The sequence below is a fragment of the Triticum aestivum genome, chromosome 5A, assembly GCF_018294505.1.
Source record: "Triticum aestivum cultivar Chinese Spring chromosome 5A, IWGSC CS RefSeq v2.1, whole genome shotgun sequence".
In the NCBI taxonomy this organism is placed as follows: Eukaryota; Viridiplantae; Streptophyta; class Magnoliopsida; order Poales; family Poaceae; genus Triticum; species Triticum aestivum.
The window spans coordinates 394,322,893-394,394,981 of record NC_057806.1 but is presented as its reverse complement, the minus strand read 5'-3'; the positions used below and the strand labels follow the sequence as shown (position 1 = coordinate 394,394,981).

The window sequence follows — 72,089 nt, the reverse complement described above, 5'->3', positions numbered from 1 at the left end:
GTTTAGTAAAAGCTTTGTTTTGTTCATAAGCATGGGGTGAATTTATCATGGATTGCAACAAAGAAATACAATCAATCAAAGAGCAACTATCATAATTAAAGTCTTTGTAATCCAAAATGGTGGGCACATCACTAGCTAAAATTTTGACCTCTCCAAACCCACTTTCATCAATTTTCTTAACAAGATTTTCACCCTCCGAAATATTGGGACGCCTTCTACCTAAAGTTGACCCTTCTCCAGTCCCTTTTTCATCATACTTAACTTTACTAAACAAGGAATCAATATAATAAACACCAACCATTTTAAGATCTTCATCACTTTTGCAAGAATAATCACTAGAAAAAGCTTTTTCTAAAAATTCTCTTTTAGCTCTAAGCATAGCAGTTCTTTTCTTACTTTCATCCATAGAAACATAAAGAGCTTTAATTGATTCATCTACTTCAGGCACAAAAAATTTCACCTTGACATTTTCCGCATCATGAGCAATTCTATCAACACTTCTAGACAAATCATCAATCTTATTCAACTTTTCTTCTATAGAAGTGTTGACAACTTTTTGCGTATTGATAAATTCTTTAATATTATTCTCAAGATCAGAGGTGTTCCTATTATTATTATTATAAGATTGATTTCCATAGGAATTACCATAATTGTTAGAGGAATTACTAGGAAAAGTCCTAGGATTAAAATTTCCTCTATTAAAAACAGAAAAGAGGCTAACCAACTCGCATGGAGAAGGCTCCCCCGATTTCAGCCTTCGTTGGTTGTCGGATGCTGGTCAGCTGGGTCGTCTGCATGCTGCTTCCCGTTGGATCATCGCGTCTTGCATCACATCTCGTTTTGACCGGCCGATGAAAACGATGAGGCGAATGGCCTGTGGGCTCATGACGAAGGGCGATAGGCTGGGTCAAACATTTCTGGGTGTTCGCGCGGCCTCTCCTCATGCGCCGCGTGCGCGCATCGTACGCTCCCGCTTTTGCCATTCGCTCCTTTGGCTGGTTGCCAGCCACATATGCACCTGTTTCTGCACCCGCGGCTGTGCTGTACCGATGACGGGTGGGCCTGTGCTACCCTTGGTCCCACTCATCAGCTGCATTAGCTGCATGTCACACGGTGTGGTTTTGTTTCCGCGGGTCAACCACTTTTGGTGGGTCGTTCCCCACGCCCTGCGCATGTCGTGCGTTGTGGCGATAGAGCAGAGGGGTCAGCCGATGCGTGTGCACCCGGCTTCTGCGCCTGCGGATTCTTACCAGCGTCGGTGCCCTCGTGCCTACAAGTGGCCCTCGCTGATGCATGGCCCCGCGCGTCAGCTTCCTGGTGTCTTTTACCCGTGTGTGCATTGCTTATTTGGCCTGTTGACCTCATGATTCGGCCGGCCCGGCGCATGGAGAGTGGGCGAGCGGAGTGGGCGAGCGGTCTCGTTGGGTTGTACTACTGGTGGCTTGCTACTATTCCCTCCGCGTGGGCGGGGCCAATGGACGTGCGTGCAGTGCAGCGTGGGTACACGTGACGCCCCGCATGACCATCATGTGCGTCGGCGGCGCGCATTCTGGAGAGTGCCCTCTGTGGGGTCGTTGCAGCCTATGACAGTGGGCTCTGGAACCCCTGGGCCCGGTAGGCAGGTGCGTGTCGATGGATTTGTGGTGGGTTCCCATACGCTTCTGTGAGAATTGCCCCTGCCATTGCGGTGGCCGGGAGGCTTTTCTCTCCGTTTTCCCCCTTTCCTCCTTCTATCCCTCATTTCCTCCATGCCGCTTCGTTCGCTCGCTTTTGTCCACGCTTCCAGGACGTCGTGTCCTGTCCTGTTCGCCTGCCTTCATCCAGTTCGGCCAGCTTACGTTGCGGTTCTCGCCATGGCCGCGTGTTCCTCCATGGGTGGTGTTGGTTGAGGTTCATCTTCTTATCCTTTCCCTGTCCGTGTCTGTCATTCCTTCTCCTGCTTACTGACTTGGTTTGCTTGTCTTTGCTCCATTGGTGCGCAGTTTGCTGCCGATTTTCCCGTTGGCTCTTACATGGGAGCGTGCGCCGTTACGTTCTTGCTGTTCAGGTTAGTGCTTGTATCTTCTGCCTCTGTGTGGACATATGCCTTTGAGGTGTTTGTTGAAATGGTTGGGTGCTGCTCGAGAGGATGGTTGCCTGCTATCGTGTGCTCTGCTTTGCCATTTTCGCGTTCCGTGATTTGTGCATGTGCATGCTTCATGCTGTTCGTCGGCGACTAATATGAGTATGATTTGTGTTTTAGGTTGTTTTCAGGTTGGTCGGCTGTTCGTCCATGTTCACTTGTTGGCTGCTCTTTCAGTTGTGCTTCGTCATTCTGGTAATGTTCTTCTCTTTTGCCTGTTTGTCTCTATTTTTGGATTGTCGAGAGATGCATTGCTTAGTAATAGCCCGAAAGACTAGGTCCGAGAAGATGTCGTGCTTAGTCTGTTTTGGTTGGCTGCTGCCTCTGCACTGGCCCTGAAGGTTTATACTTCTTGTGTTTTTTACTTTGCTTGAAAAAACACGGTGGTTGAAGTTGATTGATGGTCTTTCGCTTCCTGCATGTATACGTTTAATTGCTCAGTAATTAAAAGTTGATATAGATGTAGTGGATGGTGTTTTGTCATGCTAAGTGATGTTGTTTCCTTTGGTTAAAAGAAGAATTGTTCTGGTGCCGTTGTGTGTCTCTGCACTTATTTAGTACCTTTGATAGAATATATATGTGCTCTGTGACTTGCTGTGTTCTAATGGTTCTGTTTGCATTTATTTTGTAGATTGGAAAGGCTGATCTGTTTTTGAATCAGTGACCTGTTGCTGCTCCTCAAGGTTTGCTCTCCTTTTCCATTGGATGTCAGCTACCTTTGGGTTCAGATGTATTTACTTGTTTGTGCATGTTATCATGGTTGTTGATGTACTGATAATCTCGCTATTCCAGATCTGCTCTGGGGGTCGTGTTATTTTTCAGTTTTTTTATAATTTTGTTGTGTGTGAGTAGGATGTGTACTCTTATTTCAACTGTTATACCCATTTTGGAAGCTGTGGTGGCTCGGTGTTCTTTGCCGGCGCTTTTGTATCTGTGTGAGGTCACGGAGGATGGGCCCGTTCTTGCTGGGGTAGAACTGGAGCTTCCAGGGGATAGTTCTGCTCCGGTTCCACGACGAGAACTTTTTGGAGCTCAGCCTGGTGTGGTTTTGTCCATGCTTATGAACAGGCTGCCCTCCAGGCTATAAGTTTTTTGCAGCGTCTGTATGGATTTGTGGTTCGAGACTATAATTATGACTGTATGATGGCCTATAGGAGCTCCCTTCGTTCTTCCATAACTGTTGCAGTCTCTGCCATTCGGCGTGTTGGTCACTTGGAGAGAGAGCTATTGTGCTTGCGCCGTACGTCTGCGGAGACGGAGATAAATCCAGATGTTAGCCCTATTCTGGTCCAGTTTGACTGGGGTCTACTGTGCTCTCAGATGCTTTCCTCTCTTCAGTCTCTTTAGCTATCTTTTCTGGGCTTCCTATTTGGGCCTGTGTGCCTGCTTTGTACTGAATTGGTTCATTCCTCTGATGCAATAAAGTCCTTGGTCTTTCTATATGGCTCTTACACTATTTTCTTTCTGTGTTTTGCAAGACTGAAAAGAATAGTCTTCCACTCTTCCTCTTCGGATTCAATGCTCTTCCTGTGTGCCCAAATAATAATAGTCTTCTTCTTTGGATTCAATGCTCTTCCCACGTGCCCAAATAATAAATATGTTACTTGTTTATTGATTCTTCCTCGGCTGGGTCTTTGGTCTTTGGACCGCCCCCTTCTCTTATAGAGAAAAAACTAGCACAGGCTTTAGAGGACCCTGTTCCTTTTGGGCTTCTGGTTCTTCATGGGCTTTTGGGAAGGTATTTCTTGGGCCACGAACTTTAGAGAATCTTGTTTGTTTGGGCTTATAGTTTCCCATGGGCTCTTGGGAAGGTGTCTCGTGTACTTTCTCTCTCTCTCTCTCTCTTGTTTTTTCGCCGCTCGGATTTGTTTGATTGCCTTTTCCTTCTGCCTGTATATTTTTAAAAAGGCTTATAGTTTATTTTTGGGATGCCTCTCCCTTTCATTTAAAAAAATGTTCCATGCCCTTTATAGAACCTTGACTTTTGAATTCTGTTCCTGGGTCTAGGTGTATGCCTTTTAGCTGTTTAATGCGCCTGATTAGATTGCCTTTCTTTATGTTACGTTCCTGTTGCAGTGTGTTGTGGTTGTTCTGTTCTTCATGTCGTTCCTGTGAGTCATGCCTCAGCGCCGTTCTGTTCGTCGTAAGGCCAGTTCAAGCACCAGTCAACCACCTCTGTGCCATGTTGTTCGACGAAGGCTGTCTTTATGTGACTCACCGTTGCCCTACATATCCTAAGGCCTACCTAAAAGAAAACGTACGGGGTGCCCTTTTAAAATAAGTCCTTTTCCTTTATAGGTGTGCCTCCTGCACTCTCTCGATTCCTCTTCGTACCTATGACAGGCCCTTTGTTTTTTTAGATGATGGTTTCTTCCCCGTTCTTATTCCAAGAATTACGTCCCATAATAGAAAGAGATGCAGGGTGGTTGTTGATAGACTTAGGGGGAAGGGGCCTGCCATTGGATCGCCCTTAAGTGCTGACTGGGTTGGATTCACGGCTGAGGAGTCTGAGATGCTGAAAGGTATGCTGAGTGTCGATATGCCTAGAAACTATTGTATGATGCATTGCTGATTTACCATTGTTACTGAGTCAAGATAAATTTGTAGCTGGGTGCCTAAAGAGATCTTTCTACGGTGGCCCAGACTACAAATGTACCAACTGTGGTGCAGTCTTCTGGTTCGAGGAGAGGGTGAGATCAGAATCCGCTATTATGCTAAGGCGGGTGGTTTACAACAAATGTTGCAAGGGTGGTAAGGTGTATATTATACCTTTTAAAAAGCCGCCCTTGTTTCTCTCTGAGTTGCTGAGATACAATGGTCCCTCGCGTAGTAGAGAGTTTATAAAAAAATTCGTCAGTACAACTGCCTCTTTGCATTTACTTCCATGGGAACTACTGTTGACCGTTCTGTAAATGATGGTAATGGTCCAAATATATACAAAATAAACGGGCAGGTTTGTCATTGAATGGGATATCTTATGCCTAAGGAAGGAAATACCCCTAAGTATGACGAACTCTATATATATGATACCCAGAATGAGGTGCAAAACAGGATTCAGGCTTTAGAAAAGGGTGAAAAGAGTGATGGTGGTTTAGATGAATCTATTGTTGAAGGCTTGATGCATATGCTTGATACACACAATTCTTATGTCAAGACGTTTAGATCGGCTAGAGAAATACTAGTAGCCAATAGGCATGCCGAGATAGCCATTCGTTTAGTTGCCCCTGGAGAATCTAATGGCCCACAATTTAGCCTTCCTACAACTGATGAGCTAGCATCTTTAATGTTTGGTGAGTTCACGGTGGAGGCTTCTTGTCGTGACATAATAATACACGGTAGAGATGACAATCTGCAGCAAATATCTTCTTTGCAAACTTCATATATGCCTTTGTAGTATCCTCTTCTCTTCCCCTATGCAGAACATGGGTTTCAGCTCGGGCTTAAATATATTGGTTCAGACCCTTTAGATACTAGCAAAAAAACCAGGCTAACTATGCAGGACTACTATTCCTATTGTCTCCACTATAGACCAGAGCAGCATAATCCATACCTTTGTTGTGGTTTGCTTTCCTCACAGGCCATTGTAGATGCACGCGCTTGCATAGACGAGTGGAGGCTGCATTTCATCATGAAGGCTAATAATGATCTTAGAGCAGAGACCTTGCAAGGAGTCACTGATGCTGTTGGAAAAGGGCAGACAGATGCAAGTTCTGTTGGCAAAAAAAACATACGTCCATCCTCTTTTATCGGTGGCCGGCGTTATATGATTGAGAACTTCCAGGATGCGGTGGCTATTTCACGTGTCTTTGGCCCACCAGACCTTTTCACCACCTTTACCTGTAATCCCAAGTGGCCTGAGATAACAGAAGCCCTGTGTTCTGAGCCTGGCCAGATGCCTTCAGACAGGGTGGATCTTCCGGTCAGGGTTTATCACATGAAGCTCAATGACTATATTCATGATATTAAGAGTGGGGAGGCCTTTGGTCCTGTCGTACCGGGTAAAACGTGCTTTGCGATTCCTCTCATCTCTTTTTGCCTATTATTTTCCACCTCAGCTCGTGATATTTTTTATCCCTTTGTTCACAGTACTGCACATTGTGGAGTTCCAGAAAAGAGGGCTTCCTCATGCCCATATCCTGATCTGGCTTGATAGGAAAAAAGGGGAGGTTAGTCCTGCTTTAATTGACTCTTTTATATCGGCTTCCATCCCTGATCCTGTTGCGGATCCTCTTGGATATGTTCTTGTTTCTGAACACATGATGCACGGCCCTTGCGGGGAAGATGGTGTTAAATGTCCTTGCATGAAAGATGGATTGTGTTCAAAAAATTTCCTAAGTCATTTCAGCTCGAGACCTCTCTAGATGATAGTGGATTCCCTGTGTATATTCGCCCAGACAACAACCATTTTATAATTAAAAAAAGTGAGGCTTGATAATAGGCATGTTGTTCCTTATAATCTACTTATGCTAAAAAAATACCAAGCGCATATTAACGTTGAGTGGTGCAATAAAACCCATGTCATCAAGTATCTTTATAAGTATGTTACAAAGGGTCCTGATTTTTCAAAAACTTTGTTTGAAAGCATCAAAAACAAGCATGGTATTGAGATTGATGAGATCATGGAATATAGACAGTGCTGTTACATATGTGATAAAGATGGTTGCTGGAGGATATATGGTTTTGATATACACAGCAAGATGCCTTCTGTTGAAAGATTGCATGTTCACTTATTAAATAAACACATGGTGTGTTTCAATGTTAAAGCAAACCTGAAGTCAGTTGCTGACGATGAGTGGCTACAGAGAACAATGTTAACCGAGTGGTTTGTAGCTAATAGATGCCATGCAAATGCTAGGTCTCTTACTTATTATGACTTCCCAACCAAATGGACTTGGCTAGCAAGCAAAAAACAATGGATTCCTAAGACCTCAAGTTATAGGATTGGTAGAATTTATTCTGTTCACCCTAAACCGGAGAACTTTTCTATCTTAGAATGCTCTTGATGGTTGTCAAAGGTGCCATGTCTTATACGGATGTTAGAACTTCTAATGAGATTGTGTATAAAACCTTTAAGGAGGCATGTGCTGGTAGGGGCTTACTTGGAGATGATCTTGAATGGTATAGTGCGTTTGATGAGGCTTTGACCTGGGGTATGGGAGATCAGCTGCGCATGCTTTTTGTTACAATCCTTGTTCATTGTGGTGTTAACGATGAAAATGCTTTCTTTGAAAAATGTTGGTCACACTTAGCTGAGGATATTAAGTACAATATCAAGCGCTCTTTTCGTGATGATAATCATGTTGTACCTCCTGATGAGCTGAGAGACATCTTGCTTGATAAGTTGACAGTTCTATTTAGTAAAAATGGTTCTAATATTCTAGACCACAAGCTGCCATTAAATACTACATATGATGATAACTCTGATGACAATGACATGATAACTGATGAACTATCTGCTGATCCTAAAAGTGAACTACTAAAGGCAGAAACCATGTACAACTAATTAAATCCAGATCAACTCCTAGCTTATAAGAATATTATCGACCGAGTTGTGTCTGGAAAACCTGGCTTCTTCTTTGTTTCTGGATATGGTGGAGCTGGGAAAACTTTTCTCTGGAGTTCCATAATTGCTTATCTTAGAGGTAAAGGAAGGATTGCTCTCGCAGTTGCATCTTCTGGGGTTGCGGCACTTCTTTTACCTGGTGCTAGGACTGCTCATTCTAGGTTTAAAATACCAATCAGTCTAGATGACAATGGAACATGTGATATAAAAAGATCTAGCAAATTAGCAGAGATGATCGAATCAGCCTCCCTAATAATATGGGATGAGGCTTTAATGACGCATCATAGATGTTTTGAGGCTTTGGATCATAGCTTGCATGATATTCTGTCTGTTGATGATCCTTCTATAGCTGACATGCCTTTTGGTGGTAAGGTTATGGTTTTGGGTGGCGATTTGAGACAGATTTTACCAGTCATTGAGGGTGGGGCTCGCTCACAGGTTATAAATGCTGCTATAACAAATTCACCACTATGGCGTTTTATAGAGGTTCTACATCTTAAAGTGAACATGCGTTTGGCTGTGCAAACAACAGATCCTGTTTTACAAGCTGAGATAGCTTCTTTTGTTGGTTGGATCTTGAGTATTGGTGATGGTACATCGCCTTGTGTTACTAGACAAGGGGAGTGTGAGCCAAGTTGGGTAACAATTCCTGATGATATGTTGATCCATTCTGAGGAAAATAGAATAGGCGCTATTGTTACTGTTGTATATACAAACTTTGCTAAAAAATTGTTCTAATCGAAAGTACTTGTGCCAAAGGGCTATCTTAACAACAACAAATGATTTAGCTCAGGAAGTTAATGACCATGTGCTAGCCTTAATGCCTTCTGCTGAGAGAGAGTACTTAAGCTATGATTCTATAGGAAATGTTGTTGACTCAATGCGTAATATGGATGTGTTTTATCCTATCGAGTACCTCAATACAATTAAAATTAACAATTTCCCACAACACAAGTTGCTATTGAAGAAAGGTGTGCCGATTATGCTCCTTAGAAATTTGAGTTAGGCAACTGGTCTTTGTAATGGTACTCGTCTTGTTGTCTCTAAACTTGGTGAGAAAGTCATTGAGGCTATTATCATGACTGGTTCTAATATTGGAGATGTTGTGTACATTCCAAGGATTTGCCTCACTGCCAAGGATCCTAAATGGCCATTTACTTTACATCGTCGCCAGTTTCTGGTCAGGGTTTGTTATGCCATGACTATCAATAAGAGTCAGGGATAGACTCTCTCAGCTGTTGGATTATACCTGAAAAGCCCTGTTTTCACTCATGGCCAGCTTTACGTGGCGGTTTCACATGTGACTTCCGAGAAAAACTTGAAAATACTTACCGAGAACGAAGATGGCGCACTTGGATCTCAGACTAGAAACATAGTTTTCTCTGAGATCTTTGAGTCTTTGGAATAGTACCTACGTCGTGCTTTATTTTGCGACCTGCTTTTGGTCTCAGTACTACTTGCGGCCTCTTAGTCTCTATTATTATATGCTTCCTGATTTGGTGAAATATTTCTATTGTCTGCTCCCTTTTCAATAAGATTTGAGTTCGTAAATGTTGTTTTATCTATTGCTGCTCATTACCTAAGATAGAGAATATTGTTCTTTTCTGTGCATCTATGTACGTGTTAAAGGTATTTTGGTAGTTCGCTTAGTATGTCTGTTCACTTGACTTCGATTAGGTATGCCATCATATTGCAAAACCTAATATGTTGCTTCTTTGTGTATTTTTACCTTCCTAAGCAAAAGTGTCTTTATGTTTCCAGATGGCGCATCATATGCTCTCTGAGATACACAAGCACAACAGGAAGTGGGTTGTCTCTGTCCTTGTCTCGCGCATGTGGTTTTATCATGGGGGGACTGACAATGGGTCTATCCAGCACATGGACTTAGTTGTTCTTGATAGCCAGGTTTGTCTTTACATAGCTAGCTCAACGCCAACTGTCCATATTTGGCCTAGGATACCTTTCTAATTGTTGTTTCTGTTGGCAGGGCAACCATATGTATGTGCAGATACCTCCTCAGCGAGCAGAAGAACTGAAGAATGAGCTGCAGGAAGGAAAGGTCTACATGATGAGCAACTTCAACTGCGTTGAAGCAAAGACAAGTTATAGACCTGTTGAGAGTCGCTTCGTGATTCAGTTCACCAGGTTTAGCAATGATGTTTTACGCCCGGACTTGGAAGCAGATTACCCGTTCTGCACCTATAATTTGATCCCATTTCAAGACATCCCCGGGCCATGTGGGCCACCGCCTCGTTTCCTTGGTAAGTTGTGTCACTGCACGCCTAAGTACATTAAAAACCACTTGTCAAATATCTGGAGTCTGATGCTCTTGCAAATTCTATGGTTTTGAAGATGTCATTGGAAGAATAACTGCTATTTCTGATGTGGTCACTATCCAATCAATGCATCAGCCAGAGCCATCAAACACAAGGACAATAATCCTAACTAACTTATAGTAAGTGGCATTTGCTTATTATTATGCATGCACCATTCTAGGCCACCTGCTTGTTCGTTCGTTTACTGATTTGTTCGTCATATGAAACCTATAGGGGCAAGGAGCTAAGGCTTGTCCTCTGGGGTGATTGAGCAATTGAATTCGAAGAAGAAGCAGTGCCGACAAGAGACGAAAAGGAAGCTGTGATTGCAATTTTCGTAGGAACACTACCTAAAATAAATCAAGGTGGTCAACCTATTGCATCTTATACATTTATGCATTCTGTATTGTACAGCCTTTTCATTCTATGTTCAATGCAGCCTCTTACCCCTCTATATTGTTCAATAACTATGCAGGTGTTCAAGGACTTAGTGGTAGTTCTGCTTGACGTTGGTACATTGACGATGATCTCCCAGTGATAAATGACTTCCGCAACAGGTGATTTCTATATGCCTTCTAATTGGCTTCTCTTGCTTTAACCATGAATATGAAGGCGGTGTTGTTTTCTTTGTCACGCTGCTAACTATCTCCCCTGTTGCGTATTAAAATAGGTTGGGGACTAATTTCAAACCCATTGATAACAATGCTGCTTTGACCAAGAGTGCATTTACTACCCGTATCTACGCTGATCCTATTCAAAAGACCGTGTTAGAGCTCCTCCGTCTGAACCCTTACGAAGATGAGGTATCCTCGCTATCTTTTCCTCTATATGTTGTTCCCAATTTTTCCTGGTCATGTGCTCAACTGCAAGTTATGTTACTTCAACAGGAAAAACAGTTCATATGTACCGTTACTGTCCAGAGGCTCAATCCTGATCAGCGCTGGTGGTTCTTCTCTTGCTCCTCCTGCAACAAGACCTCTACAATAGTCGCATCAAACTACCGATGCGCCAATCCTAACTGCTCATCCATAGCAGCACATGAAACGTATGTGCCTTCGAAGACCTCTACAATAGTCGCATCGAACTACCGATGCGCCAATCCTAACTGCTCATCCATAGCAGCACATGAAACGTATGTGCCTTCCAAGACCTCTTTAGAAAGGACTACTGCAGTATTTTCTAATACTTGCTTACACTTATGATTGTATTTTCTTTTCTAGCAAATCACCATGCCCACCCAGCAGGACCAGGCGTGCTTTATTTATCGGCAATGACAAGAAGCTCCCTCTGGCACAAGATCCTCCAAAGAAGTGTGACGAAATAGCCGCGGTAAATATTTCTCTGCTCCACCTGAGATACCTGTTAACACACATATGCTAACTAACGCATAATACTATAAATGCACGATATACGTTCAGTAAGTGAGCAGCATAGTCATGCATTGATACACAGGTGTCAAGGCAAAATCTTACTATTGTATAACCTAATACCCATCCAATATCAATATGCTATATATATCTCTATTATCAAGCTTATGTATATGTTGGGTGCTCCAGGTGAACGATGATGAAAAGGCTGAAGATCCTTCTGGTGCTGCTGATGCAAAAGATGATAAGAGTCCACTTCAGAAAAACAAGAAGTAAGTACTGCTTCTTACATTCCATTAATATAGCTGGTTTCCAAACCTATCTATAGCATTCCGCTTATTTATTTTTGACTAACACACCTTGAAATAAAGGAACCCCGTTGCTGGAAAAGGAGCTGGAGGAGGGAAGAAAACAAAGCAGTAGTGACTCCTTTGCCCTGCCTATGCAACCTTAAAATATCTATAGGTACACCACAATTTCCCTATATACTGCTGTTCTTGGACTTGTTTTGCCATTCTCATACTTGGAACTAGTTTCTGAAACTTTGCATTCTGTTGTAGGTTATCTATCCTATGTACATTAGCTTCTCCTCAGCAAGATCGAAGGAGCAAGATGGTAGTTTATGCATCTGGCTTCACTCTCGACAACACTCCATCACAATGCTCTTTGACCAGCTACAAGCAGAGTCCGTTGCCGTGTGTGCTTCTTGCATAGACCTTGGTGTGGTTGTATGCTTCTTACGAAGCATGTCTAAAACTCCTCTATTTATATGTCTGTGTACTAAAAAGTCTCTGGCTGCTCAAGTAGCAGTGTCAAAGCACGACAAAACAAAAAACTCCTCTATATAATCAAGTGAACTCTAGCCTATTATGTGTGTGCTGTTCGATTATCATTTGCCTTTTTATGCGTGATATGTTGCCCCATAGTCTGCAGATGATTTCTTCTTTTCATAGATGATTTTGCCTCCCCTCTGTTTTAGACTCTGGTCATCTCCTCCTTTTTTTCATAGCCTTTAAGGCTCTGGCCATTCCTATTTTTACTTCGGCCCAGTAGGCCCATTCTTGGCCGTACCTCATATCTAGACAAGGTGTGGGTTGTGTGGCTGAAGACTGGCCTATGTGATGTCCCCCATAACCTGCACTCTCTCTTACTCCACCCCACCAATCCCATTGTCACACTCTCCGTGCATCCATTTCTAGGGTTTCTTCCCTCGCTACATCTCTTGGTGCCCTGGGCTTATGGTGTCTTCTTCAACCGATGAAGCTGCATCCTATACTGCTGTTTCAGTTCAAGGTAGATTCCATTCTTTCCATGTTCCTCTAAGCTCAGCCGCTGCCCCTGTATTCTTAGATCCAATCGTCCTTTCTCGGCGCGAATCGAGACTGGGATTTGTCACTCCGCATGACGGAGAGGTATCTCTGGGCCCACTCAATGTGACTAAGGGTTGGTCAAGGGATGATGTGTTGCAGAACGAGTAAAGTGACTTGCCGGTAACGAGATTGAACGAGGTATTGGGATACCGATGATCGAATCTTGGGAAAGTAACGTACCGATTGACAAAGGGAACTGAATACGGGATTGATTGAATCCTCGACATCGTGGTTCATCCGATGAGATCATCGTGGAACATGTGGGAGCCAACATGGGTATCCAAATCCCGCTGTTGGTTATTGGCCGGAGAGTTGTCTCGGTCATGTCTGCATGGTTCCTGAACCCGTAGGGTCTACACACTTAAGGTTCGGTGACACTAGGGTTGTAGAGATATTAGTATGCGGTAACCCGAAAGTTGTTCGGAGTCCCAGATGAGATCTCGAACGTCACGAGGAGTTGCGGAATGGTCCGGAGGTAAATATTTATATATAAGAAGTCTAGTTTTGGCCACTGGGAAAGTTTCGGGGGTCACCGATATTGTACCGGGACCACCGGAAGGGTCCCGGGGGTCCACCGGGTGGGGCCACCTATCCCGGAGGGCCTCATGGGCTGAAGTGGGAAGGGAACCAGCCCCTGGTGGGCTGGTGCACCCCCCTTGGGCCTCCCTTGCGCCTAGGGTTGGAAACCCTAAGGGGGTGGGGGCGCCTCCACCTGCCTTGGGGGCCAAGCCACCCCTAGGCCGCCGCCCCCTCCCATTAGATGGGATCTGTAGGGGCCGGTGCCCCCCAGCCCCTATATATAGTGGAGGGGAGGGAGGGCAGCCGCACCTAAGTCCCTGGCTCCTCCCTCCCTCCCGTGACACCTCTTCCTCCCCGCTTGCACTTGGCGAAGCCCTGCCGGGATCCCGCTGCTTCCACCACCACTCCGTCGTGCTGCTGGATCTCCATCAACCTCTCCTTCCCTTGCTGGATCAAGAAGGAGGAGACGTCTTTCCCAACCGTACGTGTGTTGAACGCGGAGGTGCCGTCCGTTCGGTGCTCGGTCATCGGTGATTTGGATCACAACGAGTACGACTCCATCAACCCCGTTCTCTTGAACGCTTCCGCTTGCGATCTACAAGGGTATGTAGATGCACTCCTCTCTCTCTCTCGTTGCTAGATGTCTCCATAGATTGATCTTGGTGATGCATAGAAAAATTTAAAATTCTGCTATGTTCCCCAACACATCAGAGCTGCTGTACGCCCGTTCATTAGAGCTCGTGTCCACACCTTCATCAGAGCTGGTATACGCGGGTTCATCAGAGCTCGTGTCCACAGCTTCATCAGAGCTGTTGCCCGCGCTCTCATCAGAGCTAATGTTCACAGGATCATTGATGCGATCTCCCCTCATGCCTTCAAACCTAAACAACAAAGATTTTCAATCGGCACAAACTATGTAGAAACAGGCAGAAAACGTCGTGCTGAAAAAAGACAACAATGGAGTAGGAGTCGGCTGAAAACGAAAGGAGTTGCCAAATCCAAATGAATGCGGACCAGATCCATGTTTCAAATAAGCCCCAGCCAGTCAAAAAGGGGAAGAAATCTCACCAGCACGCAAACGCTAGGGTTCGTCTCTCAAGGAAGGGTTCGACCACCAGACGAAGATGCCGAGGAAGAGGAATAGCAGGGGACCGATGCCTGCCGCTTGATATTCTACAGCGAGCGGGCCAGGCAGAAAAATTGCCCGTGGGCCAAACAACAAGCAGGCCAGCCCAGTAAACCTTAAATACTCTGTAAATAATATTAGACGTGCTTCTAAAAGAAAACACACACATAGCTCTTTTTTAGGAGAAACAGGCACATAACTTTCAGTCCACATAATACATGCATATGCCTCACTAATTGGTACATCCGTTTTTTATTGAGAGACACAACCTTTTCAAAACACTTCTAATTTAATTTTTCATAGAAATGGCTGTTTTTTTTTGTTTCAACTCTGGCTCTATGCTATTAAAGTAAACCAAGTATATTAAAATAAACCAACTATATTCATATATGCCTCAGTAATTGGTATAGCTGATTTTTATTAAGAGAGACAACATTTCAAAACACTTCTATCTTCATTTTTCATACCAACGAATATTTTTTTTGTTTCGGCTTTCACTCTATGTTGTTAAAATAAATCAACTATTTTAAGATAAACCGACTATATTATATCTTCTTCCCTTAGGTTTCTTATCTTTTCCCCTCTTTTTTTCCAAGAAATATATGCATGCCCAACTTTTTCATCATGATAACCATGTTTTCAAACTTGCTAAAAAATACAACCAAGCCAACTTTGCTTTCTCATCATACTGCATGTTTTCAAAATTGCTGAAAAAATGCAGCCAAGCCAACTTTACTCTCTCATCATCCCAAGAAATATATGCATGCACAAAATTTTCATCATGATAACCATCATTTCAAACTTGCTAAAAATTTACAAAGACGCCAACTTTACTACCTCATCATAGTGGCCATTTTTCAGATTGAACATGTTCATATTATGCAAGATTTCCCTTTTCCCAGACTATGGTTCAGTTCAAGGTTCTTGCAGCATGAAACTCTTTTCATCGACAACATGTCTTCAGCGGGTCTCTGTGCCATTTGGCACAACGGGTCAGCTAGTAAGCATTGTTGTTGAAATTATTGCGAGAAATAAAATTCACATCAATGGCATCACTATTTTGCTCAATCAAAGTAGACAAAGGCATATCATTAAAATCAATAGGAGCACTTCTACTAGCAAGCAATTTCATAAGAGCAGCAACTTTATCACTCAAAGAAGAAATTTCTTCAACCGAATTAACTTTTTTATTAGTAGGGGCTCTTTCGGTATGCCATTGTGAATAATTTGTCATGATATTATTAAGAAATTTGGTGGCTTCACCCAAAGTAATTTCCATAAAAGTACCACCTGCTGCGGAATCTAAAAGATTACGAGAAACAAAATTCAACCCTGCATAAATTTTTTGTATGATCATCCAAAGATTTAACCCATGAGTTGGGCAATTTCTTAGCATCATTTTCATCCTTTCCCAAGATTGCGCAACATGCTCATGTTCAAGTTGCTTGAAATTCATGATCTGGGTTCTAAGGGAAATAATTTTTGCGGGAGGAAAATACTTAGTGATAAAAGCATCCTTGCACTTATTCCAAGAATCAATACTATTGCGAGGCAAAGAAGAGAACCAAATTTTTGCAGAATCACACAAAGAGAACATAAATAATTTCATCTTGACCACATCATTGTCCACATCTTTTTTTTTTTGCATATCACATAATTACACGAAGGTATTAAGATGGGACGTGACATCCTCATTACGAGTACTGGAAAATTGGTCTTTCATAACAAGATTCAGCAAAGCAGTATTAATATCACAAGTCTCCGCACTAGTGGCGGGAGGAGCAAGCGAAGTGCCAATAAAATCATTGTTGTTGGTATTTGAGAAATCACATAACTTAGTGTTCTCTTGAGTCGTGATGACCACACAACAAGATTGCACTCAAAAACAGATCCGACAAGAAAACAGCGAACGGAAAAAGAGAGGCAAATAAAATGGCAAATTTTTGTGAAGTGGGGGAGAGGAAAACGAGATGCAAATGGCAAAAAATGTAAATTTCAAGGAGATGAGATTTGTGATTAGGAATCTGGTTATGTTGATGATGAGGACATCAATACCATTGTTACACCCACGGCCCCTACTGTTACATATACTGGACCAATTACTAGAGCTCACGCACGCCAATTAAATTACCAGGTACTTTCGTTTCTTGGTAATGATTCTAATGTTCATGAGATTATGATACTGCCTAAATTGGATACGTTTGTTTTGCTTACAAATGAAGGGCCTAGCTTGGAGAAGGATGAACATTGGAGCAAGAACACGCATGGAGTTGATGGCATGCGCAAGGGGATCAAGAACGGAGTTACAAGTGATGATTTCAGGACTTTGAAGCCGCCATAAGGAGTGCATGAAGCCTTGGACGAAATATACAAGATGCCACTTCATAATATTCGTCCATAGGCTATTCTAGGTGCTGCGTCACCTTATTAATGGGCCAGGCCCATGTAATTTCGAAATACTTAAGTATAGGCTATTTTTAGAGTCCGTATGTGTGGGGAAACAAGAGTTAGGGTTAGTTTCGGACCCCACCCTCAAGGGCCACGAAATTCCCCCCTCTTCCTCCATATATATAGCCCTTAGGGCGTCGTTTAGACTTTGGGTTTTGTTTAGATTAAAAGTTCGCCATAGCTGCAACTTCGTGTACTTCGTTTGTGTCCAACAACCAGACCAAGACGTCACAGAACCCCACCTTGATCAATAAAGTTTTCATCTTATATTCGCAATATCCCGATTGCAATCTCAGTTTCTTGCTTGTTCTTCGTTTGCTCGCAGGAAACAAACCCTCATGGTCAGGTTGATCGTGCTCCGGCGTGGTCAATAACCCTCGGAAGTTGGTTTAGCGATTGCTAAGGCGCGACGTCTCGCACGTTCGTAGTCGGATCGTCAAGGTCGACTCCCACAGAAAACGATAGCCACCATCTCATCGAAACATCGGGACACCTTAGCCTCTATCAAGTGGTATCAGATTTCCAGGTTGCTCGGTGAGATTTTACAGTTTTTCGTAGATTAGATCGAGTCTGTTCTTCATACCTACAGTCCATGAAAAAGCCAGAAAAAAAAATTAGGGTTAGTTCATCATATCCGAACCAATCTGAGCCTTTGCATAATCTTTTTAGGGTTTTTGCTTTGTTGAATTTGTGGTTGCATCGTCGTGTCAAGTTGCTGGTCTTAGAGTCTAGTCTTTTAGAGTTCCGAGTTCTGGTCATAAGTTGTCACGCCGCCGCCGCACCATCATCATCGCCCATCTACCACTTTTGCTTATCCGCCACCGCTCTGAATCCATATCCATATACCACCACCAATCCGTATCCATATACCACCACCAATCTCTATCCATATACCACCACCGCTACCATATACCACCACCGCTGCCATATACCACAACCATATATCCACCACCAATCCGAGTTCTTCTCATATTAGGTTTGTTCTTGAGATCAATCTAAACTCTGATTCGTGTTTCCTTGCCTGCGTAGGTCTCGAAAAAAAAGAGTCTGGAGACCCCCGGGCAGTTTTTAGGCCAAATTTTCACGGGCAAATTTTTTTTCCCTATCCTATTTTTAGGCTTTTCTGAGTCTTTTGAGCCACATGCCATCATAGTGATTTTTTGTCGCACTTTTTCATCGTCGCTGCCCTGATTTCCCAAAAAAAAGTGAAAAAAAAATTTCGTGCCCATCCTATCAGTTTGACGAGGGAAGAGTTTTGAGACACTCGCTATTATAGTGATTTTTCGCAAAAAAAAAGAGGAGCGCAAAAAAAGGAGCGCAAAAAAAAGAGCGAAAAAAAAGAGTTCCAGAGTGTGCTTTTCCCTTATTTACGTGCAGCGCCGTGATTTTGTTAGTGTTCTAGGCTCGCGTCTCTAGCACGGTCTAGCCTAGGACCAGCACAGTACCGTCGTTGAGCGTTTATTCAACTTTGCATCTCTGAATTGATTATTGCTGACCCTTTTTGCTACCATACTATAAGCCTTCCCAGCTCCACATACATCTACGTCGTGCGTTTGACTCTCCCTGGCAATCGCTCTATCCAAGCTTTTGAGAGTTTTGACTACAACGGTTGTCGATCACCGCCTGCTGCTGGGTAAGAACTGGTAAGAATTTGAGATTTGCTTGACGGATTCGTGACACCCGCCACCACCACCACTTGTTAGTAGTCTGTAGGATCATATTCTTGTGTGTTTCTATTGCTGCTAACCATGCCAGGATCACAAGTCGACGAGACTGACTGGGAGAACTTGACGAACAAGGAGCTTCATGATACGTTTCAGCAAATGATGAGTGGACAGGTGCAAGATGTGATAAACAGATTTGAAGAGGCCATGGAGAAGATAGATGGCATGGAGAAGACGTTTGAAACAAAGCTCAATAACAAGTTTGCTGAATTGCTTTCGCGTTTTCCACCACCACCACCGGCTGCTCCTGCCGCACCTCTGCAACAACAGCAACAACATCGACTACCTCCACGTCGGGAAACAGCCCTCCGCCGAGCGAGCCGTGTCCCTCTTCAGTCGGGCCAAACTGCTGGTGCTGCTGTTGATACTTCTGTGGCTCCTACTGCTAATGTGGAGGAGAATGATTATGTGGGAGATTATGAGGATGAGGTTGATCAAAATCAGAACTACGTGCCACCACCAGTACAGCAACCACCAGGTCGTCCACATGCAAATAATGGCAATGGTAGGGCTCACCCTCAGGTACGAGATCATGACCATCTCCCTAAACTAAAATTGAATATTCCACCATTTGAGGGTAGATATGTTCCTGATATATATCTTACTTGGGAGTTAGAAACTGAACAACGATTTACATGTTTACAATATCCTGAGGAGAGACGTGTTCCTGCTGCTGTTTGTGCATTCACTAGTTTTGCATGTGTTTGGTGGTCTGAGCATTGTAGATTATATCCTATTCCGGCTACTTGGGCTGCTTTGAAAACTGCTATGCGTATTCGTTGGGTTCCACCATATTATCAACGTGAATTACTTCAAAAATTGCAGCGCTTAAGACAGGGAAAAATTCTGTAGAAGAATATTATCAGGAATTACAAACTGGCATGATTAGATGTGGTATTGTTGAGGAGAATGAAGCTATGCTTGCACGTTTTATGGGTGGATTAAATAGAGAGATTCAGACGATTCTAGAGTATAAGGAGTATACTAATATCACTCGTTTATTCCATCTTGCTTGTAAAGCTGAATGTGAAGTGCAGGATCGACAGGCATTGGCACGGACTAACTTTTCTGCAGGTCGACCTTCATCATGGACACCACGTGCATCATCTACTTCCACACGTTCTGCTACACCGGCGCCTCCGTCGGCTGCCACCTCCAACCGTGATACAATAAAGCAGGCACAATCACCACTATCTGCCAAGAGCACACCTTCTGGGCCTGCAAAGAGCTCTTCTTCATCCATGGCATCAACAGGGCAAACACATGATATTGTTTGTCGATGTTGCAAGGGTGGAGGTCATTATGCGAGAGAATGCCCATCTAAGCGTGTGACGATTGTTACTGAGGATGGTGGGTATGAGTCCGCTAGTGACTATGATGAGGAGACTTTGGCTCTTATTACACGTGAAGAACACGGTGGAGACGATTCTGATCATGAGACGCAATACATGGCTCCTGAAGATGCTGACAGGTATGAACGTTTAGTTGCTCAACGTGTTTTGAGTGTGCAGGTTACACAAGCTGAGCAAAATCAGAGGCATAATTTGTTCCATACAAAGGGAGTTGTGAAGGAACGTTCTGTTCGCGTGATCATAGATGGAGGGAGCTGCAATAACTTGGCTAGCATGGAGATGATGGAGAAGTTATATCTCACCACAAGACCACATCCACATCCTTACTACATCCAATGGTTCAACAACAACGGCAAGGTTAAGGTAACACGTACTGTTCGTGTGCATTTTAGTATCTCTACATATGCTGATTATGTTGATTGTGATGTGGTACCTATGCAAGCATGTTCCTTATTACTTGGTCGACCATGGCAATTTGATAAAAATTCTGTACACCATGGTAGAAACAATCAGTATACTCTTGTTCATAACGATAAAAATATTACCTTGCTTCCTATGACTCCTGATTCCATTTTGAAAGATGATATTAATAGAGCTAATAAAGCAAAACAGAAGACAAATAAGAGTGAAAATCAGATTGTGGCAAAAGAATTTGAGCACCAAATGAAGCCTAATAATAAACCATCTACTGTTGTTTCTGAAATTAAATTGAAAAGTGCATGTTTACTTGCCACCAAATCTGATATTGATGAGCTAGATTTTAGCAAATCTGTTTGCTATGCTTTTGTGTGCAAAGAGGCATTATTTTCATTCGAGGACGTGCCTTCCTCTTTGCCCCCTGCTGTCACTAACATTTTGTAGGAGTTCGCTGACATCTTTCCACAAGACGTGCCACCGGGATTACCACCTATTCGAGGGATTGAGCATCAAATTGACTTAATTCCCGGTGCTTCGCTACCCAACCGTGCACCATACCGTACCAATCCAGAGGAGACGAAGGAGATTATGCGTCAAGTACAAGAACTGCTCGACAAAGGTTATATACGCGAATCCCTTAGTCCTTGTGCCGTTCCTATCATTTTAGTACCGAAAAAGGATGGTACGTCGCGTATGTGCATTGATTGTAGAGTCATTAATAATATTACTATTCGTTATCGTCATCCTATTCCTAGGCTAGATGATATGCTTGATGAATTGAGTGGCTCTACAATATTCTCCAAAGTTGATTTGCGTAGTGGATACCATCAAATTTGTATGAAATTGGGCGATGAATGGAAAACAGCATTTAAAACTAAGTTTGGATTATATGAGTGGTTAGTCATGCCTTTTGGGTTAACTAATGCACCTAGTACTTTCATGAGGTTAATGAACGAAGTTTTACGTGCTTTCATTGGACGATTTGTGGTAGTTTACTTTGATGACATATTGATTTATAGCAAATCTTTGGAGGAACATTTGGAACATTTACGTGCTGTTTCTATTGCTCTACGTGATGCACGTTTGTTTGGAAACCTTGGAAAGTGCACCTTTTGCACCGACCGAGTATCTTTTCTTGGCTATGTTGTTACTCCACAGGGAATTGAAGTTGATAAAGCCAAGATTGAAGCTATTGAGAGTTGGCCGCAGCCCAAAACGGTCACACAAGTGAGGAGTTTCCTTGGCCTCGCTGGTTTCTATAGGCATTTTGTGAGAGATTTCAGCACCATTGCTGCACCTCTCAACGAGCTTACAAAGAAGGATGTGCCTTTTGTTTGGGGTACCGCACAGGAAGAAGCCTTCACGGTATTGAAAGATAAGTTGACACATGCTCCTTTACTCCAACTTCCTAATTTCAATAAGACTTTTGAGCTTGAATGTGATGCTAGTGGAATTGGATTAGGAGGTGTGTTATTACAAGATGGAAAAACTATTGCATACTTTTCTGAAAAATTGAGTGGGCCTAGTCTGAACTATTCTACTTATGATAAAGAATTATATGCTCTTGTTCGAACCTTAGAAACATGGCAACATTATTTATGGCCCAAGGAATTTGTTATACATTCTGATCATGAATCTTTGAAACACATTAAAAGTCAAGCAAAACTAAACCGTAGACATGCTAAATGGGTTGAATTCATTGAGACTTTCCCTTATGTCATTAAACACAAGAAGGGTAAAGAAAATGTTATTGCTGATGCCTTGTCTCGTCGTTATACTATGCTTTCACAACTTGACTTTAAAATATTTGGTCTGGAGACCATCAAAGATCAATATGTTCATGATGCTGAATTTAAAGATGTATTGCAGAATTGTAAGGAAGGGAGAACTTGGAACAAGTTCGTTCTTAACAATGGATTTGTGTTTCGTGCTAACAAGCTATGCATTCCAGCTAGCTCCGTTCGTCTTTTGTTGTTGCAGGAGGCGCATGGAGGAGGATTAATGGGACACTTTGGCGTCAAGAAGACGGAGGATATACTTGCTACACATTTCTTTTGGCCAAAGATGAGACGGGATGTTGAGCGTTTTGTTGCTCGCTGCACTACATGTCAAAGAGCTAAGTCACGACTCAATCCTCATGGTTTATATATGCCTTTGCCTGTACCTAGTGTTCCTTGGGAGGATATATCTATGGACTTTGTTTTAGGTTTACCTCGAACAAAGAAGGGGAGGGATAGCATATTTGTTGTCGTGGATAGGTTCTCGAAAATGGCACACTTTATACCATGTCATAAAAGCGATGATGCTGTTAATGTTGCTGATTTGTTCTTTCGTGAAATTATTCGCTTACATGGTGTGCCAAATACTATTGTTTCAGATCGTGATACTAAATTTCTTAGCCACTTTTGGAGATGTTTATGGGCTAAGTTGGGGACTAAGCTGCTTTTTAGTACTACTTGTCACCCCCAAACTGATGGACAAACTGAAGTAGTCAATAGAACATTGTCTACTATGCTTAGGGCTGTTTTAAAGAATAACAAGAAAATGTGGGAAGAATGCTTGCCTCATATTGAATTTTCTTATAATCGTTCATTGCATTCTACTACTAAGATGTGCCCTTTTGAAATTGTGTATGGTTTCCTACCTCGTGCACCTATTGATTTGTTGCCTCTTCCATCTTCAGAGAAGGTTAATTTTGATGCTAAAGAACGTTCTGAATTGATTTTAAAAATGCATGAGTTAACTAAGGAAAACATTGAGCGTATGAATGCTAAATATAAACTTGCTGGAGATAAGGGTAGAAAACATGTTGTGTTTGCGCCTGGAGATCTTGTTTGGTTACATTTGCATAAAGATAGATTTCCTAATCTGCACAAATCAAAGCTAATGCCACGTGCTGATGGTCCTTTTAAGGTGTTAGAGAAAATAAATGATAATGCATATAAACTTGAGCTACCTGTAGATTTTGGGGTTAGTCCCACTTTTAACATTGCAGATTTGAAGCCTTATTTGGGTGAGGAAGATGCGCTTCTGTCGAGGACGACTTCATTTCAAGAAGGGGAGGATGATGAGGACATCAATACCATTGTTACACCCACAGCCCCTACTGTTACATATACTGGACCAATTACTAGAGCTCGCGCACGCCAATTAAATTACCAGGTACTTTCGTTTCTTGGTAATGATTCTAATGTTCATCAGATTATGATGCTGCCTAAATTGGATACATTTGTTTTGCTTACAAATGAAGGGCCTAGCTTGGAGAAGGATGAACATTGGAGCAAGAACACGCATGGAGTTGATGGCATGCGCAAGGGGATCAAGAACGGAGTTACAAGTGATGATTTCAGGACTTTGAAGCCGCCATAAGGAGTGCATGAAGCCTTGGACGAAATATACAAGATGCCACTTCATAATATTCGTCCATAGGCTATTCTAGGTGCTGCGTCACCTTATTAATGGGCCAGGCCCATGTAATTTCGAAATACTTAAGTATAGGCTATTTTTAGAGTCCGTATGTGTGGGGAAACAAGAGTTAGGGTTAGTTTCGGACCCCACCCTCAAGGGCCACGAAATTCCCCCCCTCTTCCTCCATATATACAGCCCTTAGGGCGTCGTTTAGACTTTGGGTTTTGTTTAGATTAAAAGTTCGCCATAGCTGCAACTTCGCGTACTTCGTTTGTGTCCAACGACCAGACCAAGACGTCACAGAACCCCACCTTGATCAATAAATTTTTCATCTTATATTTGCAATATCCCGATTGCAATCTCAGTTTCTTGCTTGTTCTTCGTTTGCTCGCAGGAAACAAACCCTCGTGGTCAGGTTGATCGTGCTCCGGCGTGGTCAATAACCCTCGGAAGTTGGTTTAGCGATTGCTAAGGCACGACGTCTCGCACGTTCGTAGTCGGATCGTCAAGGTCGACTCCCACAGAAAATGATAGCCACCATCTCATCGAAACATCAGGACACCTTAGCCTCTATCAAGTGGTATCAGATTTCCAGGTTGCTCGGTGAGATTTTACAGTTTTTCTCGAGTCTGTTCTTCATACCTACAGTCCACGAAAAAGCCAGAAAAAAATTAGGGTTAGTTCATCATATCCGAACCAATCTGAGCCTTTGCATAATCTTTTTAGGGTTTTTGCTTTGTTGAATTTGTGGTTGCATCGTCGTGTCAAGTTGCTGGTCTTAGAGTCTAGTCTTTTAGAGTTTCGAGTTCTGGTCATAAGTTGTCACGCCGCTGCCGCACCATCATCATCGCCCATCTACCACTTTTGCTTATCCGCCACCGCTCTGAATCCATATCCATATACCACCACCAATCCGTATCCATATACCACCACCAATCTCTATCCATATACCACCACCGCTACCATATACCACCACCGCTGCCATATACCACAACCATATATCCACCACCAATCCGAGTTCTTCTCATATTAGGTTTGTTCTTGAGATCAATCTAAACTCTGATTCGTGTTTCCTTGCCTGCGTAGGTCTCGAAAAAAAAAGAGTCTGGAGACCCCCGGGCAGTTTTTAGGCCAAAATTTTCATGGGCAAATTTTTTTTCCCTATCCTATTTTTAGGCTTTTCTGAGTCTTTTGAGCCACGTGCCATCATAGTGATTTTTTGTCGCACTTTTTCATCGTCGCTGCCCTGATTTCCGAAAAAAAAGTGAAAAAAAAAATTTCGTGCCCATCCTATCAGTTTGACGAGGGAAGAGTTTTGAGACACTCGCCATTATAGTGATTTTTCGCAAAAAAAAGAGGAGCGCAAAAAAAGAGCGAAAAAAGAGTTCCAGAGTGTGCTTTTTCCTTATTTACGTGCAGCGCCGTGATTTTGTTAGTGTTCTAGGCTCGCGTCTCTAGCACGGTCTAGCCTAGGACCAGCACAGTACCGTCGTTGAGTGTTTATTCAACTTTGCATCTCTGAATTGATTATTGATGACCCTTTTTGCTACCATACTATAAGCCTTCCCAGCTCCACATACATCTACGTCGTGCGTTTGACTCTCCCTGGCAATCGCTCTATCCAAGCTTTTGAGAGTTTTGACTACAACGGTTGTCGATCACCGCCTGCTGCTGGGTAAGAACTGGTAAGAATTTGAGATTTGCTTGACGGATTCGTGACACCCGCCACCACCACCACTTGTTAGTAGTCTGTAGGATCATATTCTTGTGTGTTTCTATTGCTGCTAACCATGCCAGGATCACAAGTCGACGAGACTGACTGGGAGAACTTGACGAACAAGGAGCTTCATGATACGTTTCAGCAAATGATGAGTGGACAGGTGCAAGATGTGATAAACAGATTTGAAGAGGCCATGGAGAAGATAGATGGCATGGAGAAGACGTTTGAAACAAAGCTCAATAACAAGTTTGCTGAATTGCTTTCGCGTTTTCCACCACCACCACCGGCTGCTCCTGCCGCACCTCTGCAACAACAGCAACAACATCGACTACCTCCACGTCGGGAAACAGCCCTCCGCCGAGCGAGCCGTGTCCCTCTTCAGTCGGGCCAAACTGCTGGTGCTGCTGTTGATACTTCTGTGGCTCCTACTGCTAATGTGGAGGAGAATGATTATGTGGGAGATTATGAGGATGAGGTTGATCAAAATCAGAACTACGTGCCACCACCAGTACAGCAACCACCAGGTCGTCCACATGCAAATAATGGCAATGGTAGGGCTCACCCTCAGGTACGAGATCATGACCATCTCCCTAAACTAAAATTGAATATTCCACCATTTGAGGGTAGATATGTTCCTGATATATATCTTACTTGGGAGTTAGAAACTGAACAACGATTTACATGTTTACAATATCCTGAGGAGAGACGTGTTCCTGCTGCTGTTTGTGCATTCACTAGTTTTGCATGTGTTTGGTGGTCTGAGCATTGTAGATTATATCCTATTCCGGCTACTTGGGCTGCTTTGAAAACTGCTATGCGTATTCATTGGGTTCCACCATATTATCAACGTGAATTACTTCAAAAATTGCAGCGCTTAAGACAGGGAAAAAATTCTGTAGAAGAATATTATCAGGAATTACAAACTGGCATGATTAGATGTGGTATTGTTGAGGAGAATGAAGCTATGCTTGCACGTTTTATGGGTGGATTAAATAGAGAGATTCAGACGATTCTAGAGTATAAGGAGTATACTAATATCACTCGTTTATTCCATCTTGCTTGTAAAGCTGAACGTGAAGTGCAGGATCGACAGGCATTGGCGCGGACTAACTTTTATGCAGGTCGACCTTCATCATGGACACCACGTGCATCATCTACTTCCACACGTTCTGCTACACCGGCGCCTCCGTCGGCTGCCACCTCCAACCGTGATACAATAAAGCAGGCACAATCACCACTATCTGCCAAGAGCACACCTTCTGGGCCTGCAAAGAGCTCTTCTTCATACATGGCATCAACAGGGCAAACACATGATATTATTTGTCGATGTTGCAAGGGTGGAGGTCATTATGCGAGAGAATGCCCATCTAAGCGTGTGATGATTGTTACTGAGGATGGTGGGTATGAGTCCGCTAGTGACTATGATGAGGAGACTTTGGCTCTTATTACACGTGAAGAACACGGTGGAGACGATTCTGATCATGAGACGCAATACATGGCTCCTGAAGATGCTGACAGGTATGAACGTTTAGTTGCTCAACGTGTTTTGAGTGTGCAGGTTACACAAGCTGAGCAAAATCAGAGGCATAATTTGTTCCATACAAAGGGAGTTGTGAAGGAACGTTCTGTTCGCGTGATCATAGATGGAGGGAGCTGCAATAACTTGGCTAGCATGGAGATGATGGAGAAGTTATCTCTCACCACAAGACCACATCCACATCCTTACTACATCCAATGGTTCAACAACAGCGGCAAGGTTAAGGTAACACGTACTGTTCGTGTGCATTTTAGTATCTCTACATATGCTGATTATGTTGATTGTGATGTGGTACCTATGCAAGCATGTTCCTTATTACTTGGTCGACCATGGCAATTTGATAAAAATTCTGTACACCATGGTAGAAACAATCAGTATACTCTTGTTCATAACGATAAAAATATTACCTTGCTTCCTATGACTCCTGATTCCATTTTGAAACATGATATTAATAGAGCTAATAAAGCAAAACAGGAGACAAATAAGAGTGAAAATCAGATTGTGGCAAAAGAATTTGAGCACCAAATGAAGCCTAATAATAAACCATCTACTGTTGTTTCTGAAATTAAATTGAAAAGTGCATGTTTACTTGCCACCAGATCTGATATTGATGAGCTAGATTTTAGCAAATCTGTTTGCTATGCTTTTGTGTGCAAAGAGGCATTATTTTCATTCGAGGACGTGCCTTCCTCTTTGCCCCCTGCTGTCACTAACATTTTGCAGGAGTTCGCTGACGTCTTTCCACAAGACGTGCCACCGGGATTACCACCTATTCGAGGGATTGAGCATCAAATTGACTTAATTCCCGGTGCTTCGCTACCCAACCGTGCACCATACCGTACCAATCCAGAGGAGACGAAGGAGATTATGCGTCAAGTACAAGAACTGCTCGACAAAGGTTATATACGCGAATCCCTTAGTCCTTGTGCTGTTCCTATCATTTTAGTACCGAAAAAGGATGGTACGTCGCGTATGTGCATTGATTGTAGAGGCATTAATAATATTACTATTCATTATCGTCATCCTATTCCTAGGCTAGATGATATGCTTGATTAATTGAGTGGCTCTACAATATTCTCCAAAGTTGATTTGCGTAGTGGATACCATCAAATTCGTATGAAATTGGGTGATGAATGGAAAACAACATTTAAAACTAAGTTTGGATTATATGAGTGGTTAGTCATGCCTTTTGGGTTAACTAATGCACCTAGTACTTTCATGAGGTTAATGAACGAAGTTTTACGTGCTTTCATTGGACGATTTGTGGTAGTTTACTTTGATGACATATTGATTTATAGCAAATCTTTGGAGGAACATTTGGAACATTTACGTGCTGTTTTTATTGCTCTACGTGATGCACGTTTGTTTGGAAACCTTGGAAAGTGCACCTTTTGCACCGACTGAGTATCTTTTCTTGGCTATGTTGTTACTCCACAGGGAATTGAAGTTGATAAAGCCAAGATTGAAGCTATTGAGAGTTGGCCGCAGCCCAAAACGGTCACACAAGTGAGGAGTTTCCTTGGCCTCGCTGGTTTCTATAGGCATTTTGTGAGAGATTTCAGCACCATTGCTGCACCTCTCAACGAGCTTACAAAGAAGGATGTGCCTTTTGTTTGGGGTACCGCACAGGAAGAAGCCTTCACGGTATTGAAAGATAAGTTGACACATGCTCCTTTACTCCAACTTCCTAATTTCAATAAGACTTTTGAGCTTGAATGTGATGCTAGTGGAATTGGATTAGGAGGTGTGTTATTACAAGATGGAAAACCTATTGCATACTTTTCTGAAAAATTGAGTGGGCCTAGTCTGACCTATTCTACTTATGATAAAGAATTATATGCTCTTGTTCGGACCTTAGAAACATGGCAACATTATTTATGGCCCAAGGAATTTGTTATACATTCTGATCATGAATCTTTGAAACACATTAAAAGTCAAGCAAAACTAAACCGTAGACATGCTAAATGGGTTGAATTCATTGAGACTTTCCCTTATGTCATTAAACACAAGAAGGGTAAAGAAAATGTTATTGCTGATGCCTTGTCTCGTCGTTATACTATGCTTTCACACTTGACTTTAAAATATTTGGTCTGGAGACCATCAAAGATCAATATGTTCATGATGCTGAATTTAAAGATGTATTGCAGAATTGTAAGGAAGGGAGAACTTGGAACAAGTTCGTTCTTAACGATGGATTTGTGTTTCGTGCTAACAAGCTATGCATTCCAGCTAGCTCCGTTCGTATTTTGTTGTTGCAGGAGGCGCATGGAGGAGGATTAATGGGACACTTTGGCGTCAAGAAGACGGAGGATATACTTGCTACACATTTCTTTTGGCCAAAGATGAGACGGGATGTTGAGCGTTTTGTTGCTCGCTGCACTACATGTCAAAGAGCTAAGTCACGACTCAATCCTCATGGTTTATATATGCCTTTGCCTGTACCTAGTGTTCCTTGGGAGGATATATCTATGGACTTTGTTTTAGGTTTACCTCGAACAAAGAAGGGGAGGGATAGCATATTTGTTGTCGTGGATAGGTTCTCGAAAATGGCACACTTTATACCATGTCATAAAAGCGATGATGTTGTTAATGTTGCTGATTTGTTCTTTCGTGAAATTATTCGCTTACATGGTGTGCCAAATACTATTGTTTCAGATCGTGATACTAAATTTCTTAGCCACTTTTGGAGATGTTTATGGGCTAAGTTGGGGACTAAGCTGCTTTTTAGTACTACTTGTCACCCCCAAACTGATGGACAAACTGAAGTAGTCAATAGAACATTGTCTACTATGCTTAGGGCTGTTTTGAAGAATAACAAGAAAATGTGGGAAGAATGCTTGCCTCATATTGAATTTGCTTATAATCGTTCATTGCATTCTACTACTAAGATGTGCCCTTTTGAAATTGTGTATGGTTTCCTACCTCGTGCACCTATTGATTTGTTGCCTCTTCCATCTTCAGAGAAGGTTAATTTTGATGCTAAAGAACGTTCTGAATTGATTTTAAAAATGCATGAGTTAACTAAGGAAAACATTGATCGTATGAATGCTAAATATAAACTTGCTGGAGATAAGGGTAGAAAACATGTTGTGTTTGCGCTTGGAGATCTTGTTTGGTTACATTTGCATAAAGATAGATTTCCTAATCTGCACAAATCAAAGCTAATGCCACGTGCTGATGGTCCTTTTAAGGTGTTAGAGAAAATAAATGATAATGCATATAAACTTGAGCTACCTGTAGATTTTGGGGTTAGTCCCACTTTTAACATTGCAGATTTGAAGCCTTATTTGGGTGAGGAAGATGCGCTTCTGTCGAGGACGACTTCATTTCAAGAAGGGAAGGATGATGAGGACATCAATACCATTGTTACACCCACAACCCCTACTGTTACATATACTGGACCAATTACTAGAGCTCGCGCACGCCAATTAAATTACCAGGTACTTTTGTTTCTTGGTAATGATTCTAATGTTCATGAGATTATGATGCTGCCTAAATTGGATACATTTGTTTTGCTTACAAATGAAGGGCCTAGCTTGGAGAAGGATGAACATTGGAGCAAGAACACGCATGGAGTTGATGGCATGCGCAAGGGGATCAAGAACGGAGTTACAAGTGATGATTTCAGGACTTTGAAGCCGCCATAAGGAGTGCATGAAGCCTTGGACGAAATATACAAGATGTCACTTCATAATATTCGTCCATAGGCTATTCTAGGTGCTGTGTCACCTTATTAATGGGCCAGGCCCATCTAATTTCGAAATACTTAAGTATAGGCTATTTTTAGAGTCCGTATGTGTGGGGAAACAAGAGTTAGGGTTAGTTTCGGACCCCACCCTCAAGGGCCACGAAATTCCCCCCTCTTCCTCCATATATACAGCCCTTAGGGCGTCGTTTAGACTTTGGGTTTTGTTTAGATTAAAAGTTCGCCATAGCTGCAACTTCGCGTACTTCGTTTGTGTCCAACGACCAGACCAAGACGTCACAGAACCCCACCTTGATCAATAAATTTTTCATCTTATATTTGCAATATCCCGATTGCAATCTCAGTTTCTTGCTTGTTCTTCGTTTGCTCGCAGGAAACAGACCCTCGTGGTCAGGTTGATCGTGCTCCGGCGTGGTCAATAACCCTCGGAAGTTGGTTTAGCGATTGCTAAGGCGCGACGTCTCGCACGTTCGTAGTCGGATCGTCAAGGTCGACTCCCATAGAAAACGATAGCCACCATCTCATCGAAACATCGGGACACCTTAGCCTCTATCAGTTGAAGATCGTCCCCGGCAGTGGCGCCAGAAATTCTCCTTGATGGTAGCTGGAACTACGTCTGTATTTCCTTGGAGAGGGAGGGATGATGTAGCACAGCGACGGTAGGTATTTCCCTCAGTTATGACACCAAGGTATCGAACCAGTAGGAGAACCAAGCAACACAACGTAAGCAACACCTACACATAAATAACAACACATCGCAACCCGACGTGTTAAAGGGGTTGTCAATCCCTTCCGGGGTACGGCGCCTCAAGATAGGCAAATAGACGTGAGGTAAATTGTAGTAGATTGATAGATCGAACGCCAAATAAAAATAAATAAAGATAAAATGCAACAAGGTATTTTTGGATTTTTGGTTTAATAGATGCGAATAAAAATGCAAAAGAAAAGTAGATCGCAAGGCAAATATATGAGAAAGAAGACCCGGGGGCCGTAGGTTTCACTAGTGGCTTCTCTCGAGAAAAATAGCAAACGGTGGGTAAACAAATTACTGTTGGGCAATTGATAGAACTTCAAATAATTATGACGATATCCAGGCAATGATCATTATATAGGCATGACGTCCAAGATTAGTAGATCGACTCCTGCCTGCATCTACTACTATTACTCCACATATCGACTGCTATCCAGCATGCGTCTAGTTTGTTAAGTTCATGGAAAAACGGAGTAATGTAATAAGAACGATGACATGATGTAGACAAGATCCGTTTATCTATATGGCGGTAGATATAGATCTCGTCTTTTTATCCTTAGCAACAACGATACATACGTGTCGGTTCCCTTTCTGTCACTGGGATCAAGCATCGTAAGATCGAACCCACTACCGGACACCTCTTCCCATTACAAGACAAATAGATCAAGTTGGCCAAACAAAACCCAAATATCGGAGAAGAAATACGAGGATATAAGAGATCATGCATGTAAGAGATCAAAGAAAACTCAAATAACTTTCATGGATATAAAAAGATATGACTGATCATAAACTCGAAGTTCATCAAATCCCAACAAACACACCGCAAAAGAGTTACATCATATGGATCTTCAAGAGACCGTTGTATTGAGAATTCAGAGAGAGAGAGAAAGCCATCTAGCTACTAACTACGGACCTGAAGGTCTACAAAGAACTACTCACGCATCATCGGAGAGGCACCAATGGAGGTGGTGAACCCCATCCGAGATGGTGTCTATATTGGATCTGGTGGTTTTGGACTCTGTGGCGGTTGGATGAATATTTCGTCGATGCCTTTAGGGTTTCTGGAATACTATGGTATTTATAGAGCAAAGAGGCGGTTCAGGGGGCACCCAATGTGGGCACAACCACCAGGGCGCGCCTGGGTCTCCTGGCGCGCCCTGGTGGGTTGTGCCCCCTCGGGGTACCCCCCAGGTGCAACCAGGGCCAATTGCCTTCCTTCTGGCCCATAAAAAATCATCATGGAGTTTCTGGCATTTGGACTCCGTTTGATATTGATTTTCTACGATGTAAAAAACATAGAAAACCAGCAGCTGGCACTTGGCACTATGTCAATAGGTCAGTACCAAAAATGATATAAAATGATTATAAAACATCCAAGGTTGATAATAAAACAGCATGGAACAATCAAAAATTATAGATACGTTGGAGACGTATCATTGACTGGCAGCCATAGCGAAGGGGGACGCGAGACGTAAACAAACAAATCATTGAAAATTCATTTCTCTTGAATTTTTCTTGCAACTTCCGAATGTATACTTCAACAAAAAGTAGAGATGGTAAGTATTCGACCCGCTTAGTGCATCTCCAACGGCAACACACAAATTTCCTCTCACATCCGTCTGTGGACAGGGGGACCAGTCCGCGGACACGTATGTGGGAGGACGCCATCCAATGTTAGCCGCATACATTTCAAACTTTTTTCAACAAACCGGATGAAATTCATGCAAACACAACCGGATTTCATACAAACATGACAGATTTCATACAAACACAACAGATTTCATTACATTTTGAACATTTAGAACAAAATAAAAGACCCGCCCCCAAAACCTATCCTACTGCGGCGATGCCCGACGTTCAAGCCCGTGTCGTCCTTCATCTGCCGTCTCCATAAGCACCAGTGATAAGACCGGTGAAGTGAAGATGCGGTCTCCGGCAAGGAAGAGTAGAACACGGTAGACGGACCGGCCCACATGGGACACAAGGCACCACCACCTCCTATGGCCTACTCATCCTCGGAGGAGTTCGCAACCTCTCCGTCGCCGGTGGATGTGAGGTCCACGATGGAAATGGTGGCGCCAGTGTTGTCTTCCTCCCACCGGGCCGACTAATGGTTCGTCGGCAGCGTGTAGGAGGCGCAACTGGCGTTGTTCTCTCTCTGCGATCGCCTGCAGCTGCACCTCCATGGTGGCCGCTTCCTAGCGAGCGATAGCTTGAGCGCGGATGACATCGTATATGGCATGTGCTTTGCCATGAAGTTGGGCTTTGCCGCGGCCATGGCCTCCTCGCTTGCGTGCTTACCATAGATCTGGCCTTCCACCAGCCGATATTGCTCCAGGAGGAATAGGTTGTACCTTTGTTCCTCCCGCGCCTACTGGAACACCGACAGAGGCACCGACGCATGCTGCACCTCCGCCATGGTGGTGTTTTAGTGTGCATGCGCCTGCTCCATGGTGAAGCCAGCGTGCACAGGAGGCGCGGGAGCCGGGGCGGAGTCGTTGGAGCCTGTCTCCATCGTGGTGTCGTCCTCGTCGTTAGAGACCTTGGGCGAGCTGGACGTCAAGTTGGCCTCCATCCGCCTGGCATGGCGGCTATGCCAGACAGCGACAAGGGCGGACACCACGTGCTTCATCTCCTACGACAGTCTGCCCCATAGTGCTTTCCCGCTGGCGGTCATGGCGGATGTGGAGGAAAGGAGGAGGATGTGGAGCAGATGTGTTGTGTTGTGGAGATAGTCAGGTGTGGCTGCCCTTAGCGGATTTCAGTGAGGCTAGACATCTATGCGGGACACTGAAGTGGGTTTCTTGGTCGGCGAGCCTGCTTAATGGCGGCATGCGGACGAACGGGGCATTGAAGGGGCGTGGTAGATATTCGTCCCGTCCCATCTAGTCACACATCTCCGGCATTGAATAGGCGTGGACACTGGATGCGCGTCAAGGGCGACGCCCTCGGCCGGTGAGCTGCTTCAATGCCAACACCAGTGAGACGTCACGTCCTCTCTTCACTGGGGAGCGGCCGCTCTACATCGGCATGAATGCAGGTAGCTGGTGCGCAGCGGGAACGCGCGCGGGCGCGAGAGAAGGGGTTTGGGTGGACTAGGGTGGTCAGAAAAGGGCGTGAGATCGGTTCGGACTCCCGCACCCCCCCCACGTTTGTCTCCGGTTTGCGGGAGAAATCGCGTCCAGACCGCTCCGCGTACCGATACAGGTCGGCATTGGATGATTTTCCGCTGTCCGGACAACGCGGTTCGGATGGTTGCGGGTCCGCCTTGAAGATGCCCTTAATCAATCCAACATCGGTTAGAAAGAATCTAAAGTAGTACCCAAATAGACAAGATCAATAAAAAAGTAGCACTTTGGGGGATGTCATGTGAATTATACATGTTGACCCGATCAAGTACCTCTTGATGAACTAGGGGAAAAAAATTCCACAAAAGACATGTTATTTACATCCGCAAAAAAAAGACATATTATTTAGGCCACATGATTGGAAAAGAATAAACCCTTTTGATTCTCTATGCATTCCGAAGGACTCCACATAATGTATGCAACTTTGAGAAACCAATAAAATACTAAGGACACAACACAAGCAACACATATAGCAGCCTTAGCAGGACATCACATGTCCACTTGTGTGTGTGTGTGTGTTTTTATCTCAAATTGCACATGAATTAAACTATACGCAAAATATGCAAAACCAAGCATGTATATACGTTTTTTTGTTGTTGTAAAAAACCTGCATATATGTTGTTTTTTCAAAACATGATTTTACCAAAACATGATTGCATGAGCATAGCACAAGAAAGATGTGATAAAAACAATGTCTTCTAAACCAGAATGTCAAAAAAAATATCGCATGAGTCGTGTGGAAACCCGAAAATGGGCGAGAAAAACAAAACATTAAGCTAGGGTTTTATGAGGGCCCACGCGCAGCCGCAGCCGCTCTCGCCATCGCCTGGTGCGCCGTAGAATTTCTCCGCCTTTATTCCCCCCTCCCCGCTCCTTCCCTCCCCTCCACCACCTATCCGCCGCCTCCCCCCACCCTCCACAAACCCACGCAGCTCCAGCGGCGCAGGCGCATCCCAGCTCACCGGCGGAGATGGGCGGCCCAGGCCTCTACTCCGGGATCGGCAAGAAGGCCAAGGGTGAGCGCCCGATCCTCCGCCCCTCCCGCCCGACCCGCGTTCGTGGGATTTTCTTCTTCTCCGAGCTAGATTCCTCCCGTGAGATATGCTGATTGTTGTGCTTGCTCGCTCGCTGCAGATCTACTGTACAGGGACTACCAGACCGACCACAAGTTCACCCTCACCACCTACACCGCCAATGGCGCCGTAAGTGCTCCCCTACATCTTGTCTCTTCCTGCTCCGTTTTGCCAGGTCGCGTCGTGCGAGAAAGGGACGCGGTCTGATCCGGGCTCCAGGAGATTATTGGGTTTCCTGATCTGTTCGCGCGGTTTATTGTCGTTCCGTGTGATCCGAGTGATTGATCGCTGGGCAGTGGTTTGACGACCTCTGGCTCTGGGTAGCGCGAGGGTTTTTAGATAGGTTTTGCTGCTTATGGCTTTTGCTGATTTGTTGTGGGTTGCATTTGGGCTGATAGAGGAATTGATTCTGTTGGTTAGGACTTCGGGAGAATGGGATGGAACTCAATGTGCTAGCCTTGCCATTGTCCTGAATTCATCGGGGAGTTGTATCCCAATAATTTGTCATAGAATTTACGCTTAATAACTAGGGCACATCGGCAGACCCTACCAAGTCATCAACATAGGGCTGGAGACTGGAGAACAATAGCTGTATTACTGTCTTATTGAGGTAGCTATCTTGCGAGTAATTACAATCACAACAATATTTAAGGATTGTTGTACTGTGTTTTCTGGGGCTGTAGGTGGGGATTTTCTGTCATTGTTAATCATGTCATTTGTTAGACCAAAAGAAATGGGCTAATCCAATGTTCCAAAAGCTATTCTACTTTATTCTGTCGTTTCCTTATTTTGGTTTGGCTGGGGGATGTGTGGGTTCTGAATTTTTTTTCCATAAAAAATAAAATAAGATATAGATCTGGAGTCTGATGCAACTGGATTTATGCTGTTGTCAATATCTTCAACAAATGATATATTTCTTCAAATTAGCATTTTAGTGGATGCCACCCCATTCTTAGAACAGAATCTTTGTGTAAAGTGCCATCACAGTGAAATATGATAGTGTCACCGGTGCAGTGCTGTACATATCCTAGCGTTCTCTTGATATTACTTTTTTCTTGTGACAACTGCTGCTATGTTGACATTGCTATGGTAACGGTGTGGTACCTATGATATAAGTTCTATTGTCAACCTTTTCTTTGAATTTCTCCATGCAGGCAATTACTGCTACCAGTACAAAGAAGGCTGATCTTATACTCGGTGAGATCCAATCACAGATCAAGAACAAAAACATCACTGTAGATGTGAAGGCCAACTCAGCATCGAATGTATGTCTCTCTCTCCCTCGTCAAACATTATAATTGTTCTGTTGTATTTCCAGCTTTTAGTACTGACTGCTTTGTTCTCTTGGGCAGGTCATTACTACAATTACCGCTGACGATCTTGCAGCACCAGGGCTGAAGACCATCTTGAGCTTTGCTGTTCCTGATCAGAAATCTGGAAAGGTGGTATCCTAACCCTCAATGTAATGGTTTCTTAATTGGTTGTTGCTTATGTTTGATTCGTTCTTTGTTTGCAGGTTGAGCTCCAGTACTTGCATGATTATGCTGGTATTAATGCAAGCATTGGCTTGACTGCCAATCCTGTAGTCAACCTCTCCGGCGCGTTCGGAACTAGTGCTCTAGCTCTTGGTGCTGATGTGTCGCTTGATACAGCCACCAAGAATTTCACCAAATACAATGCTGCACTTAGCTACACTAACCAGGATCTTATCGCATCCCTGAACCTGTGAGTTTTCAAGATCTATCTATGTAAATTAGGATTCACAAGTATTACTTTGCCAATCTTAGCTTATTTGATCCTTGTGACATCTTCATAGGTACGTGATCTAAACGCTCTTAGAGTATATGTTAATCACTATTTGTCCTATCTCACCTAGCAAGTTATTGTTCAGTTGAGACAGTATACAAATAGCTAAAATATAACTTTCCAAGGTCTTTTTGTGTTATATTAGGTCATTCTTTATCATCTACCAATTGCTTGGTAGTTGCAACATGTTGCTAACAAACTCTTGTATCATTGCAACCACAAATAAAGCTGACCTAGCAAGCAGTTGCTGTGTCCTTTTATTTGTTTTTTTTCTTCTTCAAATCAGACATATCCTTTCTCAACTACTCCCTCCGTTCCGAATTACTCGTCGCAGAAATGGATGTATCTAGATGTATTTTAGTTCTAGATACATCCATTTCTGCGACAAGTAATTTGGAACGGAGGGAGTAGCTAATATTGATCAGTGCCCCTCGAAGAATACATGTTGTGAGCTGTTAGATTCTTTAAACCAAACCAATTAAACAAGCTCTTGTTCTGATTTTTATCGTGTATGTTTGGTAGTTAAACATGGACCTCCTTTAGCATCCTCAGAAGAATCAAAATGTATACAAGCTGATGCACGAGGAACTAACATCAACTCTCGGTGCACCGTTGGCTAGTTCCCACTAACGATTTGAATTGAAATATTCTTGCAGGAACAACAAGGGAGACAGCCTGACTGCATCCTATTACCACATTGTGGAGAAATCCGGCACAGCTGTTGGGGCAGAGCTGACCCACAGCTTCTCAAGCAACGAGAACAGCCTCACCTTCGGCACCCAGCATACCCTGGACCCGCTCACCCTTGTGAAGGCCCGGATCAACAACTCTGGCAAGGCCAGCGCGCTGATCCAGCACGAGTTCATGCCAAAGTCGCTGTGCACCATCTCGGCGGAGGTGGACACCAAGGCCATCGAGAAGAGCTCGAAGGTCGGCATTGCTATTGCTCTCAAGCCTTGATTGCGGAATCAAGCCCCCCTTCTCTAAGCTCTCAGTCAGGGGTGTTCCTCGGTTTCGGATGAAATCGGGGCGGGTTGACAATACTTCACACGCCCTTGGGCGCGTTGTTGCAGTCTGTTAGATTTGAAGAACTGCCGTGTTTCATTCCTGAGGAATTTTGTCTTTGCTCGGTGTAGTGCCTGTCCGTTGAGCCACACTCGCAGTAATAATTCAAGCTCTGAAAATTCTGAACTTGATTCAGCATTCGTCAATTTTTTAACTTGCTGTGGTGTAGCCTACTTTCCAAGGGAGAAGATAATGATTGTTGCCTGAGTTGAGCCCTCGATCCGGCAATAATATACAATCTATAACTGGGATGAACGGCTGACTGGTTGGCCACGTTGAAAAGCGTCGTGCAAGCGTGCGGCTTATCGGCTGGCCACGTGGCGGAAGCAGATTTACGCTTCTGCCACTTATCCCCATGAGAATCGTCTCTTATCTCCTCTCGTTTCCCTCGCGACGAAACATGCATCGGCGTCTACGTGCGTGGGGTACTAGATAGTGTCTCGCTCGAGATCACATCCTCAGCAATGTCGCCGTCGCCGTCGTCGTCGTCGCTCTACTCCGGTCGCCTCCTCTCCTCCCGCCCGGCGTCCAAGGGGCTCGTACGTCGTCTCCTCGCTCGCGATGGGAGCAGGTGGGTCAGGCCGTCGTGCTCCCTGTCTATGAACGGCTGCGCGGCAGGTGTCGGCGACCGGGGCGTGGTGACCATGCACGAGACGCGGGCCCTGCCGGCAGCGTCGGCGCCGCAGGAGGCCGTCGGGCAGCTCAGGGCCGCCGTCGCCGCGCTCAACGCCGACCCGCCGGCGTCCTCCTCCGGCATCATCCGCATCGAGGTAGCAAAGCCAAAGCACATGTCCCTCGTCAATGGCGCGTGTGGTGTGGAACTGCGTTTGATCGTTCTATCTGGATAAAATGCGCACGCAGGTGCCTATTCGGCAGCGAGGGGACGCCATCGAGTGGCTGCACGCGCAGAGGCAGAGCTCCCTGCTCCGCTGCTTCTTCTCCGCCCGGGCGCCCCTGCCGGACACGCCGGCCGTCGCCGTGGGCAGCCGCAGCAGCAACGGCAACGGCGGCCACAAGGAGCAGTGGGAGCAGCCGGTTAGCGTCGCCGGCGTGGGGTCGGCGGTCTTCTTCCGCGGCACGGACCCCTTCTCCCTCCGCGACTGGCGAGCCATCAAGAGGTACGCAAAAACTCACTACCTACTCGATGAGCTAGTAGTATGTTTTTTTGAATTGAATGAACTGTGGTAAAGCTTGGCTTAGAGTGCGTTGACGATGCTGTTCCTCCTCTTCTTTGCCCGTGAAGATTTCTTTCAAGGGATTGCCCGCTGATCCGCGCCTACGGCGCCATCCGTTTCGACGCGTCGAGCGACGCCTCGGTCGAATGGGAAGACTACGGCGCATTCTACTTCGTTGTTCCACAAGTAAGTCGATCCGCAACTGGTGACAGTTTCATTCTGCATGATGAATGCAATGTGCATGTGTACTGGCTGCTTCTTTTCAAGTGTGTGCAATGTAAAAGTGTACTGCATTGCAGGTTGAGTTCAGCGAGCTCGAGGAGGGCTCGGTTCTGGCGACGACGATTGCGTGGGACGACTCGCTTTCTTGGACATGGCAGAGCGCTGTGGACGAGCTCCAATCAACATTGCACAAGGCATGACATTTTATTTTTCTGTATTGTCATGTGCAAGATAGTAACTTAGCAACCACTAATTTGAGCTTCTATGCAGATATCACCCTGTTCAGTTAAGGTGAACAGGTCCATCCTACAAACCGCCATCGTAAATCTCAATCATGTCCCCACCAAGGCGTCCTGGGATCTTGCTGTTACTCAAGCTCTTCGGATGATCAAAGGGAGCCAAACCGAATTAGTCAAGGTAAACCGAATTAGCAAGCAATTTTTTTTACCTGTCCTTTTGCGAGTACAGAGAGGTTTGGTCAAATCTGATATTTTTGTCAATGCTAGAATTTTCCAGTTAGTTAAGAAAATACTTGTTTTCCATTTTTGTTCACCACATATTTTGAACTTGCCATTGAAATATTTTCCACAGGTTGTGTTGGCAAGGTGCAGCAGGTACATCACTGATACTTGCATCGACCCTCTGGAGCTGTTAGCTTGTCTGAAGGTATGTTGTATTGTTGTCCCCTCCCCTCGTTGTTTACAAAAAGATCATTCCGCGACTCTTGTGTATACAGGTTGAGGGCCAGAATGCCTACCAGTTCTGCATACAGCCACCTGATGCTCCTGCATTTGTTGGAAATAGTGTATGTCTTCTGTGATGCACTTTCCTTTCTTCCTGATTTACCCGACCTTCTTTCATATCATGTATAGTCAGAATCCTGTTTAGAGATAGGTCTTTTTTATGCCTTGTGCATTGTTTATCTGTATATTTGCTCTAGCATTGTTACATAACTCTGTTCTAACTATTGCTAATTTCATCCAAACATTCTGAATAGCCAGAGCAACTATTTCACCGGAAATACTTGAACATTTCCAGCGAGGCTTTAGCCGGCACGCGAGCAAGAGGGAAAACAAGGGCTGATGATTTTCAAATTGGCCAGGAATTGCTTCTAAGGTTTGTTTCCCCTCTTTGTGCTTGGAATCATAAGATTGACATATTTCTGAAATTTTACGGTGATATCGGCACCTTGTACGAAGACCAGACTGGTCAGTAATGCAAATAATTCTTGCAGCATCAAAGAGGACACTGAATTTACTATTGTACGGGACAGCATAAAGAAGAAGCTTGAGGCAAGTTAAGTTTCACAGTCCAATTTCAGATATGATCGTGGAATAGTTTGCTTTGCTCTTGGTACTCAGTAGTAATGCTTTTCAGAAAACAAAATATGGTTACTGCAATTTTTGCTGAACCAGTGGATCTGATCTAATCTGCAGATGATCTGTGATGAGGTTGTTGTCAATCCCAGCAAGGCCCTTCGGAAACTTCCAAGAGTACAACATTTGTCAGCTCAATTAGCTGCAAGATTAAGAAATGAGGACGACGAGGTAATCTATGATTGAAATATTCTCTGTCACTTGGATATGTAGGGATCATTTGAATTTTCTTTTGCCTTGGATTATTGCAGACATCAACTAGTGTTCATATAATAGACTATTGATACTTTGTTCTGGTATTGCAGTTTGACATCCTAAATGCTCTTCATCCAAGCCCAGCTGTTTGTGGTTTGCCCACTGAAGAAGCGCGCCAATTCATACGAGATTATGGTGTGTGCTTGTATTCTGGGTAAAATGTTATCTGTAAACTAACATATGCAACCTATTGATGGTGATCTCTGAATGCTATTTTCTGATGTTGTTGCAGAAATTTTCGACCGTGGAATGTATGCTGGACCTGTTGGTTGGTTTGGTGGAGCTGAAAGTGAGTTTGCTGTTGGGATTAGATCAGCGCTACTTGGAAAAGTAAATAAAACACATGTCATCAATATTTGTGTAAACCTTATCCTTCTTAACCTATCCTAATTTAGAAGCATAAGTCACCTAGCTGTCTTGTCCAGGGATATAGCACTTTAGTTTATGCCGGTGCCGGGATTGTCGAAGGTACAAATCCATCTTTTGAATGGGATGAGCTTGATCTCAAAGCATCTCAGGTAGTCTCTGTCCAACGTCATGACCGTTATTACTGACTTCTATTTGGAATGCTAACACGTTAGATTTTATGACTATTTTCAGTTTGCAAAGTTGTTGCAGTATCAAGAACATCATATTTGCTACCAAGAGGCAGGAAACATGGGGACATTGATTTGAACTGTAACTAGTAAGTCATCAGAGATTACAATACTTAGAAAGAGGCGGGAAATTACGTTATCTCAATTATATAGAATGTCTACAACTTCAGTTTGTATCTGACATTATGCCCGATGTGTTTATTTTGAACTCCTTCTACAGGGAAGTTTTGATTTGTTGGGAAGATTCCAAATGGAGTTCATATCTGTTTGTGTGCGTGCGTTGTAAACTTCGAAGGATTTCAGCCTGATTTGCATGGCTCTTGAAGACGCAATCACAGAAATATCGAAATATCGATTCGAGGAGATGACAGTGATGATAGTCGTGGAGCGTACAAAAGATTAAATAAAAGCATATTAAATAATTATGTACAATGATTGTAACAAGTCAGTTTAGTGCAAAGTGTATATTACCATTCTTTTGACTTCTTCTCTGGCCTGGTCCAATTGCTTATATGATCTGGATGCTTCTTGTTGCAAGCATAATGTACCTGATGCATTATTTTCATCTGATGGGCAATGACATAGATCATTCATTTATATTTGTAAGAACAATTCTTAGTCCAGTTGGTGCCCATTGCAGTGATTCTTAGAGCGTGTGGCATAGTCTCTGAGCCCATGATCCTCTTTCTCATTCAACTGTAGTCACAAAACTGTAGTCACAAAAAATAGGCCAACCTCACACTGTCACACAAAGTGTTATGGCCGGTTTAGCTAGGCTCACCGGGCAATCTTAGCCCACAAGTTATCTTAGGTTAATTCTTATGCAAGTTATCTTAGGTTAATTCTTCTGCAAATTATCTAGATTATAAATATAGGCTGTAAGACTCCTTTTGGAATTAAGCAATAAGAAGATTATCTCTATTGCCCGGCTCCTAGAGGAGCCGGAACCCTAGCCGCCCCCTGCCTCTTGCGCCACCGCCGCCATCCTCCTCTCCCGCGACGGCGCCCAGCCGCCGGCGCGACCGCTCATCGCCATGCCCAGCCCCCTCCTTCCCCTACTGCCTACGGCCAAGACCGGGCAGAACCCTAGCTCCTAACACCTTGGTATCAGGTACCCGGGTTTCGACCATGTCTTCACCGCCTCCAAACCCGCCGCCACCGCAGCCGCCGCTGCCCAACGCCTCCCCCACCGCCGCTGCCACCAATTCCACCAACGCCGCCGCTGCGTCGCCGGGCACCACGGCCTCCCTATCGGCGCCAATCTCCCCCGCACTCGGCACCACGCCGGGCTAGGGCCAGCCACAAACCCCCCTCCAGCAACCACCGCCGTCGCCTCCCCCAGCGCCGCCGCAGTTCACACCGGAGGCCATGGCCGGCGTGCTCAACGACCTGGTCGTCGCGGTCCAGGGCATCCGCCTCTACTTGGCGGGCCCGTACGGGCCGCCTCCACCGCTTCATCCGGCCGCGTCCGCGGGCCAGCAGGCGCTGCCATGGTACTCAGTACCGGCGGCCACCATCGACGGCTACCCGGCGCTTTCCCCACCAGCGGCTTCGACGCCGCCTTGGCCGCAGTGGCCGACGCCGTTCGCGGCGCCAACCGCGCCGCCCGCCACCACCCAGGGACCGTAGTGGCCGACCTGGGCCCCGCCGCCTGCGCCGTCCCTCACCGCACCATCCCTCCCGGCGGCAACGGTGTAGGTTCCACCACCGCCCCCACCCAACCCTAGCCTGGGCCGGTCCTCGCCGAGCGGCCTTCCGATCCAGGAGGTCCGTTTCCCTTCGTCACCGTCGCCACTTCCTGGCTGGCTCCACGGGCCGCCGTCAGCTTCCACGGAGGCCCGGCCGCCGTCAGGGTTCCAGTTGCAGCCCGAGGCGTCGGGAGCCATAGGGGACTACGTCGGCCCTTCCACCCTGGACCGAGCTCCGTCATCAGCCCTCCGTACCGCCGAGGCAGTGGGCCAGGGCGCGCCACACCAGCAGCCGCCCCGGTTCGCAAAGATCGACTTCGCCACGTACGACGGTTCGGACGACCCGCTTAACTGGCTCAACTAGTGTGACCAGTTCTTCCATGGATAGCGCACGCCCGCGTCGAAGCGCACTTGGCTGGCTTCCTACCATCTCCGCGGGGCCGCCCAGACATGGTACTACGCCCTCGAGCAGGACGAGGGCGACATGCCACCGTGGGATCACTTCCGCGAGCTATGTCTTCTTCGATTTGGACCACCGGTACGCGGGAGCCGCTTGGCCGAGTTGGGCCGCCTACCGTTCACCTCCACGGTGCAGGATTTCGCCGATCGCTTCCAGGCACTAGCATGCCACGTGCCTGGTGTGACGGCCTTACAGCGGGCGGAGCTCTTCGTCGGCGGCCTTCCCGAGCACATCCGCGTGGACGTCGAGATGAAGGGGCCACAAGACCTTCAGACGACCATGTACTACGCCCGCGCGTTCGAGCGCCGCGTGGTGGCCATCCAGCAGGAATCACCGTCTCGGACCGCCGGGTTGCTACCCGGGCCGGATTCCGTGCAGGGTCGGCCTGCGCAGGCTTCTGCGACACCCCTCATCGCGACCGCGGCGCGGTAGTTCCGCTGGCTCACATCAGCCGAACTGCTCGAGCGTCGTCGCCAAGGGTTATGCTTCAACTGCGACGAACCCTACACGCCTGGCCATGCCTGCCCGCGACTCTTCTACCTGGAGGTTGCAGACTACATTCCGGAGGACACCCCCAACTGTCGAGAAGGTGTTTGACGCTGGTTGATCGCCTCCAGGAGTTCCGCAAGCGCTTCCCCACCTTACAGCTCGAGGACGAGCTGTTTGTGCAGGCGGGGAGAAGTGTTATGGCCGGTTTAGCTAGGCCCGCTGGGCAATCTTAGCCCACAAGTTATCTTAGGTTAATTCTTATGCAAGTTATCTTAGGTTAATTCTTCTGCAAGTTATCTAGGTTATAAATATAGGCTGTAAGACTCCTTTTGGAATTAAGCAATAAGAAGATTATCTCTATTGCCCGGCTCCCAGAGGAGCCGGAACCCTAGCCGCCCCCTGCCTCTTGCGCTGCCGCCGCCATCCTCCTCTCCCGCGATGGCGCCCAGCCGTCGGCGCGGCCGCTCATCGCCACGCCCAGCCCCCTCCTTCCCCTACTGCCTACGGCCAAGACCGGGCAGAACCCTAGCTCCTAACACAAAGCCACAACTTTTGGAAAATTTCCCAAGCAACCACAATTTCTAGGACAAACCTGACATGCATGGTCCACATTGCAGCTCCCACGTGGAAGAAGATAGAAAGATTAGTGGAGTTGGGGTTGGGGTTATACAAAATCAGGGATTTGTGGTATCCCCTCTGATCGAAGTTGTACTAAGTGAGCGTCAATTAATTTGGATCGAAGGGGGTAGGATAAATTGGAGTCTCGATAGAATTTCTGTTGTGAATGCTACTCCTTTCCTCTGGGTTTATAAGGAGCTTTTTTTAGGGGTAGCAGTGGTGGAGCTATGTAGTCAAAGATGGACGGCCGGTTCAAAGGAAGGCCACTATTGTTTGTCCTCATAGCCCAGGTTACTTCAATCATATACTGTATTTTCTCTGGGCTGGGCGGGCCATGGCCTATTTTGATAACACATAGCCCCGCCAGTGTTTATAAGGCTTAATACGTATTAATATTTACTTTGAATATCAATTATACCACTAACATATGGAATGTATGCCACAGAAGTACAACATCAAATTCATATTTAAAAGAAGTTTCCAACGATATAATTTTTATGGCATACATCTCATATATTGTTGATAGAGCTATGGTCAAAGTAAATATTAAAATACATATATGCACTATTCGGTATGAATGGTGAGATATATCAAAAACAATGAAAAACATTACATATATGCCTTATAAATCCGGATGAAGAGAGTACCGATTATCTTAATTTGTTTATTTCGACATAAATTTTCCATGGATGGCCTGTGCAGGAGCTATAATGTAGCCAATGCCGGTTAGTTTTGTGCTTAATTCGATACAAAAAGAGAATTTGAATTGTGTGATCAAGGTGGCAACTCCAAGGGGACAGGGACGTGCTAAGTTTAATACCTACTGGGCTATGCTATGCCGGTAGTAATTACTCTATTAGGGAATACCGATGGGCCAAGTTCAATACCAATGGGAAGTTCTTGGTGTTGGAAATATGCCCTAGAGACAACAATAAATGGTTATTATTACATCTCCTTGTTCATGATAATTGTCTACTGTTCATGCTATAATTGTATTAATCGGAAACCGTAATACATGTGTGAATACATAGACCACAACATGTCCCTAGTAAGCCTCTAGTTGACTAGCTCGTTGATCAATAGATGGTTATGGTTTCCTGACCATGGACATTGGATGTCGTTGATAACGGGATCACATTATTAGAAGAATGATGTGATGGACAAGACCCAATCCTAAGCATAGCACAAGATCGTGTAGTTCGTTTGCTAAAGCTTTTCTAATGTCAAGTATCATTTCCTTAGACCATGAGATTGTGCAACTCCCGGATACCGTAGGAATGCTTTGGGTGTGCCAAACGTCACAATATAACTGGGTGGCTATAAAGGTGCATTACGGGTATCTCCGAAATTATCTGTTGGGTTGGCACGAATCGAGGTTGGGATTTGGCACTCCGTATGACGGAGAGGTATCTCTGGGCCCACTCAGTAATGCATCATAATAATGAGCTCAATGTGACGAAGGAGTTGGTCACGGGATCATGCGTTACGGAACGAGTAAAGAGACTTGCCGGTAACGAGATTGAATGAGGTATGGGGATACCGATGATCAAATCTCGGGCAAGTAACATACCGATAGACAAAGGGAATTGCATACGGGATTGATTGAATCCTCGACATCGTGGTTCATCGATGAGATCATCGTGGAACATGTGGGAGCCAACATGGGTATCCAGATCCTGCTATTGGTTATTAGCCGGAGAGATGTCTCGGTCATGTCTGCATGGTTCCCGAACCCGTAGGGTCTACACACTCAAGGTTCGATGATGCTAGAGTTGTTATGGGAAATAGTATGTGGTTACCGAAGGTTGTTTGGAGTCCCGGATGAGATCCCGGATGTGACGAGGAGTTCCGGAATGGTCCGGAGGTGAAGATCAATATATTGGACGAAGGGTATTGGAGTCCGAAATTATTCCGGGGGTACCGGGTGACGACCAGCGTGTCCGAAAGGGGTTTTGGAGGCCCCGACAAGCGTTGGGGGGCCTTATGGGCCAAGGGGAGGGGGCACATCAGCCCACTAAGGGGCTGAGTGCCCCTCCCACCCCATCTAACGTAACCTAGAGAGGTGGGGGCGACTCCCCTAGGGAAGCCACCCCTTCCGGCTTGGGGGGCAAGTTTCCTAGGGGTGGGGGCGCCCAAACCCATCTAGGGTTTCCCCTGTGGCCGCCGCCCCTCTCCTAGGAAACCCTAGGGAGCCTCCTCCACCCCTCCCCCCTATATATAGTGAGGGAGAGAGAGGGCCGCGGCACCCTTCCCCTGGCTCAGCCCCTCCCCCTCTCCTACACCTCCTCCTCCTCCGTAGCGCTCGACAAAGCCCTGCCGGAGAACCACGAGCTCCATCACCACCACGCCGTCATGCTGTCGGAGTTCTCCCTCAACTTCTCCTATCCCCTTGCTAGATCAAGAAGGAGGAGACGTCCCCGGGCTGTACGTGTGTTGAACGCGGAGGCGCCGTTGTTCGGCGCTTAGATCAGAATCGACCGCGATCTGAATCGTTGCGTGTACGACTCCACCAACCGCGTTCTTGTAACGCTTCCGCTTAGCGATCTTCAAGGCTATGAAGATGCACTCCCTCTCTCTCGTTGCTAGCATCTCCTAGATTGATATTGGTGACACGTAGGAATTTTTTTGAATTATTGCTACGTTCCCCAACAATGGCATCATGAGCTAGGTCTATGCGTAGATTCTATGCACGATTAGAACACAAAGCAGTTGTGGGCGATGATTTGTTCAATTTGCTTACCGTTACTAGTCTTATCTTGATCCGGCGGCATTGTGGGTGTTGGAAATATGCCCTAGAGGCAATAATAAAATGGTTATTATTATATTTCTTTGTTCATGATAATTGTCTATTGTTCATGCTATAATTGTGTTATCCGGAAATCGTAATACATGCGTGAATACATAGACCACAACACGTCCCTAGTGAGCCTCTAGTTGACTAGCTCATTGATCAAAAGATAGTCATGGTTTCCTGACTATGGACATTGGATGTCATTGATAACGGGATCACATCATTAGGAGAATGATGTGATGGACAAGACCCAATCCTAAGCATAGCTCAAAGATCGTGTAGTTCATTTGCTATAGCTTTTCCGAATGTCAAGTATCATTTCCTTAGACCATGAGATTGTGCAACTCCCGGATACCGTAGGAGTGCTTTGGGTGTGCCAAACGTCACAACGTAACTGGGTGACTATAAAGGTACACTACGGGTATCTCCGAAAGTGTTTGTTGGGTTGGCACGAATCAAGACTGGGATTTGTCACTCCGTATGACGGAGAGGTATCTCTAGGCCCACTCGGTAATGCATCATCATAACGAGCTCAATGTAACCAAGTGGTTGATCACGGGATCATGCATTACGGTATGAGTAAAGTTACTTGCCGGTAACGAGATTGAACGAGGTATTGGGATACCGACGATCGAGTCTCGGGCAAGTAACATACCGATTGACAAAGGGAATTGTATACGGGATTGATTGAATCCTCGACATCGTGGTTCATCCGATGAGATCATCGAGGAGCATGTGGGAGCCAACATGGGTATCCAGATCCCGCTGTTGGTTATTGACCGGAGAGTCGTCTCGGTCATGTCTGCGTGTCTCCCGAACCCGTAGGGTCTACACACTTAAGGTTCGGTGACGCTAGGGTTGTTGAGATATTAGTATACGGTAACCCGAAAGTTGTTCGGAGTCCCGGATGAGATCCCGGACGTCACGAGGAGTTCCGGAATGGTCCAGAGGTGAAGATTTATATATAGGAAGTCAAGTTTCGGCCATCGGGAAAGTTTCAAGGGTAATCGGTATTGTACCGGGACCACCGGAAGGGTCCCGGGGGTCCACCGGGTGGGGCCACCTATCCCGGAGGGCCCCATGGGATGAAGTGGGAGGGGAACCAGCCCCTAGTGGGCTGGTGCGCCCCCATGGGCCTCCCCCTGCGCCTAGGGTTGGAAATCCTAGGGGTGGGGGGCGGCCCACTTGGCTTGGGGGGCACTCCACCCCCTTGGCCGCCACCCCCTTGGAGATCTCATCTCCTAGGGCCGGTGCCCCCCTAGGGGTCCTATATATAGTGGGGGGAGGGAGGGCAGCCGACCCCTTGCCCCTGGCGCCTCCCTCTCCCTCCCGTGACACTCCTCCCTCTCCCTAAGCTTGGCGAAGCCCTGCCGAGATCACCGTTGCTTCCACCACCACGCCGTCGTGCTGCTGGATCTCCATCAACCTCTCCTTCCCCCTTGCTGGATCAAGTTGGAGGAGACGTCTTCCCAACCGTACGTGTGTTGAACGCGGAGGTGTCGTCCGTTCGGCGCTAGGTCATCGGTGATTTGGATCACGACGAGTACGACTCCATCAACCCCGTTCTCTTGAACGCTTCCGCTCGCGATCTACAAGGGTATGTAGATGCACTCTCCTCTCCCTCATTGCTAGATGACTCCATAGATTGATCTTGGTGATGCGTAGCAAATTTTAAAATTCTTCTACGTTCCCCAATAGTGGCATCATGAGCTAGGTCTATGCGTAGTTTCTATGCACGAGTAGAACACAAAGCAGCTGTGGGCGTCAATATTGTCAATTTTCTTGCCGTTACTAGTCTTATCTTGATTCGGCGGCATCGTGGGATGAAGCGGCCCGGACCGACCTTACACGTACGCTTACGTGAGACTGGTTCCACCAATTGACATGCACTAGTTGCATAAGGTGGCTGGCGGGTGTCTGTCTCTCCCACTTTAGTTGGATCGGATTCGATGAAAAGGGTCCTTATGAAGGGTAAATAGAAATTGGCATATCACGTTGTGGTTTTGGCGTAGGTAAGAAACGTTCTTGCTAGAAACCTATAGCAGCCACGTAAAAACTTGCAACAACAATTAGAGGACGTCTAACTTATTTTTGCAGCATGTGCCGTGTGATGTGATATGGCCAAAAGGATGTGATGAATGATATATGTGATGTATGAGATTGATCATGTTCTTGTAATAGGAATCACGACTTGCATGTCGATGAGTATGACAACCGACAGGAGCCATAGGAGTTGTCTTAATTTATTTATGACCTGCGTGTCAACATAAACGTCATGTAATTACTTTACTTTATTGCTAAAGCGTTAGCCATAGTAGTAGAAGTAATAGATGACGAGACAACTTCAATAAGACACGATGATGGAGATCATGGTGTCATGCCGGTGAAAACGATGATCATGGAGCCCCGAAGATGGAGATCAAAAGGAGCAAATGATATTGGCCATATCATGTCACTATTTGATTGCATGTGATGTTTATCATGTTTTGCATCTTATTTGCTTAGAACGATGGTAGCTTAAATAAGATGATCCCTCGTAATAATTTCAAGAAGGTGTTCCCCCTAACTGTGCACCGTTGCGAAGGTTTGTTGTTTCGAAGCACCACGTGATGATCAGGTGTGATAGATTCTAACGTTCGAATACAACGGGTGTAAGCCAGATTTACACACGCAATACACTTAGGTTGACTTGACAAGCCTAGCATGTACAGACATGGCCTCGGAACACGGAAGACCGAAAGGTCGAGCATGAGTCATATAGAAGATATGATCAACATGAAGATGTTCACCGATGTTGACTAGTCCGTCTCACGTGATGATCGGACATGGCCTAGTTGACTCGGATCATGTTTCACTTAGATGACTAGAGGGATGTCTATCTGAGTGGGAGTTCATTGAATAATTTGATTAGATGAACTTAATTATCATGAACTTAGTCTAAAATCTTTACACTATGTCTTGTAGATCAAATGGCCCACGCTAATGTTGCCCTCAACTTCAACGCATTCCTAGAGAAAACCAAGCTGAAAGATGATGGCAGCAACTATACGGACTGGGTCCAGAACCTGAGGATCATCCTCATAGCTGCCAAGAAAGATTATGTCCTAGAAGCACCGCTAGGTGACGCACCCATCCCAGAGAACCAAGACGTTATGAACGCTTGGCAGTCACGTGCTGATGATTACTCCCTCGTTCAGTGCGGCATGCTTTACAGCTTAGAACCGGGGCTCCAAAAGCGTTTTGAGCGACACGGAGCATATGAGATGTTCGAAGAGCTGAAAATGGTTTTCCAAGCTCATGCCTGGGTCGAGAGATATGAAGTCTCCGACAAGTTCTTCAGTTGTAAGATGGAGGAAAATAGTTCTATCAGTGAGCACATACTCAAAATGTCTGGGCTGCATAACCGCTTGACTCAGCTGGGAGTTAATCTCCCAGATGACGCGGTCATTGACAGAATCCTTCAGTCGCTCCCACCGAGCTACAAGAGCTTTGTGATGAACTTCAATATGCAGGGGATGGAAAAGACCATTCCTGAGGTATATACAATGCTGAAATCAGCGGAGGTGGAAATCAAAAAGGAACATCAAGTGTTGATGGTGAATAAAACCACTAAGTTCAAGAAAGGCAAGGGTAAAAAGAACTTCAAGAAGGACGGCAAGGGAGTTGCCGCGCCCGGTAAGCAAGCTGCCGGGAAGAAGCCAAAGAATGGACCCAAGCCCGAGACTGAGTGCTTTTATTGCAAGGGAAGTGGTCACTGGAAGCGGAACTGCCCCAAATACTTAGCAGACAAGAAGGCCGGCAACACTAAAGGTATATGTGATATACATGTAATTGATGTGTACCTTACCAGTACTCGTAGTAGCTCCTGGGTATTTGATACCGGTGCGGTTGCTCACATTTGTAACTCAAAGCAGGAGCTGCGGAATAAGCAGAGACTGGCGAAGGACGAGGTGACAATGCACGTCGGGAATGGTTCCAAGGTCGATGTGATCGCCGTCGGCACGCTGCCTCTACATTTACCTACGGGATTAGTTTTAAACCTCAACAATTGTTATTTAGTGCCAGCTTTGAGCATGAACATTGTATCAGGATCTCATTTAATTTGAGATGGCTACTCATTTAAATCCAAGAATAATGGTTGTTCTATTTATATGAGAGATATGCTTTATGGTCATGCTCCGCTGGTGAATGGTTTATTCTTAATGAATCTCGAGCGTAATGTTACACATATTCATAGTGTGAATACCAAAAGATGTAAGGTTGATAATGATAGTCCCACATACTTGTGGCACTGCCGCCTTGGTCACATAGGTGTCAAACGCATGAAGAAGCTCCATGCAGATGGACTTTTGGAGTCTCTTGATTACAAATCATTTGACACGTGCGAACCATGCCTCATGGGTAAAATGACCAAGACTCCGTTCTCAGGAACAATGGAGCGAGCAACCAACTTATTGGAAATCATACATACTGATGTGTGCGGTCCAATGAGTGTTGAGGCTCGCGGTAGCTATCGTTATGTTCTCACCCTCACTGATGACTTAAGTAGATATGGGTATGTCTACTTAATGAAACACAAGTCTGAGACTGTCCGGACCCTGATTCCAAGTCACATTGATCTAGCCGGTAACACCTCATATCACTTTGCGGCCTCACGCACGGTATCCCACGGGTGTCGCCTTACCATGGCCCAGGACCGTTTGCGCCTTTTGGCTCACGTATATGATAGTGTCGCTAGCATCCATATACAGAGAACCCGGGCCGACATGGCTAGTCATGAACCCAAAGCGGCACAGACCTATGGAGATAGGCATACATGAATCACATCGAGCATGTCGGTCATCAACGATTGATTCCGGGCTGTAGCACTGGGCTAACAGGACTCCGGGGAACCCGGGCTGTAGCAGGCTAGGCAGGACTCCGGAAGTCACAGCGTGACATTTCCCCGAAGGGACAGGCATAGGAACGAAGTGAAACACATGCCGGCCAGTCAAGTGTCCTGAACAGCAGTGCTAGGCTAGCAGGACTCCGATGAACCGGGCTGTAGCGGACTACTATGGCTCGAGGAACACTAGACTACATTTCCCCATAAGAAAGGCTGCCAAGGATAAACAACTAGATTGTCGGATCCCACTCATACCAAGCATTTCAATCATACACACAATATGCCCGATATGAGTACATACAACATGGCATCACAACAAAACTCTACAACCCAAGTACTTTATTTAAAGGCTCCAGGGAGCCATACATAACATGTTCATACAGATAGGGTCACATGACCCGACACTCAAGTCATTCAAACATACAAGCACATGCGGAAGCAACTAGTCTGAGTACAGACTCTAGAAAAAAAAGAAGACTTCTCGAAGCCTGTCTATCTACATAGGGCCCTCCATGGCCAGGATCACCACCTGGGTGGCTAGTCACTCGTTGACGTCAAGGTCTACATAAAACCCATCAGAGGGGGCAGTATTGTCGTCTGAAAACAATAAATAAGCAAACATGAGTACAAGATACTCAGCAAGTCTTACATCAGAACCTAATATACATGCTCATTCTCGAGAAGGTGGTGGGGTTATTGCAGCAAGCCAGCTTTGACTCTTGGCTAAGCTATCCTATGGAACTTCACCAGTAAAATAGTTTTCGCACACGAGTCCACTACTCACCAACACAATACTCCACCGTGGATCCTCCCTCGTCATCCTACGAGAGGGCCATCCTCGATACTCACACTTATCTTGAGTCTTTTAGTAGTACCCATTAACTTGTCTATGAACTGTATAGGCAACCAAGTAGTCCTTTACCGCGGACGCGGCTATTCGAATAGTTTTATACCCTGCAGGGGTGTACTTCGTCATACACGCTTTCACCACTTACCGCCGTTTACACGACATGTACTCGGCAACCTTCAAGCGGAATCCCAGCGAGGGTGTCGGCCACGGCCTACCTAAACACTTAAGTCTCTAGTCCAGGTTTATCGCCTATCCAGGCTCCATCCGCAGGGAGTCCGGCCGAGGTTTCCACATACGGCCCCGAATGATGTGAACAGGGTTCCCGAGACACCAAACGGGTGACTCGGTACACCGTGCCACGGTGTATCTACCGCAACATAGCCCACCCCTAGGGTCAGCGCTACGCACGGCTGCCAACACATAACCTACAAACACCATAAACTATTTGCAACTCCTGGACAGAGTACTAGGGTGGTTAAGAAGCCGAGAGGGTCAATTAAGGATCCCAATGCATGGTAGTAGCTGAATCTTAAATCACACATACATATCTCAGTTCTTAGGGACGACCTCAATGAAACAACCCACCATGTACTCCTACATGGCCTCTCATCGATACCTTTACCAAAACATGTTCAACACATCCCTCACATTACCAACATAAGCATTTCACTCTAGCCCATCACCCAGATGAACCAGACCTGACACAACTCTAAGCATAGCAGGCATAGCAAGGTAGGAATCACATACATGGCTCAATCAACTCCTACACATGCTAGTGGGTTTCATCTAGTTACTGTGGCAATGACAGGTCATGCAGAGGATAAGGGTTCAACTACCATAGCACACAACAGATTGAAACACGTTGTCTTAATGCAGTGAACAAGAGCAGAAGCGAGAACATGGGTTGTATCGGAATGATCAATGGTTGCTTGCCTGATGGAGTGGTAGTGGGATACTGCCCTTCAGTTGGATACTCGTGAATATCCTCGGAGGCAGAACCTACCACGAAGAACACATCGGAACACAATCAACACATGACGATATGCAACAATATGATGCATGCTATGACATGGCAATATGAATGTGTCTTGGCCTAATGCAAGCTATAATAGAAAGGAATGAACTCATTTGAATCAAAGATTCAAATATTAGCTCATTAAACATGGCCTTAATAGTGCATTCCCTTATTCTGCTTCAACAGCAAGGTAAACTTGTTTTTTCATGCATGAAACCATTACAGACGGATATATTGAATTTTTTTGATCATTTTTCATATATAAATCTTTGCATTTGGAGCTATGGTTGATTTTCTATGATTTTTAGAAGTTTTAACTATTTTCTGGAATTTCCTGAATAAAAATAAATCCAGAAAATGCATTACTGCGTCAGCATTGCGTCATGCTGACCTCAGCAGGTCAAAGGCGCCAGCCCAGGTCAAACTTGACTGGTGGTCCCCTTCTGTCAGCCTCTCAGCTAATTAACAGGATTAGATTAACACTAATTAGCTGTCAGTGGGGCCTGGGCCCACATGTCAGTGACTGATTTAATTAAAATTAATTAAAACTAATCCTAAATTAGTTAGCAGACCGGCCCCACCTGTCATAGACTCAGGAGGGTCTACCTGGGCCCACCCAGGAGTCAAACTGGGTCAAACTCGCCGGCGACTCGACGCCGGCGAGGCCCGAGACGGTGGCGCAGCTCGGAAAACGCCCAGAGGGCACGGGCAAGGCCGTTCTTGGGCTCGTTGGAGAGCTCTTGCAGTCGCGCATCTAGTGGTGGTGGAGGCCGGGCCTACGGTGGCCGGAGACGACGACGACGAGCTCCAAGGCGGCGGCCGGAGTTTGGCCATGTGCGGGGAGTGGGCTGCGGCGTGCAAACACGGAAACTGAAGCGCTAGCGAGGCACTACGCGATGCGGCAAGCATGTTGCATAGCACGGGAGGACCAAATGGTCGCTGGAGCGACACCGGCGACGAGCTCGAGCGAAGACGAGCTTCGGCCATGGTGGAACTATGGCCTAGAGGGTGCAAACGCGTGGGAAAGAAGAGGGGAAAAGCGGCAGAGCTCATAGGGAGGTCGATGAGCAGCTCAGTGGGATCGGGGGCGACCGGAGCGAGGCGAATCGATGAACGGCGTCCGGCGGGTACCGAGGTTGAAGACGATCCGATGGCGGCGATGCAGGGCCTCCGGCGATGCGTGGCTCGGTGGGGAGGGCGAGGGCGTCGCGGCGGAGCTTCTGGACAGGTCAGAGAGGCGAGGGGGTGACGGAGAGCGCGACTACGGCGGTGAGACGGCGACAAGCTCGTCGGCCATGGTGTAGGAGAGGGTGAGGGAGACGAGGCGAGAGTGAGCGAGGATGAGAGGGGGACGTGGGGGTCGCGTGGCACCCCTAGGCGTCTCCAGGCATCGGCGGAAGCAGGAGGTGGCCGACGTGTGGCCGCGGGCGCCGGCCACGCGCTCCGCGTCCTTCTGGCGCGAGGAGGACGACGACTGGTAGAGCCAGTAGGCTGGGCCGAGCCAGGTGGCTGGGCCAGCACAGGTAAGGCCCGGGTGGGCTTCCCTCTCTCTCTCTCTCTCTTTATTTGTTTCTGTTTTTCTAATTAACTGCAACTGTCGGGCTTTAAATAAAATACTAAAACATTTCCAAAAATCCTGAAAATAATTGTGGGCTCTGTTTAGATTATTTCCAACAGCAAACATTTATTTCCAGGATTATTTGAGCATTTAAATTATTTCATAGCATTTAAATGCCCAAATTCAAATACTTATGATTTAATTCAATGACCTTCTATTGACCTAGAAAATTCTGCACCAATTTTGCCAGAAGTTTTAACCCAAGACAAGGAGGGTGAACTTTTTAGAAGGGCATTTTAGGTTCATTGAAAATAATTTTAGTAAACCCTAGTTGTTTCCAGGGGGGTGTTGGGGGTTTCTGCTTTCCCCATTTCAAATTTAAGAGAAATTTAAACATGATGCACACTCTAATGCTTGAACTAGCTAGGGTGTGACAACTCACCCCCACTCAAAAGAATCTCGTCCCGAAATTTAGGATCCTCTGGGAAGAAGGTGGGGTACTCAAGTCGAAGACGATCCTCCCTTTCCCAAGTGGCTTCTTTCTCGGAATGGTGTGACCATTGAACCTTGAGAAACTTGATATTCTGACGTCGAGTGGTACGCTCGGCCTGATCAAGGATACGAACGGGATATTCCTGATAGGAGAGGTTATCATGTAGATCAAGCGTTTCGTGGTCCACTCCACGGATAGGATCCGCGAAGCAACGCCTGAGTTGTGAAACGTGGAAGACATTGTGAACTCTGGAAAGATGCGGAGGTAGTTCCAATTGGTAGGCAACTTCTCCTCGTTTGGCAAGAATGCGAAAGGGTCCAATGTAACAAGGGGCCAATTTGCCTTTGATACTGAAATGATGGGTTCCCTTTAATGGAGTAACCCGAAGGTAAGCCTTCTCGTCGACTTCATAAGTCATAGGCTTATGTTTACGATCATATTGACTCTTTTGACGAGATTGGGCTGTTTTCAATTTCTCACGAATAACGCGAACCTGCTCTTCTGCTTCCTGAATCATATCCGGGCCAAAGAGTTGTCTTTCCCCGGTTTCTGACCAGTTAAGAGGCGTTCGACATTTTCGTCCATAGAGAACTTCGAAAGGAGCCTTGCCCAAGCTGGCTTGATAACTATTGTTATAAGCAAACTCCGCGAATGGAAGGCATTTCTCCCAACTCATTCCGAATGAGATGACAGAAGCTCGGAGCATATCTTCCAGAATTTGATTGACTCGCTCTACTTGACCACTTGATTGAGGATGGAAGGCAGTACTAAAAGAGAGACGAGTTCCCGTAGCATTTTGGAAACTTTCCCAAAATCGAGAGGTGAAGAGACTCCCACGGTCTGAGTTAATTTCCAATGGAACACCATGAAGAGACACTATCAGGGAGATGTATAAATCAGCTAGCTGGCTAGCGGTGATACTCTCATGAACAGGTAGAAAGTGGGCTACTTTGGAAAGACGGTCGATCACGATGAAGATGGCATTATTCCCTCTCTTGGTCCTGGGAAACCCAGTGATGAAATCCATACTGATTTTATCCCATTTCCACTCGGGAATAGCCAAAGGTTGAAGGGTGCCAGCAGGCCGTTGATGCTCTGCTTTAACACGACGACAAACGTCGCAATTAGCAATGTATTGAGCGATTTCTCTCTTCATCCTAGTCCACCAAAACCTCTGGCGTAGGTCTTGATACATTTTAGTACTACCGGGATGAATGGTGAGAGGGATTCATGAGCTTCCTTAAGGATCAACTGGTGCAGATGTTGTTTCTTGGGAACCACCAAATGGTTCTCGAAGAAGACAACACCTCGCTCATCCATGGAGAAACATTTAGCAACTCCGCTAGCGATGTTTTCCTTAATCCGGGATATGCCCTTATCATACCGCTGGGCGGTTATGATTTGATCCATAAGGGTAGGTTTCGCCACCAGGGTGGATAAGAATCCTTGAGGAACAATGTGAAGATTTAGCTTATGAAATTCCTCATGGAGAAATGGTTGACTTTGTTGTAACATCAGGTTGTTACAATAGGACTTACGGCTTAGCGCATCAGCCATGACATTGGCTTTCCCCGGGGTGTAAGTTATTCCTAAGTCGTAATCCGAGATCAACTCAACCCAACGTCTTTGCCTGAGATTCAAATCTGGTTGGGTGAAGATATATTTCAAACTTTGGTGATCGGTGAAGATCTCGCAACGATTACCGAGAAGGTAATGTCGCCAAGTTTTAAGTGCATGGACTACAGCTGCAAGCTCTAGATCATGTGTGGGATAATTTTCCTCATGTGGGTGTAATTGCCGTGAAGCATAGGCAATTACCTGACAATCTTGCATGAGTATGCAACCTAGTCCTTGTCGCGAGGCGTCGCAATAGATAATAAAGTCCTTGGAGAAATCTGGTGGTACCAGTACGGGAGCAGATGTCAGGCGTCTTTTCAGTTCCTGAAAACTGAACTCGCACTGTGGAGTCCACTCGAACTTTTTATCTTTCTTGAGGAGTTCAGTTAGAGGTTTAGCAACCTTGGAGAAATTCTCGACGAAGCGGCGGCAATAGCTCGCTAAGCCAAGGAAACTCCGAACTTGCTTGACCGTCTCAGGTGGAGTCCAATCAAGGACGGCTTGAACTCGCTCGGGATTGACAGCAATACCCTTGCCAGAGATTACATGGCCTAGATAGGTCACTTCTGGCAACCAAAATTCACACTTGGAGAATTTGGCATAAAGGCGATGCTCTCGAAGTTTCATCAATACCAGCCTTAGATGTTCGGCATATTCCTCTTCATTCTTGGAGTAGATGAGTATGTCATCGAGGTATACCACGACGAATTTATCCAAGTACTCCATGAAAACCGAGTTCATTAACCGAGAGAAGGTAGCTGGGGCATTGGTTAAACCGAAGGACATGATGGTGTACTCGTATTGGCCATAACGAGTAACAAAGGCCGTTTTGGGAATGTCCCCGTTTCTGATTTTGATTTGATGGTAGCCCAACCTCAAATCCATCTTGGAAAAGACTGAGGATCCAGCGAGCTGATCATACAGATCGTTAATCCTAGGAAGCGGGTATTTGTTCTTGATGGTGACCAGGTTGACAGGGCGGTAGTCCACAACCATTCAATCCGTTCCATCCTTCTTCTTGACAAAGAGGACGGGGCAAGCCCAAGGAGAGGGACTAGGACGGATGAAACCCTTTTTCAAGGACTCATCGAGTTGGTTCTTAAGCTCGGCTAGTTCTAAGGGTGCCATCTTGTAGGGTCTTCTAGAAATTGGCACGATTCCTGGAACAAGGTCTATCACAAACTCGACATCCCTGTCAGGTGGAACACCTGGCAGTTCTTCTGGAAAGACATCCGGAAAGTCTCGGACTATCGGAACATCCTCAAGGTCTGGAAGGGGGTTGGCATTTAGGGAGTAAAGCTGGCGCTTGGCCACTCGAGTTAAGACATTAACTGTCTTGCCCGATGGGTGAGTAAGCTGAACAGTTCTAGTGGCACAATCAATCTTAGCGTAATGAGCTGACATCCAGTCCATACCCAAGATGATGTTTATGTCCGTGGACTTGAGAGCTATCAAGGATGCAAGGAAGACAAGTCTATCGACAAGAATTTCGTTCCCATGACTTACTCTAGAAGTTTGCCATTTGGAACCCGGAGTTTGAATTACCATGGAAGTGGGCATGTCACAGAATGTCGTGTTATGCAATCGAGCATAGCTCTCGGATATGAATGAATGAGATGCTCCAGTATCGAAAAGAACAGATGCCGGATGACAGTTAACAAGGAGCGTACCAAGGACGACGTTGGGATCCTCATGAGCCTCCTCGGCTGAAACATAGTTGACATGGCCACGGGCAGTGGTGACCGGCTTGGCGTAGAATGTCTTTCCCGCGGGCTTACCACGGCCAATGGACTTTCCAGTCTGCATGGGGTTGTTGTTTTGGGGACACTCTCGGCTATAGTGACCCGGTTCTCCACACTTAAAGCATGTCATCACATTGGGGCGTGGAGCAGCATTAGCAGCGGGGCCACCATAGGGCTTGGGCGGTGCAAATTGCTGGTTGGGACAAGGCGCCTCAAAGGATGGCCTCGGGATGAACCTGGGTGGCAGTGTCGTGCTTGGGATCCACACCCGGCGCTTCTGAGCTCCAGAGCCGGATGAGGAGCCAAAGTCACGGGAGTGCTTGCGTGAAGCGTCATAATCAGTCTGGCCTGTCTCAGCACTGATGGATTTATTAACCAACTTCTGAAAGGAGGTGCACTCGTGCAGACGAAGATCGCGGCGAAGCTCAGGGCTAAGTCCCTTGCGGAACCTTGCTTGCTTCTTAGCGTCAGTAGATACCTCTTCAGGAGCATAGCGTGCCAGATTTCCAAATTCACGACTATAAGCATCCACAGCCAGTCTTACTTGGGTGAAGTTGCAGAATTCCTCCCTCTTGCGATCCATGAGACCTTCCGGAATGTGATGCTCATGGAAAGCCTCACTGAATTCAGCCCAAGTAGTGATTTGGCCGACCGGGCGCATAGCTTCGAAGTTTTCCCACCAAAGGCTAGCAGGGCCTTCGAGGTGATAGGCAGCATAGGTAACCTTGTCGGCTTCGGCTACGTTGGCAGAATGTAGCTTGTGGGTAATGCTGCGAAGCCAGTCATCCGCGTTGAGGGGTTCGACGGAATGGTTAAACTTTGGTGGGTACAGCTTGATAAAGTCATTGATCGACACCAAGTCATTTCGCGGGTGGCGTGCAGTGTTCTGCTCAATCCGCTCTAGCAGGCGGTTAGTCTCACGCTTGTTTCTTTCCGCCTCCAGCATTACTTCGGCCAGAGAAGGCAGGTGAGGCAGATTTTCACCCCTAGCTGCACTGGCTTCCCCCTGCTCCGAGGCAGCAGGGTTGCTGCGGGTGTTGACCATCCTAGGAGAAAACAAGACAATGGTTTAGATAAGGATGGCTCAAACTTAGCAAGGAAGTGCAGAATGTAATGGATAACACGGAATGCAGAGATGTTCATGAAGGAAATATGCCCTAGAGGCAATAATAAAGTTATTATTTATTTCCTTATTTCATGATAAATGTTTATTATTCATGCTAGAATTGTATTAATCGGAAACATAATACATGTGTGAATACATAGACAAACAGAGTGTCACTAGTATGCCTCTACTTGACTAGCTCGTTAATAAAAGATGGTTATGTTTCCTGACCATGAACAAAGTGTTGTTATTTGATTAACGAGGTCACATCATTAGTTGAATGATCTGATTGACATGACCCATTCCATTAGCTTAGCACCCGATCGTTTAGTATGTTGCTATTGCTTTCTTCATGACTTATACATGTTCCTATAACTATGAGATTATGCAACTCCCGTTTACCGGAGGAACACTTTGGGTACTACCAAACGTCACAACGTAACTGGGTGATTATAAAGGAGTACTACAGGTGTCTCCAAAGGTACATGTTGGGTTGGCGTATTTCGAGATTAGGTTTTGTCACTTCGATTGTCGGAGAGGTATCTCTGGGCCCTCTCGGTAATGCACATCACATAAGCCTTGCAAGCATTGCAACTAATGAGTTAGTTGCGGGATGATGTATTACAGAACGAGTAAAGAGACTTGCCGGTAACGAGATTGAACTAGGTATTGGATACCGACGATCGAATCTCGGGCAAGTAACATACCGGTGACAAAGGGAACAACGTATGTTGTTATGCGGTCTGACCGATAAAGATCTTCGTAGAATATGTAGGAGCCAATATGGGCATCCAGGTCCCGCTATTGGTTATTGACCGGAGACATGTCTCGGTCATGTCTACATTGTTCTCGAACCCGTAGGGTCCGCATGCTTAAGGTTACGATGACAGTTATATTATGAGTTTATGCATTTTGATGTACCGAAGGTTGTTCGGAGTCCCGGATATGATCACGGACATGACGAGGAGTCTCGAAATGGTCGAGACATAAAGATTGATATATTGGAAGCCTATGTTTGGATATCGGAAGTGTTATGGGTGAAATCGGGATTTTACCGGAGTACCGGGAAGGTTACCAGAACCCCCCGGGAGCTAAATGGGCCATGATGGGCCTTAGTGGAAAAGAGAAGAGGCAGCCCTACATGGGCTGCGCACCTCCCCATTCCCCTAGTCCTATTAGGACTAGGAGAGGTGGCCGGCCCCGTCTCTCTCTTTTCCCCCTCCGCGAATCCTATTCCAACTAGGATTGGGGGGGGGGGGGAATCCTACTCCCAGAGGGAGTAGAACTCTCCTGGCGCACCCCTTGTGGCCGGCCAGCCTCCCCCCTTTGGTCCTTTATATACTGAGGTAGAGGCACCCTAGAACAGACAAGTTGATCCACGTGATCTATTCCTTAGCCGTGTGCGGTGCCCCCAACCACCATATTCCTCGATAATACTGTAGCAGAGTTTAGGCGAAGCCCTGCTGCTGTAGTACATCAAGATCGTCACCACGCCGTCATGCTGACGGAACTCTTCCCCGACACTTTGCTGGATCGGAGTCCCGGGATCGTCATCGAGCTGAACGTGTGCTCGAACTCGGAGGTGCCGTAGTTTCGGTGCTTGATCGGTTGGATCGTGAAGACGTACGACTACTTCCTCTACGTTGCGTCAACGCTTCCGCAGTCGGTCTGCGTGGGTACGTAGACAACACTCTCCCATCTCGTTGCTATGCATCACATGATCTTGCGTGAGCGTAGGAATTTTTTTGAAATTACTACGAAACCCAACAGTTCATCCGTATGTCATGGTAATATAAAACTGCCATATATATACCAACAGTCATACACATCATACATAGTTTAGTACAAGCCCAGGCTACAGTACAACTATGATGAAAGACATTACATCTCATCGGAGGCATTCCAAGCTCCTATACATTATTTTTCTACACCTCCGGAATTGACTACACACTAAGTCGTATTCCACAAGTCACACAGGACAGTGGAGATACAACTACTACAATACTAGTGGTACTACTACTAACTCAGACAGCTCCGTAGTAGTCCTCATAGAAGTCACCTCCATAGCCTGGAAGTTCAACGTGACCATCCGGGAACAGATGGTCCTGAGGAGCCTGTGGACCATAGGGGCTAGGATGAGGTCTTGGACCAACAAACGGTGGCCTGCGGGGACCACGGGGTGGGGTGATGCCTCCCACATCACGCTAATCCACCATGTCTGGCAGAGCTGATCTCACAGGATACAGATCCCTTGTATCCATACATCCAGCTTGCACCGCAGGTGCAAACCGAGTCAATGTGGCCCAATGATCAGCACGGGTATTGAAAAGCTCCAGCCTCAAGGCCCGATTCTCTCGGTCCTTATCTTCGAGCATCTCGACAGTGGTATGAGTTAATGAGTCCTCCTGAGTGGAGTCAGCATAGATAGCCTAAAGATACCCTTGCGCTCCCGGAAGTGAAGCTGGCATGTAATGGAAGTTGGTGTTCCGAAGCAGGCCAGTCCGGACTCGCAAGATGGTCATCATGGAATAGGCAGCATCCTGCACAGCCATCTCAACAGTAATCCCGAGTCCATAGGAACAGTGAAGGGGCTCGGTAGATCCAGGATAAGAAGGAAATATCCCGACGGTGCAGAGATATTGGCTTTGATTAAAGTCGCGGAACTGCTCTTCGACGGTGTATTCGGGATACCAACGGTAGCCCGTCTCGATCATTACCCGGACTAACATAGCAGTATGACCAGGCACGTCAAGGCACCGGGTCAGGCGAACCACTTGGTTTTGAACACGGTTGGCCATCTGAAAGCACAACCACAATGCAAAGACATCAGAATTTCTAGGGAAAATTGGACAGCATAACAGCTGTAAATGCTCAGAAAAAGATTTGAGACATCCACAACAGTTCGCAATACCACTCAACAACATCATATCAAGATTCTGATCCAATTAGCAACATACTAAAATAGTAGAAACTGAACTGGGGCTTGTAGCATCAATCCTATAAGCTACTACGAATTAGTAACATGTGAACCTGATAGAAGGAGAGAGCCTAGTCCTTAACCCACGTTGAATGAGAAGAGAATGACTCAGATCAGAGGCATAGGGTAAAGGAGTAAAAGAGCCTTACGTTCCCTCCCACAATCAATTCCCCTACATATAACTAAAGCATTTCTAGACTCGACATCGACCAGTTTGGCTCAACGAACCTACAGGCAGTCCAGCTCTGATACCAACACTGTCCGGACCCTGATTCCAAGTCACATCGATCTAGCCGGTAACACCTCATATCACTTTGCGGCCTCACGCACGGTATCCCACGGGTGTCGCCTTACCATGGCCCGGGACCGTTTGCGCCTTTTGGCTCACGTATATGATAGTGTCGCTAGCATCCATATGACAGAGAACCCGGGCCGACATGGCTAGTCATGAACCCAAAGCGGCACAGACCTATGGAGACAGGCATACATGAATCACATCGAGCATGTCGGTCATCAACGATTGATTCCGGGCTGTAGCACTGGGCTAACAGGACTCCGTGGAACCCGGGCTGTAGCAGGCTAGGCAGGACTCCGGAAGTCACAGCGTGACATTTCCCCGAAGGGACAGACATAGGAACGAAGTGAAACACATGCCGGCCAGTCAAGTGTCCTGAACAGCAGTGCTAGGCTAGCAGGACTCCGGTGAACCGGGCTGTAGCGGACTACTATGGCTCGAGGAACACTAGACTATATTTCCCCATAAGAAAGGCTGCCAAGGATAAACAACTAGATTGTCGGATCCCACTCATACCAAGCATTTCAATCATACACACAATATGCCCGATATGAGTACATACAACATGGCATCACAACAAAACTCTACAACTCAAGTACTTTATTTAAAGGCTCCAGGGAGCCATACGTAACATGTTCATACAGATAGGGTCACATGACCCGACACTCAAGTCATTCAAACATACAAGCATGCGGAAGCAACTAGTCCGAGTACAGACTCTAGAAAAAAAGAAGGCTTCTCGAAGCCTGTCTATCTACATAGGGCCCTCCATGGCCAGGATCACCACCTGGGCGGCTAGTCACTCGTCGACGTTAAGGTCTACATAAAACCCATCGGAGGGGGCAGTGTTGTCGTCTAAAAACAATAAATAAGCAAACATGAGTACAAGGTACTCAGCAAGTCTTACATCAGAACCTAATATACATGCTCATTCTCGAGAAGGTGGTGGGGTTATTGCAGCAAGCCAACTTTGACTCTTGGCAATTGCCGCATTCTGTGATTATAAGATATGGCAAATGGACGTCAAAACAATATTCCTTAATGGTTTCCTTAAGGAAGAATTGTATATGATGCAGCCGGAAGGTTTTGTCGATCCTAAGAATGCTGACAAGGTGTGCAAGCTCCAATTCTCTATTTATGGGCTGGTGCAAGCATCTCGGAGTTGGAACATTCGTTTTGATGAGATGATCAAAGCGTTTGGGTTTACGCAGACTTATGGAGAAGCCTGCATTTACAAGAAAGTGAGTGGGAGCTCTGTAGCATTTCTCATATTGTATGTGGATGACATACTGTTGATGGAAAATGATATAGAATTCTTGGAAAGCATAAAGGCCTATTTGAACAAGTGTTTTTCAATGAAGGATCTTGGAGAAGCTGCTTACATATTAGGCATCAAGATCTATAGGGATAGATCGAGACGCCTCATTGGTCTTTCATAGAGTATGTACCTTGACAAGATATTGAAGAAGTTCAATATGGATCAGTCAAAGAAGGGGTTCTTGCCTGTATTGCAAGGTACGAGATTGAGCACGGCTCAATGCCCGACCACGGCAGAAGATAGAGAAAAGATGAGTGTCGTCCCCTATGCCTCGTCCATAGGGTCTATCATGTATGCTATGTTGTGTACCAGACCTGATGTAAACCTTGCCGTAAGTTTGGTAGGAAGGTACCAAAGTAATCCCGGCATGGAACACTGGACAACGGTCAAGAATATCCTGAAGTACCTGAAGAGGACTAAGGATATGTTTCTCATTTATGGAGGTGACGAAGAGCTCGTCGTAAAGGGTTACGTCGATGCTAGCTTCGACACAGATCTTGATGACTCTAAGTCACAAACCGAATACGTGTATATTTTGAATGGTGGGGCAGTAAGCTGGTGCAGTTGCAAGCAAAGCATTGTGGCGGGATCTACATGTGAAGCGGAGTACATGGCAGCCTCGGAGGCAGCACAAGAAGCAATCTGGGTGAAGGAGTTCATTACCGACCTAGGAGTCATACCCAATGCGTTGGGCCTGATGACTCTCTTCTGTGACAACACTGGAGCTATTGCCCTTGCCAAGGAGCCCAGGTTTCACAGGAAGACCAGGCATATCAAGCGTCACTTCAACTCCATTCGTGAAAGTGTTCAAAATGGAGACATAGATATTTGTAAAGTACATACGGACCTGAATGTGGCAGATCCGTTGACTAAACCTCTCCCTAGAGCAAAACATGATCAACACCAGAACTCTATGGGTGTTCGATTCATCACAATGTAACTAGACTATTGACTCTAGTGCAAGTGGGAGACTGTTGGAAATATGCCCTAGAGGCAATAATAAAATGGTTATTATTATATTTCTTTGTTCATGATAATTGTCTATTGTTCATGCTATAATTGTGTTATCCGGAAATCGTAATACATGTGTGAATACATAGACCACAACACGTCCCTAGTGAGCCTCTAGTTGACTAGCTCGTTGATCAAAAGATAGTCATGGTTTCCTGACTATGGACATTGGATGTCATTGATAACGGGATCACATCATTAGGAGAATGATGTGATGGACAAGACCCAATCCTAAGCATAGCTCAAAGATCGTGTAGTTCGTTTGCTATAGCTTTTCCGAATGTCAAGTATCATTTCCTTAGACCATGAGATTGTGCAACTCCCAGATACCGTAGGAGTGCTTTGGGTGTGCCAAACGTCACAACGTAACCGGGTGACTATAAAGGTACACTACGGGTATCTCCGAAAGTGTCTGTTGGGTTGGCACGAATCAAGACTGGGATTTGTCACTCCGTATGACGGAGAGGTTGTTGGAAATATGCCCTAGAGGCAATAATAAATTAGTTATTATTATTATATTTCATTGTTCATGATAATCGTTTATTATCCATGCTAGAATTGTATTGATAGGAAACTCAGATACATGTGTGGATACATAGACAACATCATGTCCCTAGTAAGCCTCTAGTTGACTAGCTCATTGATCAATAGATGGTTATAGTTTCCTGACCATGGACATTGGACGTCGTTGATAACGGGATCACATCATTAGGAGAATGATGTGATGGACAAGATCCAATCCTAAGCCTAGCACAAAGATCGTGTAGTTCGTATGCTAAAGCTTTTCTAATGTCAAGTATCATTTCCTTAGACCATGAGATTGTGCAACTCCTGGATACCGTAGGAGTGCTTTGGGTGTGCCAAACATCACAACGTAACTGGTTGGCTATAAAGGTTCACTACAGGTATCTCCAAAAGTGTCTGTTGGGTTGGCGCAAATCGAGACTGGGATTTGTCACTCCATGTAAACGGAGAGGTATCTCTGGGCCCACTCGGTAAGACATCATCATAATGTGCACAATGTGATCAAGGAGTTGATCACGGGATGATGTGTTACGAAATGAGTAAAGAGACTTGCCGGTAACGAGATTGAACAAGGTATCGGGATACCGACGATCGAATCTCGGGCAAGTATCGTACCGCTAGACAAAGGGAATTGTATACGGGATTGATTAAGTCCTTGACATCGTGGTTCATCTGATGAGATCATCGTGGAGCATGTGGGAGCCAACATGGGTATCCAGATCCCGCTGTTGGTTATTGACCGGAGAGTTGTCTCGGCCATGTCTGCATGACTCCCGAACCCGTAGGGTCTACACACTTAAGGTTCGATGACGCTAGGGTTATAGGGAAAGTATGTACGCGGTTACCGAATGTTGTTCGGAGTCCCGGATGAGATCCCGGACGTCATGAGGAATTCCGGAATGGTCCGGAGGTAAAGATTGATATATAGGAAGTATGGTTTTTGCCACCGGAAGTGTTCCGGGCATCACCGGTAGTGTACCGGGACCACCGGAGGGATCCGGGGGTCCACCAGGTGGGGCCACCAGCCTCGGAGGCATACATGGGCCAATAGTGGGAAGGGACCAGCCCCTAGGTGGGCTGGGGCGCCTCCCCACCAAGGCCCATGCGCCTGGAGAGAAGAGGGGGCAAACCCTAAGGGCAGATGGGCCCTAAGGCCCATGCCTGGTGCGCCTCCCTCTCCCCCACTTGGCCGCCACCCCAGATGGGGATTGGGGCTGCCGCCACCCCTAGGGTGGAAACCCTAGGTGGGGGCGCAACCCTCCCTCTCCCCCTATATATAGTGGAGGCAAAGGGGCATCCCAACACATGAAGTCCTTCCCGTGTTGGCGCAGCCCTACCCCTCTTCCTCCTCGTCTCTCATAGTGCTTGGCGAAGCCCTGCTGGAGTCCCGCGCTCCTCCACCACCACCACGCCGTCGTGCTGCTGCTGGATGGAGTCTTCCCCAACCTCTCCTTCTCCCCTTGCTGGATCAAGGCGTAGGAGACGTCACCGGGCTGTACGTGTGTTGAACGCGGAGGTGCCGCCCGTTCGGCACTAGGATCATCGGTGATTTGGATCATGACGAGTACGACTCCATCAACCCCGTTCACTTGAACGCTTCCGCTTAGCGATCTACAAGGGTATGTAGATGCACTCTCCTTCCCCTCGTTGCTAGATTACTCCATAGATTGATCTTGGTGATGCATAGTAAATTTTAAAATTCTGCTACGATCCCCAATAGTGGTATCAGAGCTAGGTCTATGCGTAGTTTCTATGCATGAGTAGAACACAAGTTGTTGTGTGCGTCGATTTTGTCAATTTGCTTGCTGTTACTAGTCTTATCTTGATTCGGCGGCATCGTGGGATGAAGCGGCCCGGACCGACCTTACACGTACTCTTACGTGAGACTGGTTCCACCGACTGACATGCACTAGTTGCATAAGGTGGCTAGCGCGTGTCTGTCTCTCCCACTTTAGTCAGATCGGATTCGATGAAAAGGGTCCTTATGAAGGGTAAATAGAAATTGGCATATCACGTTGTGGTTTTCGCGTAGGTAAGAAACGTTCTTGCTAGAAACCTATAGCAGCCACGTAAAAACTTGCAACAACAATTAGAGGACGTCTAACTTGTTTTTGCAGCACATGCCTTGTGATGTGATATGGCCGAAAGGATGTGATGAATGATATATGTGATGTATGAGATTGATCATGTTCTTGTAATAGGAATCACGACTTGCATGTCGATGAGTATGACAACTGGCAGGAGCCATAGGAGTTGTCTTAATTTATTTATGACCTGTGTGTCAACATAAACATCATGTAATAACTTTACTTTATTGCTAAAGCGTTAGCCATAGTAGTAGAAGTAATAGATGACGAGACAACTTCAAGAAGACACGATGATGGAGATCATGATGATGGAGATCATGGTGTCATGCCAGTGACAATGATGATCATGGAGCCCCGAAGATGGAGATCAAAAGGAGCAAAATGATATTGGCCATATCATGCCACTATTTGATTGCATGTGATGTTTATCATGTTTTACATCTTATTTGCTTAGAACGACGGTAGCTTAAACAAGATGATCCCTCAATAAAATTTCAAGAAAGTGTTCCCCCTAACTGTGTACCGTTGCGAAGGTTCGTTGTTTCGAAGCACCACGTGATGATCGGGTGTGATAGATTCTAACGCTCGAATACAACGGGTGTAAGCCAGATTTACACACGCAATACACTTAGGTTGACTTGATGAGCCTAGCATGTACAGACATGGCCTCGGAACACGGAAGACCGAAAGGTCGAGCATGAGTCGTATAGAAGATACGATCAACATGAAGATGTTCACCGGTGTTGACTAGTCCATCTCACGTGATGATCGGACACGGCCTAGTTGACTTGGATCATGTTTCACTTAGATGACTAGAGGGATGTCTATCTGAGTGGGAGTTCATTAAATAATTTGATTAGATGAACTTGATTATCATGAACACAGTCTAAATTGTATTTGCAAATATTGTAGATAGATAGCTCATGTTGTAGCTCCCTATTTCAATACGTTCCTAGAGAAAGATTAAGTTGAAAGATATTGTAAGCAATGATGCGGACTAGGTCCGTAGTCCGAGGAGTGTCCTCACTGCTACACAAAAGGCTTACGTCTTTGATGCACCGCTCGATGTGCAAACCCCTACAATGTCGTCTGTGGATGTTGTGAACACCTGACAGACACATCCTGATGACTACTTGATAGTTTAGTGCACCATACTTTATGGCTTAGAATCGGGATTCCAATGACGTTTTGAACGCCATAGAACATATGAGATGTTCCAAGAGCTGAAATTGGGATTTCAGGCTCATGCCCGTGTTGAGAGGTGTGAGACCTCTGACAAGTTCTTTTGCCAACAAGATGGAGGAGAATAACTCAGCTAGTGAGCATGTGCTCAGAATGTCTGGGTGCTACAATCACTTAAATCAAGTGGGAGTTAAACTTCCAGATAAGATAGTGATTGATAGAGTTCTCTAGCCACTATCACTAAGCTACTAGATCTTCGTGATGAACTATGACATGCAACGGATGGAGTTGATCCCGGAGCTGTTCGCGGTGCTTAAGACCGCAAAAGGTAGAAATCAAGAAGGAGCATCAAGTGCTGATGGTTTAACAAGACCACTGGTTTCAAGAAGGGCAAGGGCTAGAAGGGAAACTTCATGGATGGCAAACCAGTTGCCGCTCCAGTGAAGGAACCCAAGGTTGAACCCAAACCCGAGACTAAGTGCTTCTATTGTAAGGGGAACGGTCACTGGTAGCGGAATTACCCCAAATGCCTGGTAGATAAGAAGGTTGGCAACTTCAACAAAGTATATACGTGTTATTAATGTGTACCTCACTAGTACTCCTGGTAGCACCTGGGTATTGGATACCGGTTCAGTTACTATTATTGGTGACTTGAAACAAAAGCTACGGACTAAACGGAGACTGGCTAAGGGCGAGGTGACGATGTGTGTTGGAAGTGTTTCCAAAGTTGATGAGATCACCATCGCACGCTCCATCTGCCTTCGGGATTAGTATTGAACCTAGATAAATGTCATCAGGTGTCCACATTGAGCATGAATATGATTAGATCATGTTCATTGCAATACGGTCATTCATTTAAGTTAGAGAATAATGGTTATTCTGTTTACATGAATGATACCTTTCATGGTCATGCACCCTATGTGAATGGTCCATTGAATCTCGGTCGTGGTAATACACATGTTCACGCCAAAAGATGTAGAGTTAATAATGATAGTACCACTTTCTCGTGGCACTGCCGCTTAGGTCATATTGGCGTAAGATGCATGAAGAAACTCCATGTCGATGGATGTTTGGAGTCACTTGTTTTTGAATCACTTGACACATGCGAGCCATGCCTCATGGGCAGGATGACTAAGACACCATTTTCAGGTACAATGAAACGGGCAAGTGACTTGTTGGAAATCATGCATGCTGATGCATGTGATCCAATGAGAATTGAAGCGTGCGGTGGATATCGCTATT

At 45.7% G+C, this 72,089-nt stretch overlaps 2 protein-coding genes across 4 annotated transcripts; both read left to right on the top strand.

The window, feature by feature from the left end:
* Positions 1 to 35,424: 35,424 nt before the first annotated feature.
* On the top strand, positions 35,425 to 38,892 carry LOC123103579 (mitochondrial outer membrane porin-like). The gene is made up of 6 exons (NM_001405971.1): positions 35,425 to 35,589; positions 35,708 to 35,775; positions 36,801 to 36,911; positions 36,999 to 37,088; positions 37,163 to 37,371; positions 38,109 to 38,892. The coding sequence occupies exons 1-6, from the start codon at positions 35,544 to 35,546 to the stop codon at positions 38,410 to 38,412; spliced, it is 828 nt and encodes a 275-aa protein (NP_001392900.1). The 5' UTR covers positions 35,425 to 35,543; the 3' UTR covers positions 38,413 to 38,892.
* A 7-nt stretch (positions 38,893 to 38,899) lies between these two features.
* Positions 38,900 to 42,902, top strand: LOC123103578 (isochorismate synthase 2, chloroplastic-like). 3 transcript variants are annotated; one of them, XR_006449866.1, is made up of 15 exons: positions 38,900 to 39,287; positions 39,379 to 39,635; positions 39,761 to 39,878; positions 39,992 to 40,108; positions 40,185 to 40,331; positions 40,506 to 40,580; positions 40,651 to 40,719; positions 40,912 to 41,030; positions 41,149 to 41,206; positions 41,351 to 41,461; positions 41,596 to 41,680; positions 41,778 to 41,875; positions 41,958 to 42,063; positions 42,146 to 42,230; positions 42,362 to 42,738. XR_006449866.1 is itself a non-coding variant. In NM_001405972.1 (15 exons), exons 1-14 carry the CDS (start codon positions 38,982 to 38,984, stop codon positions 42,218 to 42,220), a joined length of 1,728 nt encoding a protein of 575 aa, NP_001392901.1. In that variant the 5' UTR covers positions 38,908 to 38,981; the 3' UTR covers positions 42,221 to 42,230; positions 42,362 to 42,902. The 3 variants fall into 3 exon arrangements, 1 of the variants encoding a protein (NP_001392901.1); NR_175979.1 differs by having other exon boundaries at positions 38,908 to 39,287; positions 40,916 to 41,030; positions 41,971 to 42,063; positions 42,362 to 42,902; NM_001405972.1 differs by having other exon boundaries at positions 38,908 to 39,287; positions 41,971 to 42,063; positions 42,362 to 42,902.
* The last annotated feature ends 29,187 nt before the right edge of the window (positions 42,903 to 72,089 follow it).

What these genes read in the sequence shown, in the direction of transcription:
- LOC123103578 (NM_001405972.1), top strand. Translation starts at nt 38,982, where the DNA reads ATGTCGCCGTCGCCGTCGTCGTCGTCGCTCTACTCCGGTCGCCTCCTC. An exon ending in CTGCATTTGTTGGAAATAGT is followed by an intron (nt 40,720 to 40,911) that starts GTATGTCTTCTG and finishes CATTCTGAATAG; the next exon opens with CCAGAGCAACTATTTCACCG. An exon ending in TAAGAAATGAGGACGACGAG is followed by an intron (nt 41,462 to 41,595) that starts GTAATCTATGAT and finishes CTGGTATTGCAG; the next exon opens with TTTGACATCCTAAATGCTCT.
- LOC123103579 (NM_001405971.1), top strand. Translation starts at nt 35,544, where the DNA reads ATGGGCGGCCCAGGCCTCTACTCCGGGATCGGCAAGAAGGCCAAGG. An exon ending in CCTACACCGCCAATGGCGCC is followed by an intron (nt 35,776 to 36,800) that starts GTAAGTGCTCCC and finishes TTCTCCATGCAG; the next exon opens with GCAATTACTGCTACCAGTAC. An exon ending in CTGATCAGAAATCTGGAAAG is followed by an intron (nt 37,089 to 37,162) that starts GTGGTATCCTAA and finishes CTTTGTTTGCAG; the next exon opens with GTTGAGCTCCAGTACTTGCA.